This window comes from Benincasa hispida, chromosome 6, assembly GCF_027475165.1.
Source record: "Benincasa hispida cultivar pf3 chromosome 6, pf3_genome.v1.1, whole genome shotgun sequence".
NCBI lineage: Eukaryota > Viridiplantae > Streptophyta > Magnoliopsida > Cucurbitales > Cucurbitaceae > Benincasa > Benincasa hispida.
Genome location: NC_143483.1, coordinates 55,736,915 through 55,805,887, shown reverse-complemented (window position 1 = coordinate 55,805,887; position 68,973 = coordinate 55,736,915). Strand labels below are relative to the sequence as shown.

At 34.4% G+C, this 68,973-nt stretch overlaps 2 protein-coding genes across 5 annotated transcripts; one reads left to right on the top strand and one right to left on the bottom strand.

Moving 5' to 3' along the window:
- Positions 1-14,153: 14,153 nt before the first annotated feature.
- LOC120079902 (synaptotagmin-5-like) lies at positions 14,154-20,009 on the top strand. Of its 2 annotated transcripts, XM_039034355.2 has the most exons (12): positions 14,154-14,920; positions 15,031-15,081; positions 15,167-15,287; positions 15,935-16,059; positions 16,944-17,045; positions 17,132-17,206; positions 17,329-17,408; positions 17,519-17,669; positions 17,749-17,979; positions 18,523-18,819; positions 18,966-19,079; positions 19,495-20,009. In XM_039034355.2, the coding sequence occupies exons 1-12, from the start codon at positions 14,711-14,713 to the stop codon at positions 19,639-19,641; spliced, it is 1,704 nt and encodes a 567-aa protein (XP_038890283.1). In that variant the 5' UTR covers positions 14,154-14,710; the 3' UTR covers positions 19,642-20,009. The 2 variants fall into 2 exon arrangements, with proteins under 2 accessions (XP_038890283.1, XP_090170947.1); XM_090314821.1 differs by lacking the exons at positions 14,154-14,920; positions 15,031-15,081; positions 15,167-15,287 and adding an exon at positions 15,423-15,469.
- A 12,600-nt stretch (positions 20,010-32,609) lies between these two features.
- On the bottom strand, positions 32,610-38,158 carry TOC90 (Avirulence induced gene (AIG1) family protein). Of its 3 annotated transcripts, none has more exons than XM_090315067.1 (3): positions 37,839-38,158; positions 36,330-36,470; positions 32,610-35,222 (listed from the first exon to the last, which is right to left on the bottom strand). In XM_090315067.1, exons 2-3 carry the CDS (start codon positions 36,463-36,465, stop codon positions 32,986-32,988), a joined length of 2,373 nt encoding a protein of 790 aa, XP_090171193.1. In that variant the 5' UTR covers positions 36,466-36,470; positions 37,839-38,158; the 3' UTR covers positions 32,610-32,985. The 3 variants fall into 3 exon arrangements, with proteins under 3 accessions (XP_090171193.1, XP_038889832.1, XP_090171194.1); XM_039033904.2 differs by having other exon boundaries at positions 36,547-38,113; XM_090315068.1 differs by lacking the exon at positions 36,330-36,470 and having other exon boundaries at positions 37,839-38,119.
- Positions 38,159-68,973: the final 30,815 nt, after the last annotated feature.

Here is a 68,973-nt window from a genome sequence, read left to right as displayed (position 1 = left end):
CAAAACACTCAAGATTGAGGTTGTGTCACCTATGGTTGTTTAGATGAGATGTAAGTCTCTAGTATCAACAACGTTATATACAGAGTCTAGTCATCTTGTGGTCCGATCTTATATAAACTCTTTGTATAGGACACCCCCGCTTGCACGTCTCCACATGAATGGTAAGGATCTACCATTTGTAGTAGTTTACAACACTTACAAACCTCTACAAAGCATACCGTATTTGTAGTGTTACCAAGATCAGGTATCCCATCTTAATTCTTATACTACAAACGTATTTAGGTTATCAATTAAGGCATGATCCACTTATATATCATATATGCATGCTTAAGTTTACATAAGATAACCAAGGAGTTTTGTTTATTAGATATGAGTAAATGCCAGAATGAAATAATATTTATTTTATTCATCAAACACTGTGTATCTTTACAAACAATGAGACTCTGGGAGAATTAGGATACCAATCTCAACAGTTGCATAATTGAATTAAGTCAAAATGTTAGCTTTAAGAAGGTTCATTGAAGCACTAGACATGTTTGTTGATACAAAACAAATCACCCATTTTTAGACACTTTTGCAAAAATTCATTTTAGTCCAATCAATTTTAGGAAAACCTTAATAATGAACCCCAATCATTATTCCATTTTGCAGTAATGCTTCAGTAGTTTAGAACAAAAGCCACCAAAGAGTGGTCAGTCACCCCTCCACGGAATTGAGACACTTCTCAACCAATTATCACACCAGAATAACTCTTATTCCTATGACGACTAGTCACCATTTGTTCGATCAAGAAATCATTAACTTGGTTAACAATTTTTTGTAGGTGTGACCCTTCATTTTAGACCCTAGAATTTTGTCCCAATGAGTCAACCAAAGGGGAAAGCCGATTGAAGCAAAAACTAAAGTGATTCTATTCAAAACCATTTTTAGATTTCGCCTTGATATTGATCTAATGCACAAACCATCCGAAGGGGGATGCTCTCAAGGCGCCATAAGGTTGTGCAAAAAGGTCTCACGATGCAAACCAATGAAGGAGACCATAGGACATGTTGATACACCCCTCTCTTACTTACTATAAACACTCTCTTCATTCCTTGATATCGACCTATGCAAACACCATCCGTAGGGGGACGCTCTCAGGGCGCCACGAGGCCAAGCATGAGTCTCACAGCGTGAACTTTTAGGGAGAGCACAAGTGAAAAAATTGGCATATTGTATACATCTTTTTCTTCCACTGAGTATTTTAAAATTTTAGGGTTTCATATTTAGGTAAATTCGGCTAATTCAATTTTTCTAAGTCCTTGTTAAATTTGCTCAATATAACGCTTATATGGAATAGTTTAACAATATGTGACTTTATTCATTAAACTCTTTAATGAAATTAATCACCTATTGCATACTTAAAAATTATTTGTCCAATTCACTTTCCTGGTCGGTTCCTAGGTAGAGGTGTTATGTTTCCGTCAACTTAAAAATTTCAGCCTAGACAGAACATTCCTTAGACAAAGGTCCTTTATAGGCAATCATTTTATAAATTTAATCTTTTAAATTGAGTTCATTTTAATCCTATTAAAATGAATTAAAAGATTAACTTATTTCTAATCTCATTAGAAATGTGTTTAACATAAGTTTAGGTGCATTAATTTTAAACCATTTAAAATTACTTTTGACCTATGTTTGCATGCAACTCTTGATTATAGATTTTAATTCTAGTTTTATTAATTTTATAACTGTTATAAAACAATGAAAAATTAAAATTTATAAGTTTGCAATTGGTGACATTGATTAAAATAAAATACTTATATTAATCTAAGTAATGTCATGCTCAATACAAATTCCTTTTTATTGTAAATATAACTCTTATATTAAACAATCATTAAGTATCATCAACCATCATGCCATCATACATAATAACAATTATAATATTACATGATGCATGAACATGTTTAATATACCATACATCTAAATAATATAACATCTATATTAAGATGCATGAGCATGCTAATTTAATTATGTAATCATACTATATGATGCATGCTCATGTTTATCCTAAGGTGGGATTTTAAGACTATATGATATACATTATGTAACATATAAAACATACAGTTAAATAATACATTATATGCATATAAAATTATATAAAAGCTATGATAGACCAAATATTGGCCCCCTAATTTTAACAAAATTAAAATTACAAAGGAAAGCTGTCATCATTGCATCAAAGAGACTCTTGCGATCAACTATCTGTCAGGTACCTTCCATGATGCACAGATCGAGACGAACAAGGGATTTCTGCTGAACTCCACGCATGGAAAATGAAGTGCTCAATGCATGGGTTTCAAGTACTGCATGTGTTGGACAATGAAGTTCATTGCATAGGCATCATCCCTCCACATACGACCGTGAGCATTGCATCCACCGCTCCTAAGTCCCTTCAACGCATGGGTTTGACTTGCCGCATGGGTATGCTACCCACTGCATGGGTTTACGTTTTAGCCTTGTAAGTGTTGGTGCATGGTATACGTTGACGCACTTATCTTCAATCTCCTCTTCTTTGCAAGGTCATCACCCCATCACATGGAATACGTCCCGCTGCAAGCCATCATCACATGCCATCTCGTCTCAAGCCATCACCACATGGTAAGATACCAGTCGTTGTGAGACATAAGCAAATTCTCTATTTTTCTTTGAAAATCTGGGCTCTAGACAACTTCGTTTCTGACCCAAACGACCCAAAAATAAAGATTTGAGTTGCAAAAATAAAATGCCCAAACAATAGGCCCTTACCAATCAAATCAATATAAAATTTTACATTCTATGGTGTCAATAAATGCAATTTTCTATCAAGCAAACCTCATACATTTTCAAGCAAAATACAGAAAAATAACACACCTCATGAACTGATTTTTGTTTTTTAAAAAAAATAGAAAATCAGAATGCAAAAAAAAAAAACATTGACTCTGATACCAATCGAATGAATCAAATTCCCGCAGAAGCATGTGAACGCCTTGCATTAAGACATACAATTTTTATGGAAACAAAAATAGTAAAATAAAACATGAATTTGTAGGATAAACATTCAAACTAAACTATAAGCATGCTAACAAAGAGGAAAAAGAGTTTTTTTTTTTTTTTTTAAAAAAAAAAAACTCACCTTTGTTGATTCCTCTAGCTTTCCTCTTCCACTGCTACCAATGATCTCGAACTTCTCCAAGAGGAAGGACACCACCAACAAAGTTACCTTGCTATTCTCTAGGATTTCAAAGAACTTGGAAGAGTGGTCTCCAAGAATTTTTTAGGAGGAAAATGGTAGAGAATTTCTAGAGAGAAGGTAGAGGCTTGGGGGCTAGGTTTTGTGTGATAAAAATATCATTTGTCCTAAATGGGCTATAAAGATATATTTATATGGAGAAGGTTTACCTTTCTTCAAAAATTTCTCTTTATACCCTTAGTGACAATTAATTAAATAACCATATATTAAATCCTATTTAATATACATTTAATTAATTATCATAAATATCATATATTTATACTAACATTCAATCTCAATTATTTCTTAATCAATTAATTACCCATTAATTAATCAATTAAATAACTATTAAATCATATTTAATATGGACATAAATATCATATTTATATGTTTACATCTCTTTATGAATCCAATTCATATAAATTTAATATTTAAATCTTATTCAAATATATCTCTCTTACATAATTTGAATTATAGATCATATCTATAATTAACCATTATATATTAATCCCATTAATATAAAATTTTCTCATATGATTTGAACAATTTAAATCATTCCTCATTACTTTCCTTTAGTGAGCTAACAATAGGACCTTATGGACCTATAGAATAGAAGTTCCAATGATATGAGATTAATTGATTAAACTCCTTTAATCCAAATAATAAATATTCATTAATTACTGATCATTCCACTAAAGATCGATAGTTGCACTATTCGTACAGTAGATATATTTATGTATCCATGGATTTAATCAATCAACAGAATGATGACTCTTTACAAATGCTCATAACTACAGTTGGGTCAAAATACCATTTTACCTCTGTAGTTACATCTAACTTCTTAAGTACCACTGATTCCTCTAATAAACAAACAGTTTATAATTCAACTATAAACTAACACCTCTCGAACTAGTGAGAGGTTGAGGCCTCATCGTTCAAGACTCGGAATTAGCTACTAAGGGAACAACTTTTCTACTTTCCCAAGGAATGAGAAGGAGTGAATTTCATCTTGTGTAGTTGTGTTCCCAGCTCTCTAATAAGAGAGATCCCCAAAATGGTAGGCTTATTAAGTCGACTATCATGGTCACTCACACCCATACAAATCAAATGACTATCGTCATAAAATGAGTTCACAACTCACTCAGGATTAAGGTTAAGTCTCCTATGGTCATCCTAATGAAATATTAGTTTCTTCGTGTAAAGGTGTTATAAAGATAAACTAATTATTTTGTGGTCTGGTCTATGTATAAATTCTTTTATACATGATACCCCCACTTACATGTTTTTACATGAACAATATGCTCACATGCCTTTACATGAACAAAATGGTTCATATTGTTTGTAATACTTACATCTCATGTTATAATTACAAAGTGAGTCGTATCCGCAATGTTACTAGGATAAAGCACCCAACCTTCATCCATTTACTGTAGACCTTTTAGGTTATTACTTGAATATGAACCACCTGTATGTCAATCACATATTGTTCAAGTGACATCATATAACCTTGGATCTTAGTTTATTTGATTGAATTAATGTTGTCTAAATGTCAAATAAAATATCTCTTATTTTATTAAATAAATAATTTGTGTTAACAAAACTAAAAACCACAGGATACACTAGATTTAGGACATCAGTCCCAACATTTACATTCCAAAATTTTGATAATTATTGTATGTCAATTGGGATAAGTGTTGAACATCCTGTAGCTCATGTTTATACACAAAATGGTTTAGCAAAATCATTCATAAAACGTTTGCAGTTAATTGTTAGACTATTACTTATGAGAGCTAAGCTTCATACATCTGTATAGGAACATGCTATGTTGCATGCAATGTCACTTGTATGCATTAAGTCAGTATCTTATCATAAGTACTTGCCATTACAATTAATTTATGGACATGAGTCAAATATTTTCCATCTGAGAATTTTTGGAGCTGCAGTATATATTCCAATTACTCCACCACAATGTAATAAGATAAGTCCTCAAAGGAGGTTAAGAATATATATTAGATATGATTCTCCATCAATTATCAAATATCTTGGACTCCTGTCGGGTGATGTATTCACTGCATGATTTACCATTTTTTCATTTTAATGAGACAAAGTTTCCAACGTTAAGGGAGGAATTAAAAAGTTGGAAAAAGAAATTACATAGAATGCATCATTATTGTCTCATTTAGATCCCCATACAGATTAATGTGAACTTAAAGTTCAGAAGCTAATTCATTTGCAAAATATGGAAAATTAGTTACTAGATGCAAAGAAAGTAACTAAGTCACAAATACCAGCTACAAATGTTCTATCGTAAATTGATGTCCCATCTATTGTAAATTGATATCGCAACACAATATTGTCACTAATGAGTCTGGAATATGCCAGAAGCGTGATAGACCAGTGGGTTCTAAAGATAAAAATCCTCGAAAAAAATAATTAATAGTCAAGAAGACTTGGTTGAGGATGTAAATACCCATGAAGAAATTCATGACATGACTAGTGAAGAAGGTAGAATACCTAAAGATATTAAGAGATTTCAATAAACTATGTCATGACAAGGAAAAAGATGGAACCGAACTCATATGATTATTGACAACATTTTTACGTATAATGTTGCTTTTGATATTATATATGAAAATGAGGATTCCGAACTAAAATATGTTGAAGAATGTGGACATAGAAAAGATTGATTTCAGTGGAAATAAGCAATCGAGACATAATTAAATTCACTTTCAAAATGTCAGGTTTTTGGACCAATAGTCCAAACACTAGAAGATGTCAAACCAGTGGGATACAAATGAGTATTCATGAGGAAACCAAATAAAAATAATGAGGTCACAAGATATAAAGCAAGACTAGTTGCACGAGATTTTTCATAAAGACCTGATATTAATTATGAGGAAACGTATTCTCTGGTGGTAGATACAATTATACTAAGATATTTAATTGGTCTGACTATGTATGAAAGTTTGAATATGCATCTTATAGATGTAGTCACAACATATTTATATGGATCTCTTGATAATGATACTCATATGAGAATCCCATTAGGATTTAAGGTATCTGAGACGTATAAATCAAATATCGGGAATTGTATTCAATAAAGTTACAGAGATCGCTGGTATCGAGTAGATATTTGTTGAAAGAAGGATATCAAAACAATCAAATATGTCCATATGTTTTTATAAAAAAATCACAGTTAGGATTTGCTATTATAACGGTATATGTTGATTACTTAAATATAATTGGGACTTGAGCTTTCAAAGGCAATAAAATATCTTAAGAAAGAATTTGAGATGAAAGATCTTAGAAAAATAAAATTTCGTCTTGGCTCACAAATTGAGCATTTAGCAGATGAGATATTTGTTTATCAATTAACTTATATAGAAAAAGTTTTAAAAATATTTTAAATGGACAAAACACATTCATTGAACATTCCAATGGAAGTTCGTTCACTATGAAAAAAGATATATTTCAACCTCGAGATGATAATGAAGAACTTCTTGGTCCTAAAGTACCATATCTTAGTGCAATTGGTGCACTTATATATCTTGCTAATAATACAGACAAGATATTGCATTTTTAATAAATTTATTAGCAAGATATAGTTCTTCTCCAACAAAAAGACATTGGGACGAAATTAAGCATATATTTTGTTATCTTCGAGGAATGATCGACATGGGTTTGTTTATTCAAATAAATCAAATTTTGATCTAGTTGGTTATATAGATTTTGGATATTTATCTGATCCACACAGCTAGATCTCAAACAGGTTATTTATTCACATGTGGAGAAATTGCTATATCATGGTGATCAGTGAAACAAACCATAACAACCACTTCCTCGAGTCATGCTGAAATTCTCACGAGGCTAATCGATAATGTGTATGGCTAAAATCAATGACTCAGCACATTCGTGGAACATGTGGTTTGTCTTCTAGTAAAATCTTCCAACGATATTATACAAAGACAACACAACATGCATATCCCAAATCAAAAGAAGATGTATTAAAGGAGATAGAACAAAATATATTTCATCAAAACTTTTTTACACTCATGATTTTGAAGAAAATGACGACGTCGCTGTACAACAAATTTGTTCGAAAGATAACTTGATAGACTTATTTACAAATACATTACCTACCACAACCTTTGAAAAACTGGTGCACAACATTGAAATGCTGCGACTCAGAGATCTCAAGTGATGTTTCTATGAGAGGGAGTAAATATATTTTTTAAGAGTATCAGATTATATGAAATATATACTTTTTTTCCTTCACTATGATTTTTTTCCAAGTAAGGTTTTAACGAGACATATTTCATATATAATGTGCATTTAAGGGGAGTATTATAAATATGTTAAATTAGGTGTAATGTAGATATCCATTATTAGTGTCAATTGGCCATGTGTCACTTGTTTATTACCCCATGTGTCGTTTATGTGTCTTAAGATTGCACACTATTAGCGTCCATGTAATTCTCCTTCTACTTGCCAAATTGGCTATAAATAATGGGATTTTTGAAGACACACACATATTGGTGATCAATCCAAAAAGATTGGAGAACGTGGAGAAATCCATTCTTTGTTATTTTATTTACTTTTTGTTATTTATTTATTTTATATATTTATAGATTATATTATATTATATTTATTTTATTATATATTATTATTATATTATATTTTCTCCATATCCTTTTATCGTTGTATGCCATTGTGTTCCTCAAATTCACTAACATTTTTAAGTTTTTAATAATGTTAGGAAAATTATTTTCTTACCTTCCCATTGAAAAAAAGATGAGCTTAATTTTAGGTTAAAACTAAAATACATGTGAAAATAATAAATAGAAAAAATATATAAAAATCATATATGGAAATATATTTCTTGATAATTATAACTCATATAATTTCAATTTATAACTTAACAATGAATCTGTAGATTAAAAAAAGTTTTAGTTAAACAATTGTAGATATGATACGAAGAAGTGACCTTCGACTTTAAAGAATGGAATATATACCAATTATAATTGAACTAAATTCACTCCAAATATGTAACCAACTATCATTGAAAATATTTCTAGAGTTGAATACTTATTTGGTTTTTTTCTTTTAACAGAAGGCTTCACTAATGTCAATTTTATTATGTGATTACTAATTAATTATGCACAGGATCTTTTAATTCCAATATAAACGATCAATTTGACAAAGACTCATGGTTTGCTTTATCTACCAGAAAGGCTATCTAAGTAATCTAAAATATCATAAGGGTCATTCATTTCGTGGGAATCTCGAATGAGTATTTGGATTAACACATGTGTTTTACGGTAATGTAAGATGTCTTTACGGAAGATTTTTTGGGAGTTCTTGATGCCCTTTTAAAACATGAGTTTTTAAGATTCTCGTGTTGAGGGCATCATATTTTTACTTTTTTAACACTCTTTTTTTTATATATTTATAAATATCACTCTTTTTTATTTTCATTCTATAATTAAAATAAATATTGTGAACTATGTATTTTATTCTCTGTATTGTAATTTTTTTTTAATCTTTTAGAAAGAAATTCAAATTAATATTTATTTTATACAAAATCTTAAATCAATATATATTATTTTGTTGAGAAAAATAATAAATAAAATAAAAAATTATATTAATTTAAAAATAAATTGAAATTAATAAAAACAAAAATGTTATTAAGTTATTATATTGAATTAATTATAAATTAATGATTAGCCATAAGGGCATTATTGGAACATTATGTGCATTTAATACATTCCTAACTAGAAATCCTACAAAACAAACACAATTATCTAAATATTTCTAAATATCTTTAAAAATATTCCTACAAAACAAACATGGTTATTTAAATATGTTGGACATCTGTAATTCCGAACATCTATAATTTGAGACATCTAAAGATTCTAGTAATCCGAGTTTTTAGAAAATAAACGGCCCCTAAAGTGTACTTTTTTTTAGTTTGAAAAAAAAAAAAAAAAACTCCTAAAACTTCGAGCATAAAGTAAATAGAGAAAATACTCGAAAAATTAAAAGAAACTATTTTACATGAAAGCTTCAAAAGAATCGTTGTACATTGAAAAGAAACTACACAAGGTGAAAAAAATAATACAATCATACAAAAATTTCTCATTGATCATTATTACACCAAAAAGAAAATAATCTCAAAGTTGGTATTTTTTACAACCCTTTACGATTCTTAAACAGTAAAATACATTTGAAAATTTAATTAGAGTTAAGACATCAAAACTATATATTAAAAGCAATTAAAGCAAAATGTATTATTGGACATTAGATGAATTATACACATTCACTTTAAACTTGTTTAGATGTGACATGATGGTGAAAAACGCCAATTATAAAATATAAGGCTCCTTTCTAAGAAAGGTCTTAGTCTTAAACATGTTGTGTGATGGTGAAAATACAATTACAAAGGTAGGTTTTTGTTTTAATACGAGTTTTGTAGTATCTAAGGAATTCTATTTTACTATATACATATATTTGGTTTTTAAAACATGTTCTGAACTTTGAACCAAATGTTTGGTAGAATATTGGACTTTTCATTTTTTATTCAAAACTTCCAAATGTATTTAATCCTTGAGATTTAACAAATATCTAATAGGCACTAAGCTATCAATTTTGTTTTCATTAGGTTTCTAAATTTTCAATTTTGTATCTAATAATACGTTCACGAGTTTACTAAATACGAAATTGATAAATCAATCTTTTACCATATTTTCACGGTTTATCCCTCAGACATAAAAATCTCACTTTTGCATGGTGTTAAAAAATTTATGTCATATAAATTTTAAAAGTTTTCTAAATAGTAATATTCTTAATTTTAAAAAGTATAATTCTAGAAGCAAATAAAAATATTAAATATCTATATGAAAATTCACGAAAAACCTGCTAAATAAAGAAGCGAACTGAATTATTTGATAAATTTTGTCCACATTTAATGGCCACCCTATTTTGGAAAATGATGCAATATAAAAAGCATCTTTTTTTAATAAAAAGACACAAAAAGCATTGCTATTATTACACTTCCCTACCAAAAAAAATACCAAAAGCTGCAAAAATGTAAAATCAGAAAATAATTTCTCTCTTTTATTAGAGAGAGGAGAGATAAGAAGATGGAGGACAAATTCAACCTATATATCTATTTTAATTATTAGTACATATATTTTATTAGTTTCTTAATTACATTATAATGAACGAATGTTTTTTTAAATTAATTGTATGAAATAGAAAAATACATTCAAATTTTCATAAATATATAGGACCAGTTGCATAAGTAGAATTCAAGTCCAATATAATAGAATATGTAGTATAAGGATAAAATAATTGCATATATAAATAAAAAAAATGATAAAAGACTAAAAAACTCCGGCATAACCACCATTTTGTTTGCTTCTTCCCGGTTTTCTCAAATTAAAAGCTATCGCTGATAGCAGTTATCAGTAATAACCACTGATAGCTTCTATCAATTGCTATTGATGATAATTGCTATCAATAATAACTTTCAATTCTAGAAATATTAATACAATCTTGAAATATTAATTTTTAATTTGCTATCAATTATTAGTAGCTATCATTGATTCACTTTCATCAATTGGAATCATCGTTGAAATATTACTACTTAAGGCTATCAGTGGCTATCAATGATAGATTTATAAATAACGATCAACTTTGAAAGAAGACCAACAACTTTGATTACCATAGTAGTTATCACTAACAATCTTTTATCATAGCTATCACTGATACACTGACAGCAGCTATCAGTCGTTATCACCGATAGACTTTCATCAATTAAAATTAACCTTGAAATATAACATTTAAGGTTATCAATGATAGACTTCTATAATTGGTTATCACTTTTGAAAGAAACTCGATATATAGCTATTACCTAAGTTTTATCACCGATATCACTAACATCACTCATTGTGGTTATCAGTAATAGCTTCTTTCACTGATAACATCACTAATAAGATGCTATCAATGATCTCACTGATAACGTGCTATCAGTGATAGTTTTCTATCACTGATAACGTGCTATCAGTAGTAGCTTCTATTACTGATAACGTGCTATCGGGTAGCTTCTATCATTGATAACGTGCTATTGGTATTAGCTTCTATCACTAGTAACATGCTATCAGTAGTAGCTTCTATCAATCATAGCCATTGAATACCTTTTTGCCCTTTTATTGTCATTCCCAAACATTTATAAGTCCCTTTTCTTTTCGATGATAGCTTATACACTAATAAACATGTTATTAGTGATAACTTCTAGGCATTCCACTTACATTTTAGTTTGAGATTCGACTTTATTAATTAAATTCACTAAGTTGGCTATCAATGATAGATTTCTGTAAGTGGCTATTAACTACGAAAATAATCAAAGATTAAACTATCATTGATAGAAAATATTAGTGGTTATTACTGATAGACTTTCATTTGTTATTTATATTTATTATTTGTTATAATAATCAAACTTAATGATTGGCTTGTTGGTGTTAAGTCATTTATGAATTGAGTACTTTCAAGTCTTGCGTACGGAATTCAACCTCATAATTCTTGTGAAAAAAAAGGGAAGAAGAAAAAATCCAAATAAAGAATTTTTTTTTAAAAAAAAAATAAGAGAGAGAAAAAGCAGAAACTGAAAAAGAGAAAGAAAATTAAATAAAAAAAAAGGAAGCAAAAAATTAGACAAGTGAAAGAGAAACTAAAAAAAGAAAAAGAAAGGGAAGAAAGAAAATAAAACAAAATAATAAAAAAAGATAAGGGAAGAAGCAAAAGTTGGAGAAAGGGAAGAAAATAAAAATAAAAAAATGAATAAGCAAGAACTGAATAACAAAATAAAAATATAAAAAAGAAATAAGAAAAGCGGAAGAAAGAAAAGAAAATTAAAATAAAAAAGAAAATAAGGAAGAAATGAAAGAAAATAAAAAGTAAATGAAAGAAAAAGAAAGGGAAAAAATAGGAAAGGAAAGAAAAGAAAAAAAAATAAAGAAAAGAAGTAAAAATCGAATAAAGGTAATAATAAAATTTAAAAAAAAAAGGAAGAAGCAAAAACTGAGAAAGAAAATAAAATGAAAAAATGAAAAAGGGGGAGAAGAGCAAAAATCAAAGAAGAGAAAGAAAATAAAAAGACTAAAAAAAATATAGATAAGACGAGGGAGGGCACAATTAAAAATTAAAAAAAAAATTTAAAGATTGACTTATGACTAGTCAACTTATTCATATTTGCAAATATTTTAAAAATATAATATATTTTTATATTTTTTCTCTTATTCTACCATGTATTACAAATATCCAAATTTATATGGACATAAAATATCTATCACAAAATCTTACCGTAATTTCCTTAAAATTAATAAGCCATTAAAAATTTTTCGAGATGGTTTTGAATATGAGAAAGTTACAAAAACTAAAATAATATTTAAATCCATATAATATAAAACAGTGAATATATAATCAATTTTTTCTTAACAATATTTATATTTGATACATCTTTTATTAGAGATTTATATGATATAAATCTAACCATTGTCATAAGTATGTTAATATTCAAGTAATTAATATTATTTATAAGCTCGATTTGGTCATTTGTTTCACATAATTATTCATTTATAGTTAAAAGACATCATCACTGGGATATAAATTTTAATAATCATAATTATATAATAATTGAATGAAATATCACTTTAAACATAAAATAATAACTATTATACAGCGCTTATGTACGTGTGCCAAGTCGAGCCACCTTATTCAAATACAACATTGAAAAGATATTACTTTAACAACCGCTATCTCAAATTGAGAATTTTACTTAGGTGTACGATGTTTCTTAAATACTTAAGGAATCTTTTAATCCAAATACCTAAATATAAATATATAAATGATAATTCACTGTTGTAGTAATTTTACTTTTAGATGTGACAATAGTTACTTCTTATCTATAAAATAAATTTTTTCAAAGTAAAATTTTTCTCAAGAAAAAAGTACCTTTACTCACATACATCATTCAAAATAAAGTTTTTCTTTATAAAGCTTCATCATTTTTGTGTTAGAAAACTGAGTCTAGTTTTAAGGTATGAATTTTGCTTTTAAAAAACTCTATTAGAACATTGAAAACCCTAAGAAAAAAACACAACATTACTTGGAGAGGAAAATGTTATATAGCCAAATGTTCCCAAACTCAAAGATGGGGATGAGGAATTATCAACCATGTTTTTGTAACTCAAAAAACATCTACGTTAATGTTAGTTTGGTTGACTATGATCACATTTTCTCTCTCATTAGTTGAAAAAAAATATTCAATGAATCTGTAACAATGTGGTTGTCTCATAATAATCGTTGGATGTAGATTAAAAAATCTACATGATTTTTAATAATCAAAAGATATAAAATCAAAATACCTTTTATATTTTCTTCTATTATATCAATAGTATGAAATTGTTGTATATTTCCTAATTATAACAACAAATTGAATCCATCCATTGAAAATTGTATCTTATATTAGTTTAGTTGATATAAAATAAATGGATGGACAAATAAATTAAAACTCCAAAAAAGTCGATCTAAAGCAATGTAGTTTCTTTATAAACAATTAAAAAAAAAAAAAAACTCAATGTTGACTTCTTTAGTCCAAATTTTTCTTAAATGCTTGAGTTTTCTACATTTCTGCTTAATAGTTTGATTAACTATTAATCACCAATACACGACGATCAACTATTAACATTTAGCAAGATCTAATCTCTTTTCTCCTTATCTCAAAACGTAAGCATTTTTATTTGATTTTTCATCATACCCTTTTGAAATTCATTGATTTTATTTGTGTTCTTGTTAAGAAAAGGTTTAAAACCCACCATTTCTTCACACTGATTTGCCTAAGAGAGAGAGAGAGAAAGATCCAATCCCGACGTTTTCGTGTCGGCAACACGGTTTCGTCGGCTACCGGAATAGCGACAATCAGAAAAAGTGCACTAATCTGCAATTCATCCATCCAATTTCAGCTCGATTTCATCGACCAAACACCAATTACTGTGCCAAAATGTTAGAACATATACCTTCCCCTTCACACTAATCTTCCCAGCTCTTCAATTCTCTCCCAATTTCCCAATTTCCCTCTTTCTATCTGTATTTTATGTTTACTTTTCTGGGTTTCTGCTTCTTCCTCTTCTTTTCTCCCCGATTTCTCTAAACCCCATCAAAGATTTTCTCCCAAAATCCACTGAAACTCGATTACAGTGCGAAAATGTTAGAACATATACTTTCCGCTTCCCACTAATCTTCCCAGCTCTTGAATTCTCTCCCAATTTCTCTCTTTCTATCTGTATTTTATATCTACTTTTCTGCGTTTTTGCTTCTTTCTCTTCTTTTTCCCCCAATTTCTTTAGACCCCATCAAAGATTTTGTCCCAAATCCACTGAAACTCGCTCAGAGTAGCTCAAAATGGCGTTTGTGCTAGGTCTCGTGCTGGGTTTGTTTGTGGGGTTTGGTCTCGTCGTCGGTTTTGTGAAGTCCGAGAATGCCCGGTCGAAGCGACGGGCTGATCTTGCTGCTACAATCGCTGCTTTTGCCAGAATGACAGTGGAAGATTCTAGAAAGATCTTGCCCCCTCAGTATTATCCCTCTTGGGTTGTGTTTTCTCAGAGACAAAAGTTGAGTTTTCTTCTTACTTTTCCTTCTTCTTATGTTTCACGTATGGATGAAGTTAATGAGTTTTCCTGTTCATGGTCGATTGACATTGGTTCTGTTGTTCTATCTTGCAGCTTACTTGGCTGAATCAGCATCTTACCAAGATTTGGCCGTATGTTAATGAGGTAGATTTTGTTTTTGTATTGTTATTCTGGGGTTTGTTCTTGATATGTTGGTTTCTTTTTTACTTTGCTGAATTTTTTGTAATAGGCAGCTTCTGATCTGATAAAAGCTTCGGTAGAGCCTGTTCTTGAACAATACAGGCCTATCATATTGTCATCACTCAAGTTTTCCAGATTCACACTTGGCACAGTGGCTCCACAATTCACAGGTTTGTGAAAGTTGGGGAGGAGGGTTGATGGTTTTGCGGTTTGTAGACTTGGATTTCTCTTGTTGTGCATGATTTTCACTTCATTGGGTTGCTTTCAATATTGTAATACACTTGCATTTCAATTGAACAGCAAAGTTTGGATGGATAGGATCTGGTATTTAAGCTTTTGTGCAGTATTGATGGTATGGTATAACTTAAAGCTAAATCATTTCAAATTGATCTTGGCAATTTTATGTTTCTACTTCCAATGTTGCACTCCTTGAGTGAAGTTCGGCCGCATCGTGATAAGGTCTCGGGATGTTTAGAAAGACCTAATCCTAGTTCCTAATTTTAGAAACTTTATAACTTAAAATCCTTGTTCTCTCCCTTTACCTAAAAAGCACAAACACCTTAGTTTGGCTAGCGTGTCCGTGTCCGACATGTGTCCGATACTTGGACACTCCGACACTTATTAGACATGTATCGAACACTTGTTAGTGCAACAAATGTGTTAGATATGCATAGAACACTTGTTGAGTAGATAAAAAAAGACACATATATGACAATAATAATAAATTTTGAATGTGAAATACATCAAGCTAAGTTTTTTTAAGTATATAAATACATCAATCCATTTGAATTTCTAACTGTCCTATTCTATTTGGCAGGGATTTCTATAATTGAAGATGGAGGAACTGATGGTATAACCATGGAGTTGGAAATGCAGTGGGATGGCAATCAAAGTATAATACTTGATATAAAGACTAGACTGGGTGTTGCACTACCAGTGCAGGTATTTTGAGCCAACTGTCTTTCACCCTCATTTTTTTTTTCCACAAAAAATTGGTTGCCAGTTTCAGTTCCCGTTATGAAATTATGTCTCAATTAATCATATCAGATCATGGTTCTCTATATACATAACTTACGTAACAAATTGAACTTGATAGCTTCTTTTTGGATGAACAAGCAATGAAGTGAGTGAGATTTTGTAAAAAATTAGCTTAAAGAAATAGATAATCATCTGAAATTTGTATTTGAAGTAAATATACCCACACAGACAATATCCTCACGGGGAAGCTCATTGAGCAGCATCGTGCAAATCACAAAAGTTGGAAGTTTCAGGCGGAGGATAATAAAGTTATGTAATGATGGATGCATCAAGAAACTCAGAAAAACTTTACTCTTAAATATATGCACGCAATTAGCATTATTTCCGAGTAAAAGCTTTTGGCTTAGTGGCTGAAAGATTTATATGATCATGTTTTGGCCTATCATGATACAAGGAACTCTGTAGAAATTGGGGATCGAAGGGTTTCATTTGCGGGAATTTGGTTTATACTTCTTTGTTTGCCTTTTATGGCATGTTTGGGAGTGATTTTGAATTGGTCAAAATCACTTTTATTATCTTCAAACTCACTCGAAAGATGCTTTTATTCCTTCAAAATCAACTTTTATAATATGAAAAATGTATTTAAACCTATAAAATTCACATTGAATTGATTTTGAGTGACGAATGGTGTGTTTCTGGAGTGATTTTAAACATGATAAAAGTGATTTAACCATTTTAAAGTGATTCCCAAACGTGCACTTATACTTAGACGGGAGAATGACATAGGTAAAAACCACGTATTTTTTTCCTTGATATAATATAGTTACATTTGATATTTATCTGTTCAGGTAAAAAACCTTGGATTCACAGGCGTTTTCAGGTTGATATTCAAGCCTTTGGTTGATGAATTTCCATGCTTTGGTGCTGTTTGTTTTTCTTTGCGGCAAAAGGTATCCCATAAATTACACCTAATACATAGGGGAAAATTCTTATGTTAAGCAGTCAATATGATGAAATATTAATGATTTCGTAACAGAAAAAGTTGGACTTTACACTTAAAGTTATTGGTGGGGACATATCAGCAATACCTGGGCTTTATGGTGCACTTGAGGTGTGATCATCATTCGTCACTATATTCGCCGTTTTATTTTCCATTGTGAATGTTATGCTCTTACAGAAAATCGAGTTTCAAATTTCATTTGGAGCTAGATTTAACAATAAGGCTTAACACAGGGAACAATTCGAGATGCTGTTGAAGATTCTATTACATGGCCTGTTAGGAAAGTTATCCCTATATTGCCTGGAGATTACAGGTATGACCTTGAGAAATGTGCAAACTAGCCATGAGGTTGTCTTGTGGTGCTTTTACTCACTACAGGGAACTTGCATTTTTGAACTTGTTTGTCAACTTTTATTGTTTCAGTGACCTGGAATTGAAGCCTGTTGGGATACTGGAGGTGAAACTTGTGCAGGCAAAGGAATTAACAAATAAAGATGTGATTGGAAAATCAGATCCCTATGCCGTATTATATATACGCCCTCTACGTGACCGAATGAAAACCAGCAAAATAATTGTGAGTTATCTTACTCTTTTGTTTCATCCTTTCTTTTGTCTATTGGACATGATATAAATTAAAATTTTATTGTTTTCAGAACAATGACTTGAATCCAGTTTGGAATGAACACTTTGAGTTCGTTGTTGAAGATGAATCCACACAACATTTGGTTGTGAAAGTTTATGATGATGAAGGACTTCAAGCTTCTGAGCTTATAGGATGTGCTCAGATTCGGTTAAGCGAACTTCAACCCGGTAAGGTGAAGGATGTGTGGTTGAAGCTGGTTAAAGATCTGGAGGTTCACAGAGATAATAAAAACAGGGGGCAGGTAACACATTAAATGTCCCCCACCCTCAACACAAAAAATAGACAATAAAACCATTAATTTGCTCAGGGAGAGATTTTTGCTGCATATATAAATAATCAAATAGAATTAGTTTCTGGAACCAATATATCAGGCTAAACTATTTCCCATCAACTCTATCATTTTGGTTTTAGCCTCACTGTCTAGTTTTTCAAGTATAGAACAAAGCCATAAAACCCGAACCTGTAGTTGTTGGTAGGAAACAATTAGCTTGCTCACCAAATGAACCTTTTACTAATTGGTGTCAATAGTTTCTGCTGTCTTTTATTTAGTGAGTCCGTTCATCCACTTTACTCCAAATGCTTTTATGTACTATCCACCTACCACGTTCTTGATGCTCATACTAATTGGTGTCAATTAGATTTTCGACTATCATTTCCCCACCTAAAACACTTCAGTGTAGATCAAAACGAGCCAAACCAATCCCATGGTCCTGCCAAGAAGACTTTCTGTTTTTTATATGATATGTGCGTCCCTTTTATGATTTTTTGTTGAATGCTGTATTAGGTGCACTTGGAGCTCCTATACTGCCCTTTCGGTATGGAAAATGGCTTTACGAATCCATTTGCCTCTGATTTTTCCATGACTTCCTTGGAGAGTGTACTAAAAAATCGGGCAAATGGAACGGAAGCTACTGAAAACGAACAAGCCGTCACACAGAAGAGGAAAGAGGTTATTATTAGAGGAGTACTTTCTGTCACAGTTATATCTGCAGAAGACTTGCCTGCAACAGACCTGGTAGGAAAATCTGACCCATATGTCGTACTCACTATGAAAAAATCAGGAATGAAGAACAAAACAAGGGTAATACTCCTATGCCTGAAATTATGATCCTTTGTTTTCATAACATATGGATTTAAAAGCGGATCCCTGTTGACACTTTCATTCTCCCTATTTGATCCTGAACTTAAAATTGCCTCTTCTTCTTTAATCCTTAGTTTCATTTTCAGGTTGTGAATGAGAGCTTAAATCCCATATGGAACCAAACTTTTGACTTTGTTGTTGAAGATGGATTACATGATATGCTTATTGTTGAAGTTTGGGATCATGACACATTTGGAAAGGTGAGGCATCACTCTATTATAATTGGCTATTTTTCTCACCTCATTTTGAGTTCAAATGTAGTTGTGGCTGGCTTGACAAAACATATACCGAAGCTTTTAGCATGTCTTGATATTTTAAACTCTTATAGTATCGAACCATTTGGTGTCTTATCTACTAAGTTGAATTCATGTTGACATTTTTTTAACTGGTTTTTATATTCAATCTCTCTCGTCTCAGGGAGGTTTCTCATAAAACATACCTTTTCCCATTCCTGTCAAGAATGTTTGAAATATAAAATGAGCCACCCTAACTTCATGTTATAGTGATTTCAGTGATGATATTTCTAAGTACTGCAAAAATAAATCACCGAAGATAATACGATTTAAACTTGTTGGAACTTCCCCGTCACTAACATTGATTTCTTGGATCAATAAGGATTATATGGGGAGATGCATTTTGACACTTACAAGAGTGATATTAGAAGGGGAATTCAAGGAATCGTTTGAACTCGACGGAGCCAAGTCGGGGCGATTAAATTTACACCTCAAATGGATGCCCCAACCAATCTACCGTGATACCTAAGCAATTCCCAGAATTGTAAACCAGTAACTTGGGGATGTACAAGACCTACTTCTCTGAGCAGATGAGTTGAATAATGAGTCTCACATCTTTTATCTGTGGGAGAAACATCTGAAGATTGTATATATAATTGTTCCATACACCTTGGCACTATGCACAGACCACTCAGTCATGAAGAGAAAGGAATTACAAGCAGAGCAGATGACAGAAATGGCCTTTTTTTTTTCCCTTGGTATTTATGGTATTTTCACTAGAACATGAAAGAGCCTTTTTTGGCTGCAAATTCTGAAACGTTTGTACGTGTACTTATATTTGTCTTAGTTTGAAAGATCTCATTCTTTATGAATGTAAGTTTGAATGTTACCGGTTAACTTGAATTTTCATATTGTAGATATTCTAAATAACATACCTATTAGGTGAAGTATCTTTAAACTGAAAAATTACCTTTTTATTCTCAAAAGTTTGAAAAATGTTTGATTTTTGAGTTTTCAAAAACATGCCTTTTCAGTTTTCGAGTTTTGAAGAATATGTGCATTTGACATTTTTAATCCTTAAGTTTCTAAAAATACATTTAAGATTTTCTTGATATAATTTTTTATTATTTTAAATTAGAAAACTAATTTATCTTTGTAATTCAAAATTTCATATCATTATATAAAATTATGATAAGAAAAATATATTAGGAACCTTTTAAACCTATCTTTATATAAATTTGGGGACTAAAGAAATATATTTTGAAAACTTAGGACTAAGTTCAAGAATATAGTGAATTTTTAAAATAATGACAAAAATGGGGTATATGGGAAAATATTTTTAAAAATAGGTGGGAATGGAAAATATTGACAAAAATAGGGTAGTTTTGGTGGGAAAGGAAAATCGTGTACCCGGTACACGATTAGACTTTAATCTAGTTAGCATCACGTCAGTACAGTCGGTGGATTGAGCAAACATGTACTCGTGGATCGGGTCCACGATTACTTTTTCTTTTTTTTAATCAATTTAACTATCTATTTTCTAATTTTTAAGTTATAAATTTCTTCATTACTGAACTTAATTATATATTTAATCTGCAATGAAAACTTAATTATTCTGCACTCATTAAAAGAAAAATTGTGACTTCACTAAGTAGTACATCTCTCTACAAATAAATAAATAAAAAAGATCTCATGATACTAAAGAAGATTTACAATTAGTTCTTTAATTTGAAAATAGAAGTTTACACGAAATTTAAAGACAACCCCCTGGCCCTTACCCCGCATGGGGTTGTAATTTAGATGACAACGGCAACATGGCGAAGCTAATTTAGAGGCACATGAAAAAAACCCCATGCGGGGTAAGGGCCAGGGGGTCGTCTTCGTGTGCTTCTAAATTAGCTTCGCCCTGTTACCGTTGTCGTCTACGACACGTCTTCGATCAGTGTCAATAACGTTGAGTTATCTTGTTTGTTGAATAATAGTTTTGAAGGAACTTTTAAACAAGAGTATCCATGAGCGTGTTCGGATCTTTCCTATTTCATTGTGACTGAATTACCACACACATATTCTACCAAATAGGTATGCAATTTAACACTAATTAACGACATGCTTTAACAAAAAAAATAATAATAGATTGAGTTAACGTACCAGTTGAAGACTGTCTTTACTTCGAACTCAACCCAGTGGAAGTAACCCTCTACGTTCTTTATTGTCCAACAAACAGTCGGCTACCAGCAGCACGATCGTCTACACGAACGGCAGCAAACGAACAAGCAAGACCGGGGACGACACTACTACTTAGAGCCTTTGGTATTCTCAGAGTGAGAATCCAAAGAGTGGTCTTTGATGGAATTGGTAGAGGAAAGAGGAAATGGATGATCGTGTAGAATGACAATCAAGTGGGAGAGAGCTATCTTATAGCGGATGCTTATCCTTTAGAGAAAGCTACACGATCGAGAAGGTTTTACTAAGCTATCGTTTAGTAAAGAGTAAGCGATTGTTTAGAAAACTCGGCACGCTAAGCGATTGTATAGAAAAGATAAGCGATCGTTTAGTACACGAGGTGTGCGATTGTTTAGACAATATGGTGTTATCATATAGGCTCTCAGCTAAGCGATCGTTACGTTTTTACACCTTGAGCAATTTTTTCGAACTCTTTGCAAAATGAAATCAATTTTCATTTTATTCTTCAGTTACAATAACCGAATTTGATTTTCCCACTAACGCACGATTCAGGAGAAGTTTCCAGCCAATTATCACATAATTAACCAATTAATTAATAAATGAATATAATCATATTATATTCTTAACCTATAGTTTGATATCATATATCTACTATAGTAATTTCTCTTCTACTTGATATAAATCATATTTATATCTAATATCCTCCAAAATAATGTATCTCATACATTTAGTCAATTATATTATATATAATTAACCAGTTCAATTATATCATATATAATCGAACTCCCTCTTGTCAATTTGAACATTTCAAACTGACCCTATAAACTGATTCTCGACTTTATCCAAGCTACCTAGGGGACCTTATGAACTTGTGACTCGAAGCTCCAATGATACATGAATAGCTGACACTTTAATGGACTATCCTTAACTTGCATACATACATCAAATCTATCTAATTCACTTTTCCAAGTAAGTTTCTAGGTAGGGGTGTTGCTTTTCCATCAACTTAAATACCCCAGCCTAGACAGAATCCGCCTCAGACAAAAGATCTCTTATAGATAGATTGGCTACACTTTCACCTTTTATTAGTCAATTTAATCCTATTAAACTGGTTAAAAGATTAAAGCCTAATGGTTGCTAATCATATTAGAACCGTGATCTTAGGTCTATGTTATCCAAGATTTAAACAATTTAAAACTATGAATTAAACCTAAGTGAGCATGCATGTCTTATTGCTTTTAGTTCTAATTTCTCTTTAACCTTTAAAAAGAAACAACTAAAAATACATTACATACAACTAGGTGTTTATAATGCTTATAAAGAAACCTATGTGTCATGCTTCATGCAATGTCCTAACTTTTATATACGTGTAATAACCAAGCAAACATGCTTTCCATACACCCTTATAATATAACAATTATAATATAAAGATGATACATGCCAATGTTTTTTATGCATGCATAAATATAACTCTTATATTATATGATGCATGAGCATGCTCTTACTTAATTAAATCACGCTTCTCTAAATTATAACATTTACAATAAAGAGATGATGCATGACCAATGCATAACCTAAGGTGGGATTTACTATATGTGCATACCATATGACATATAAAAAACCATACATTGCATGTAATAAACCAAGGATTAATGGACCGGGATTAATTTTTACAAAAATCGAAATGAAATAACTCTATCTATTACATTTTCCATCGAGCAAACTGGTTCACAGGCGAACTGGGTCTTGAACTGCCAGAAGAACTCCATCGTTTAGTAAACGCAGCAGGTAAACGATCGCTTAACGCACACTAGACGATAGCGCAAACGCTAAACGATCGCTTAGATGACAACGAGGCTGCGAAGCCTGATCGTCTAGGCGATCACTTAACACGGCGAAAGGTAAACAATTTACCGTGCATTACTCTACGATCTAGTCAGTTACTAAGCGATAAAGCTTGCTGAGCTAAATGATCGTCTAGTGCGCGCGGCCGTTAAACGATACCCGAGCATCCGATACTCAGCGATCGCTTACCTCATCGTTTACAAAACCCAATCAACCCTTGATCATCTTCATCTCGAAGAACAACAACATTTGCTCCGAACTTCTTCACGAACGACTCAAGACTCAAACTAACTTTGAATTACAGACTCGATTACAATTAATTATGCCAAAAAACGCAGGGGCCTTTACAATTAACCGAAAATGAAAAAGAATTAAATCAAATTGAGGCAACATCTCAGAAAACTCCATTAATCCGCACATCCACAATAATTTAACAATTAAACAAAGCAGATATGCACCCACCATGAATGTATATGTAATTCGTTGCATCAATGAAATTGGAATATCAGAACCTGGCTCTGATACTAATTGAAGGAATTCTTAAACAAAAGTATCCTTGAGCGTGTTCGGATCTTTCCTATTTCATTGTGACTGAATTACCACACACACACATTCTACCAAACAGGTATGCAGTTTAACACTAATTAACGACAAACGAAAAAATAACAATAGATTGAGTTAACGTACTAGTTGAAGACTGTCTTCACTTTGAACTCAACCCAGCGGAAGCAACCCTCTACGTTCTTTATCGCCCAACAAACAGTCGGCTACCAGTAGCAAGATCGTCTACACGAACAACAGCAAACGAACAAGCAAGACCGGGGACGACACCATCACTTAGAGCCCTTGGTATTCTCGGAGTGAGAATCCAAAGAGTGGTCTGTGATAGAATTGGTAGAGGAAGGAGGAAAGGGATGATCGTGTAAAACGACAAGCAAGTGGGAGAGAGCTATCGTATAGCGGATGCTTATCGTTTAGAGAAAGCTACACGATCGAGAAGGTTTTACTAAACGGTCGTTTAGAAAACTCGGCATGCTAAGTGATTGTATAGAAAAGCTGAACGATCGTTTAGAAAATGCGTGCAATCGTTTAGTATGCGAGGTGTGCGATCGTTTAGGCGATAGGGCGTTATCGTATAGGCTCTCAGCTAAGCGATCGTTACGTTTTCACACCTTGAGCGATTTTTTCGAACTCTTTGTAAAATGAAACCAATTTTCATTTTATTGTTCAGTTACAATAACCGAATTTGATTTTCCCACTAACGCACATTTAGGAGAAGTTTTTGGCCAATTATCACATAATTAACCAATCAATTAATAAATAAATATAATCATATTATATTCTTAACCTATAGTTTGATATCATATACTATAGTAATTTCTCCTCTACTTGATATAAATCATATTAGTATCTAATTTCCTCCAAAATAATGTATCTCATACATTTAGTCAATTATAACATATATAATCGAACTCCTTCTTGTCAATTTGAACATTTCAAACTGACTCTATAAACTAATTCTCGACTTTATCCAAGCTACCTAAGGTTCCCTAGGTTCATAAGGTGCCACATAGTTCAATCCCTAGAATCAACTCTTAAGGGAGTTATCTATCTACTTGCCCCTACTTCGGGGAAGAAGTGAATTCCATCTTTTGTAGCTGAGTTCCCAGCTCCCAAATCAGACGAATCTTGGTAGATTTGAGTCGGCGACCTGGCCACCCACACCCATACAAATCAAAGGATCGTCTCCAATGACAGGAGTTCCCAACTCACCCAGGATTGAGGTCATGTTATCTATGATCATTCTAGTGAAGTGAAGTCTCTATCATGGACGGTGTTATATAATGAGACGTTAACACTTCGTGGTCAGGTCTTATACAAACTCTTTGTATAAGACGCCCCCGCTCACATGTCCCCTACACGAATGATCAGGATCAGACCATTTGTGACAAGTCACAACACTTGTGACCATTCCACAAAGCGGGCCGTATCCATAGCGTTACCAGGATAAGGTTTCCCTCATATATCCATTTATTACAGACCATTTTGGTTATCTCTTAAGACATGATCCACTTGTATGTCACCACATACATGCTTAAGTTATGTACAGATAACTAGGGATTTTATGTTTATTGGTTTATGGTAAAGCAAACAAAAGAAATAATTGAGCAAAATCAAGAAGTGAAGTAAAATATCATATATTATACAACACAAGCGTTCGTACAAACCGTTTACAAACTACAGGACACGAGACTTTAGGGCATCAACCCCAACAAGTTTCTGTGTTGACCAATGTTTGGTTATATATTGAACCCAGCTCTGGTAACTCGTGTTGTACTGAAATTGTTGTACTTTTTCGATAAAATTATTCTGTATGACGAAAAAATTAATATTAAACAATATTCATAACATATATTTGAGAAATATCTGATTTTAAATCTCTTACCATGCAGTAATAGAAAACACTGTCAGGTGTGATAAATCGCCTCATGATTGAATCGTACCAGGAAAAGTAGTCCTTTGATACAACTGGTCTATTTGTTATTTCTCCTTGTGCACAACGATCATGTCATGCATGCCAGTAGGATATATACTCCGCGTGAATTCGACGTCAGTCTTGGTTGTGCTTACCTATCAAATCAATCTGGTGTAGTGCTGGGAGTGTATAGCACAACGAAAGTACCGTCTGTCGCAAACCGAACTGTCTCAACACATGATCTGGATGATGTAACTCCACTCTATGGAAGCATATAAGAGGGCTAACGGTCAACCACATGTCTTTACCATCATGAAAATAATCAGGTAGTGATGACCAAATATCTTGCGTATATGGCGTCCAATTAATCTAACAAAAAAAAGAAGATAATTATACACTCAATTAATTTGACCAAATGTTTTAAATATTCATTTATATATACATTTGTTACTTGATCGTACATTAGTCTGTCAAATATTTTTTTTGATATACTAGCAACATATTTGCTGACTGTTCAGAGGCAGTTAATACACCACTTCATCTAAAATTATAAAAAAAATACAATTAATTTATATTCTTACATAAAATGATAACGAAATAAATATATAAATGAAATAATACCTGACACTAAGTGGACGATGACTGGGGCATGTAACTGCACTTATGGTGCTATAATTTGAAATCTATCATAAGCCCATACCTATAGTAGTATCAGTGACCCCACTATTTCTAATGCTTGTGCATTAGTAGCCCGACAAAATTCTCTATAAAGCCATGCAAGACAGGTACCACCCCACGAGTACGTACCAGCATGCTCGAAATCAGACAGTAGAGGGAGAAACATAAGATGTACTAGAGTGTTCGACTTATCAGCGAACAAAAATCCTTCAATAAGCTGCATAATGTATGCTCGTGCATACTTACATACGTTGATGTCGTCGGTATCGAGAGGTAATTTTGGAAACTGGGATGCCAACCACGGGATACTCAATCTCGAGCCTTTCAGATCATCTGGTAGAATCCAAGAGCTCGTCACAAATAGTTTTCCAATTATATTGTAATGAACCTGTCAAAGGTTCCCCGTCCATTCGTAACTCAAACCGAATGACAACATCCTGCAACGTAATCATACATTCCATGGCAGGTGAAATGTGTGAGTTTCTGATCTCCAACGCTAAACTAAAGCAGTAATGAGGTGCCAATCAAGTTGGATAAATCTGATATGTGCAATCCTAAGAAAACTAGCCTGTTCAACATAGCGTAGATCAAATGGGTTACTATGTTGTGCAGATATCTCCCTTCTCCGACAACCCAAAACTACGGTAGAAGAACTATCCCATATCGATTTTGAACGATGGGTATTTTGTTGATATAATTGTACAGGATTAGAAGGATCAGACTCCATTACCTAAGAAGTTCAAATTACATTACATAACAAAACTTCATTACATAAAAAATACAATTACATTAAAAACACAAGTACATAAAAAATATAATTACATTAAAAACACAAGTACATAAAAAATATAATTACATTAAAAACACAAGTACATAAATAATTACATTACATTAAAAAAACGAACTACTTAAAAAAAAAATACAATTATATAAAAAATACAATTACAATTACATTAAAAATACAATTACATAAAAAATTCAATGGCCCGAAGAGGAAGCACCTAATGTATGTTGTGGACAAGTACGCTTGTTATGTTCTTCTCCCTTGCAAATTGTACATCAAACTTTTTGGCTTGCCTCTCTCAAATCCATTTCATTATGAATGCGCGTACTTTTTGGTTGACCTTGTTATCTTAGTAAGGCCGCATTCGGACGAACTTCCATAAATGATAATTTTGGCCAATAATCTGGGTGTTGTATTGAATGGAAGCGACCTTCATAACATCGCTTAAAATGAGACAACTTGTAGCATTCATCAATAAGAGGTATGTATGCCAAACGCATGTAATTACAAACTGCTATTACAATGTTATGCGATAGAATGTTAGCCTAACCAAAGAAGTAATTGGTAATATTCTAGCACCTTTGAAAACACCATTCATACATTTCTGTATTGCTTATCATCCACCCATAGCGGTACCCAGACTGGGTCAATTTTCTAAGTCAATATCAAAAAAATATTAAGGCATTAAGGGTTCAATTGTTTCAACCTTTTCATGCACCGAATGAATTTGCGCCTTTGGTGTTGATTTCCTGCCTTAAACACCAAATCTTTTAGTTGCTTTGATTTATATTTCGTATTGAAATTACTTACAATATGATGAAGACAATATCGATGATACGCTCTAGGTCCACCCCAACCAATTTTCTCATTATTAATTATAGTAAGAATGCCTTTATGTCTATAAGAAGTCAAACAAATACCATATCGTTGGGTAACATATTCACGCAATGCCCACAAAAACTATGACCAACTAAATGAATTTTCACCTTCAACAATAGCAAAAGCAAGGGGAAATATATGCCCATTTGCATCAATAGATAAGACGGTCAATAATTTCCCTACTTTTCATATAGATGAGTTCCATCGATCTGGATTAATGGTCTACAATATTTGAACCTTCTCTAGGACCGAAGGACCAGAAAACTCGACAAAAAATAGTCATACCTGGCACATCAGACGGAAGGAAATACCAATCCGATCATGTTCCTGGATTGTAATGAATAAGATCACTCAATCAATACAGAAGCTCTAAATATGATTTCTCCCAATCACCAAACATAACAATCAATGCTTTTCTTTTGGCTTGCTACACCCATCTATAATTAACATTATAGCCATACTGTTTTTTTAGTCTCTTCTTGGAGTAGACAGGTACCCTGAGATCAGCTCTAACCATATTTTGGATTTCGATACTCATAAAATTTGAATCAAGCTATGAATGATCCGATGTCAATTTTGAATACAAACATGAGTGTTCCCCTTCAAGTTTGGTGATTTCGAACATCCCATGAGTTTTATGCCGACATGCGCGTAACCTCTAATCACAACCATCCTTCTACTGTTTGCATCTCACATACAAAATATCTTGATTTGATTCCACTATAATAATCTCATATTGTTCTGTTACACAGTATTTTTTTTACAGCAAGTTGTAAAGTATTAGACTAGAATTATCTACACATATACTTCTTTCTTCCAAAGTTGATCCTCGTTCACATGTTGAATTAATAATTTTCCAATCTATTTGGGTGAAAATATCTGCCAACTCAAGATCATGTTTCTCACTTCTATCATTTCCAAATAATTCATCAAGTTCAACTCAATATCACTATGTCCATCATTTCCAGGTTCAAGAATAACTAAATCCTCATCGACATATTTATTCAAAATTTTTCAACTGTTATAGTTGACAAAAAAATATGTTAATACGATAAAAAAAATTGTTTATTCTATTTAAAGAAATTCAAATATTTTATTAAATCAACCCATAACCCAACGAAATCACCAAAAAATAGCCCAATAAAATTAGCCCAACAAAATCTATAAAGTATACATTATAAAAATTCAACAGTATAATTAAAAAAAAATCATATAAACAAATCTATAAAGTATACATAAATCCGCCCACGTATACAAATCTATAAAAAAAATCATATTAAATCATATTAATAAATCTATAAAATCAACCAAAATAAACAAATCTATAAAAGTCTGAGTATACAAATTCATATATTAGAAAAAATAAAGAAAAAGTTTTACCTAAGGCGAACGGCAACAAAGATTGAAGATGACATATGGTAGATCGGCTCACGGTGGCAGCGACAACAAGATCGGAGACGGCGCTGGATTTGGCGACCGTCGGTAGTAAGGAGGAAGAAAATGAGAAATGTTTCGAATGAGAGGAAGAAGAGGAAGGGTCACGAGTGGTTTAAGGGACCACTAAGTCGTGTACCAGGGTAATCGTAGACCCCGTCCACGATTACTTGGTCAATGTGCATGACTATCCATATGGCAGTATGCGCGTGCCAGGTCAGTAGTCGTGTACCGAGTACACGATTTAAAGGTAATCATGTACCGGGTACACAATTCAGTGGTAATCGTATATCGAGTACACAATTCAAACATCTATTTTTGTAAATATTTTCTACCCAACTCTATTTTTGTTAATAATTATTAAAATAACATTATTTAAAAAAAAATTGAAAACTTAGATTCCAAACACACACATTCTAAAAAAATCTGAGACTAGAAAAAATAGGTTTTGAAAATTAAATTACCAAAGACTAAAAGAAAAGTAATTTTTCAACCTAGTATGGGGCGTTTGTTTCCAGAGTTGGGATTGGATGGGTTAGACATCCTAAGCCCAACCCTTCTTTGGGGCATATGTTTAGCTTCCTACATTATTTTTCCATGGATTTGAATAGTATACACAATTCAAACCCACGGGTTACCCCATGCTTTTTCTTTTTTCTAATTTAATTTAGCCACCTTCGGTGATCACTGTTGGCCAACTCCGGCTGCCACCTTTGGCGATTGTTGTCGGCCAACTCCAGCCGCCACCTTCTGGCGACCTCTATTGGCCAACTTTAGCCGCCACCTTGACGACCATCGCCGGCCAACTCCGACCGCTGCCACCCTCCGATGACTGTCATCTGCCAACCCCGACGATCACCTCGATGACCTCTGTCGGCCAACCTCCAGCCGCCATCGACTAACTTCGATCACCATCGATCAACCTATAGCAACCTCCCTTCCCTCCACACTGCTGAAATTCCCGCCACCAGCTTCGTCGGTCAATCTCCGACTGCCATCAACCAACATTGAAAAACATTAATAAAAATTTTAGTATATAACAAGCTAGGCAAATTTGTATATAATAACACTTTTAAGAAAGAATTGCAATACATGCATGCTTTTTTATTTTAGTGAGTTTCTATCAAAAGTATTTCAATAAAAATGAATTTTTGAAAGATATTTTTTTCCAAGTCATTTCAAACACGCCATTAGATTGCAATTTATATAGGTATATTTATTTAGGGTATAGGTGTAGAAAGCCCTAATTTAATCTAATAATATTTTCATTTTTTTTTCATTTGTCAATTTAACTAGTTCAAAGCCTTAGAATCATTTTCTAAACGTAAAAGTATAAAATGTTTAAAACAATTAGCAACCAATAAAAACTAAAACTCAAAATTTATGATTTTTTATTTGTCAAATATCATTTAATAAAAAAGAAAGAATTAATAATTGAATTTAATATTAAAATACTAATTTATTTCAAATTTAAGTTAGCATATTATGGTTAAAAAAAATCATTTTCAAATTTGTTAAAGCAACAAAAATCTATGAAATTTTATTTCAAAATCTAGTAAAATTAAAATATCAAATTATTAAAAAAAAGAATAAATAAAATATAATTTTAATCAAAATCTCTATTTCAATTTTTTTAAAAAAAATATTCTTCTAAATTTTTTGGTTTATTTTAAACTTAACTAAAATAATTAGATGACAAATTTAAACTAATCTAAATTTAACCAGTGATTAAATACAAAAAAATATTTCAAAAACTAAAGATTTATAAATCTCCAAACATAGTTTTCTTAAACTCAAACTATCTAAACCTCCCAATCTAATCCCTAAACTTAACATTCTCATACTTAAGGTTCCAAACTTGTATGCCAAACACCTCCCATATGTCTTATTATATAGGCCCACAACTTTAGAACTTCTAGTTTTCTTCTTACCTTGATTAATTTGAGGCGATGCCAAAAAACAAACTTAGGAGACATTTGACTGTGCAGATTTGGAATCTTAAGTATGGAAATGTTAAGCCTGGGAGATTAGGTTGGGAGGTTTAGATAATCTGGATTTAAGAAAACTGTGTTTGGAATGCAGGTTTTGAAAGCCTGGGTTTAAAAAATCTGTGTTTGGACTTTAAGCTTAAATAACCTAGAAATGAAGTACAAATTTATAGATATTTAGTTTGTGAAATGAAGTATACTTTTTTTTAATAATCAAATTACATTTGAGAAATAAGAAATCATAAATTTTGAGTCTTAGTTTTTATTTGATCGCTAATTATTTTAAACATTCTAAACCTTTACGTTCATAATATGAGTCTAAGTCTTCGAGTTAGTTAAATTGACCAACGAAAAAAATGAAAACATTATTAAATTAAATTAGGGCTTTCTACACATATACCCTAAATAAATATACTTATACAATTGCAGTCTAATGACATGTTTGAAATGACTTAGAAAAAATATCTTTCAAAAAATCATTTTTATTGAAACACTTTTGATAAGAACTCATTAAAATAAAAATAACAATTCTTTCTTGAAAATGTATACAAATTTGTCTAGTTTGTTATATACTAAGAGTGTTTTTATTAATGTTTTTCAAGGTTGGTTAGTGGCAGTCGGAGATTTGTCGACAAAGTTGGTGTCTGAAATTTCGACAGTGTAGGGGAAAGGGAGGTTGCCAAAGGTTCATCAATTGTGATCGAAGTTACCTGGTGGCGATCGGAGGTTGACCGACAATAGTAACCAAGGTGACAATCAGAGTTGGCAAATGACGATCGCCAAGGTAGTGGTCCAAGTTGGCCGACGACAATCGCCAAGGGTGGCAGTTGGAGTTGGTCAATAGCAGGTGCCGAGGTGGCGACCGGAGTTGGCCAGCGACGGTTGCCAACGTGGCGGCTAGAGTTAACCGACGACGATCGCCAAAGGGTGGCGGCCGAAGTTGGCCGACAATGATGTCCGGAAGTTGGTCAACGTACTTTCTAAATTAAATTAGAAAAAAGAAAAAAAAATAGGATAACTCACGAGTTTGAATTGTGTTTACTATTCAAATCCATGGGAAAATGATATAGGAAGCTAAATCCATACCCCGGAACAAGGGTTGGACTTAGGATGCCTAACTCATCCAATCCCACCCGTTGAAACAAACCACCCCTTAAATATTTACCAATATATTTCCCACTAAAGATTCAAGTTGTTGCACAAAAAAATAATTCAAATAAAGATTCAAGTTGACTAACAAAATCTATGATTATTAAAGAGAAGAGATGTTCAATAAATACAAAAATTGGAATTTATTCAAGAAGTTTAATAAGAACAAAAGCTAACATGATCTATCGCTGTACAATTTATGAACTCAAAATTTCCCCCAAGTATACATACCTCTTGGCCAACATCGCCAATAAAAATTCCTGATAACTATCAAGTAAGAACACCTTTCTCTGCTAGCAATCAGCAATATACTTCTCCGGGAAAGCAAATAGAGTACCGACACAAGGAAGATTAATTATGTGCGGTCTTTTAAAACATCTCATTTTTGGGTCTCTTGGTCTAGATTGCAGAGTAGTCTCAGCTGAGTTCAGAATTTGCCATAGATTCATCTGAAACCTACAATGTTTCGATTTCCTTTCTACGCAGAAGGGCTCTCAAGATTGTAAAAGCAGAAACCAGAGCAATCTGCAAATGCTCACAGCTACTTGCTTTTATGCAGATCTGACCCATTTTACGGGTATTTAAGTTGGCATTAACTGACAGTCTCATGCTTCGACTAAGCCGAAACTCAGACTCTACGTTCCCACCCAGGATTGTTTCCTTGTCGAAAGAGAGAACTGTCATTGTTAGCTTGAGATGGTCATTCCTCACTGGGTAGTCTCTACCTTTTAAAGTAGCTTCTACACTCCCACCATATGCCATTTGTCCCGCTCCTTCTATACGACCGCCATTGACTACAAACTTCACTCTCTTACCTAAAGATATGGTATCCTCGAGCTTCGCCCCATAATAGCAATTTCTCTTGAAAGATGTCAGAGAAACTCCAACCCCAGGAAGGTTGTGTTTAATGCTCCCCAGCTTTGCATTGCTATGAACAGTGTACATCCTATCTGTACCAGCAGATTGAACATCTAGACCTAAAGTATAAGAAGATCCCCTAGAATCCATGTAAGAAGCAGCACACTCAGACTGAATGTTAAATACATGCTTATCCTTGCTCAACTGTCCAGTGACTGAGGTAAAAACATTTTTGTTCATCTCCATTGCTGTTTCCAGATTTATCCCGTCAAAGCCTACATCGTGATCCCATCCTTGTGGGTCAAGAACAGGTCTTACAATCCACTGATCATCTATTGCAATGCAACGATATCTGTGAACAGGACAATCTGAGTCAAAACTGGGGGGAACGGCCATATCTGGAAGGACAGCATCTGCCTCCGGCAATGCCTGCAAATCATAATTATTATCATTGTGTAACAAGTCTCTATCTTTTAAAAGCTTGATCTCCTTCCTCTTTTGATACTCTTCTCTTAACTGTTTCTTTAAATATAGAGTTTCCCTGTAATCCAGCTCATCCAGGTATTCCCTTTTCTGTGAGTTTGACAATTTCTCGAATTGAGATTTTGTCAGAATACGAATAGAAGGTAGATCGTCATACTCATCTTCTTCATTGTCGTCAAGTAGAATAGCTTCGATGTCATAGTCCACATCTGATGGATTTGACACGCTTCGGTACCGTAAAAAGGATGAGAGTAAGTGGGGAAGTGAAGGCAGCCGAGAAATAGCTAATGGTCCTAGCTCAATGCAATTTTGAAATTTCAATAGGGAATTAATGCTGCCCAAAACTTTAGTACAAATGCACAACAACAAGAAATGTGATCTCCAGACCTGTCCGTTTGGAAGAACTTTTTCCCCCATAATATTTTTCCTACACTGAGGATGGTTCTCAACCAAAAGGACGGGATTGTCAAGTTTCAGGTCAGACAATGCTTGATGTATATTTTGCTGCAAAACCTCGGAGCAATGGGCCACATATGATTCGAAGGAGACAGGATATCCATCAGGTCCTTCCGGAAGAGCTGAGGAACAATGAGTCAAGACTAGGATGGTGTTGAACCAAATTGCAGAACCAAAGACCTCATTTATTAGCTTCATCAAAAGGTAGTCACCATGATTCTTATTTATGAGGTCAAGGCGATCAAAGTACAAAACAATATCTGGTGGGGATTTCCTTATATATCTCTTCACAGAAAACATTATTTTTTTATTTCTCTTCATATTTCCTGAGGACGATTGTGAAAGACCAGGGGTATCAATGATGGATACTTTAATCCCGTTAATCGTTCCCATAATCTCCTGAATATGATCAGTTGCAGGTTGAAATGCATCAGTTGCAGTTTTTGTTTGATCAAAGAGGGAGTTTATTGTAGCACTCTTACCAACTCCTGTTTTTCCCAGTACAAGTATTCTAAATGTGAAGTTTGATTCTGGTATCCCAGCTGCTTCTTGTTCAGCTGCTTTTGCTCTGGCTTTGCCCCTTTCAAGGTTTACTCTTTTAAGATCAGATTCCCCTACCTGTATCAGAGTTGCTAGATGTATTCGATATAGAACCTTTTCCACTAGCAAATTGTTCTGTGTCTGCCCAATTCTCAATAGAAGTCGAAAGAACTGAACTTGGAGGTCCTCAATCTTTGTTAACACATCCATCTTTACCCTGTTATTAGAGCTGTGTTGAGATTGGGATGAATCTCCACCAACCTGTGGCAGGGACAAATCATCTTGATTCTCCAAATTCCCACCAGAGTCTGATGTATGAGGGGGAATGGGTGCTACTATATCGGTTGCTTGTGCAGCTACAAAAGGTATATGATGTCACTATAAAATTTTCAGGGTTTGAAAAAAAGAAGAAAAGGTTTATAAAACAAGTTTACAGTCTTCTACAGTAGAATGTAGCTCATGCAACAGCTAGTATGAAGCTTTAACAGTAAAGAAGACTTCTTTAAAACCATTTTCTCTGATCAGCAATCAAGTAGCATCATCAACGTTATATTACTACCCTGTGATGAGCCATGGGGACAAATAGGTTGACAGAGAAGAATATTAATGTTAAGGATGCCAGGCATAAACTTGGAGATAAAAAAAATTCACAATATTAAGTAGCTTTCCTACTTCTAGCCACAACTAATAGAAATGAAGCCAATATACCACCCAAAAACTTAGGCTCCAAAGGCTGTTTTGAGGTACAAGGTTAAGAGATATAAGAAGATATATATTACTTGAATCTTTACAAATGATGAACATAAAGATATACGTTTTTTGAATCTTTACAAATGAACATAAAGAGTTAATTAACTGACAAGTTAAGGAAATACAATAACAACCAAATCAGGCAGGAAGAGAAAAAACCATAAAAACAAAGGTATAGATAAGAAGAATTATGAATACTTTCTCAAGGAAGATAATATACCTTACTTTTGTAAGAACATAAAGTATGGCTAACAAACAAAGAATACAAAAGAGGTGGGGGTCGGGGATTAGCAATCCAGCCAACAAGCCATGGAAACTATGGAAAGGAATCCCAGTTAGCAAAGATACAAGTAGCATTGAGTTATAAAATTCGGAAAGAGTGCATGAGGAGGGCAACCATTTACCTAAATCAAACACCGTCAAAATCTTTCATCTTATTTTCAAAAGCTCTAAGTTTTATCTCACTCTACATTCCCAAAGGATAGCATAAAACCAAATAGAACATCAATCCTTCATTATAGTCTAAAATATATCCCTTTGGAGTTTAGAGCGACAATGGAAATTTTAACGTGCCAGCATCCTTAAAAGAGATGTCCTATTGAATAAGTAAACCAATCAAGCTATAAATTTTCTTAGAATTTGGGCCATCAGCAGAGGCAAGAAAATTTTGATATAAAACAAAGACAAAAGTCATCATGTACATCATTATGTACCTTCATCATCTTGGTCTTCATCCATATGCTCTTTATTTTCCTCGCCAAAGAAACTGTCACTCCCCAGTAATGGTCTTGATGAAACCACTGACTTGGATACTAACTGAGAAAACAACCAGTCTCTAACACCCTTCATTTTGTCTGCAAAATATTAAAAAGGTATGAACCAAAATGCTTTAATTTCCAAATTTCCTACAGTAGTAGTAATTTAAAATACCATGGTTCATGCGACTTATCAAATGATCATGCCCTCAAAGTCCACCAAATGGGAAGAAAAATATTATAAATTTATTTGCATAAAATTGCTTGGTTCCCTTGGTCAAGCCCAACTTGTAAGCCGCTTGCTGATGTCAACAAGAACAAGACCCCATTGTCATACAACACTGAGGATGACTTGGAAGTTGAAAGGACATTTACAAAGGCCAAACTTGATAATGATCCAATTCTCCTACTTCACCTATGTTCTCAGACATTACAGAATGCTCTTATTGTTATAACTGAATGGCAAGTGCTCTTATTGTGAGAATAGTTCTAGAGAAATTTGGATGTTGAGTCGCTGACAATAAGATCATTCATGAACACCACTGACAACACAATACAGCAACTTTCATGTGGTATCGCCTTCTTCTAGCAATAAGGCTACTATTCTTTGCTAAAACACCATGGAATGAACTAAAATGAATGCCAAGTAGTCCCGACAGTCCTCTACACCAAATAAAACACATAAAAATTCCCATTCCACCTCATCCCCCGTAATAAAGGTCTCATCAACTCCTCAAACTACATCCACAAGGAATTTAAATCAATAAGATTGTGTGCCTTAGTACCCATTTGTCCTTCACAGATGTCTGAAAGGCTGAAACATTCGGGTTTCCTTCAACCCATTTCAAAAGTCTATCCACCTTGAATTGACGTAAAGTCCTCTGCAAAGGCCCGGAACATCCACATTTCCTTCAATCAAGTTAAAAAATACAACCACCCTTTTTCAACTCTTCCAAGTTCCCATAGAAATGATCTAAACATTTTCCTATGGCAACTAAGAAATGAAACGAGAGCGTTCACATGATCTAGTCCAACGAGACCAAAGCCAAATACATATCATGTCCACTTCTCTTCAACAGACGAGTACTTTTCCTTTACATCCACTATCATCAACTTCAATAAAAAAAATGTTGAAATCTATCAAACAAAATCTAACCTAATAATCCAAGACATCATGGGGCAAGACGAAACCGAGGGTCAGTAAAAACTCAACGGAGACAACTCGGCATTTTCCCATATACGTGCATTTCTCTAACCATCACCACAAATCCTCGTTCTTTTATCTTTTCCCACCCTCTATTGACGCTTCCAAGCTCATACAACACAATAAAGCATCTCCTAAACAGTAACCTAAATCCAGTTCAACTAGACTAAATACTCACCACCCACAAGACAAGTCCATCGAACGCATGAAAACAAGAACAAAAGAATTCAGCTAAATTGTGGAAGAAAGAGATAAATTCTCACCTCAAACAAGAAACCTCCACCGAATTCAATTAAAGAAATCCTCGGACAAAAAGCATCAACTTAACTTCTCGAAGAACCAAGCCAAAATTGGACCAAGATTACGCTCACATCCCAATTGCAGAACTTCCCATCGGAAACCGACCAACAAATATCCGGCCGATTTAGATTCCGCTTCCGATTCCGATTGACGTGTACGGTGAAGACAAAGGATTGAGCAAAATTGCGAGGGCTAAGGCGAGAGTAAAGGGATAAGACAGAAACACAATTTGGAAAAATATGGCAACTGAAATGAAACCTGAAGCACAAGAGAGAACAACCTTGTAAATTCTAAGGTGCGATAAGGACCATGATAGTGTAGAGTTTAAACGGACACGTGGCAATATTCAAAAGTTCTTTTCTTATCTAACGGACCAGATGATTCGATTCGAGTGTATGTGATTGACATAATTTGTGGCTGTATATGATAGATTCGTGGAAGGGAACGGAAACGTGGTAGAAGGAGACTGGTCGGTGGTTCTATTTAAGTCGTCAACCCGATATTAAATTTCTTTTCTTAAAAACAAGTAAAATGTTAAATACGTAAAAATTTTATTTTATTACTTTCGTATATCGAATTCAATTTCAATTCTTTTTAAGTATTTAAAATAATCCAAAAAATCGTTATATTAAATCAAATTAAAATAAATATATGTATATATAATTGAATCCAAATTCATAAGTAAAACAAACCATACTTTTCAAATTAATAATAACTTCAGATTGATTTCGGATTAATTTGAGTTATTTTAGGTAAACCTATGAATCGATCCACCCTATCAAATTTTCATTTAATTAGGGTTGATCGGATTTTTTGGGTCATCGAGTTTATATATTTATATAATAAAATTAAATTTGAATAGAAAAAATAGTAAAACTTACTGAATTACAATTCTCTTAAATTAACTATTTGACATTACCACTAAAGACAGAAAACAAGTATTTAGTGAAAAATCAAGTTTAAAAGCATAAATTTTGAAACTTAAGGACCAATTTGAAACAAAACTCAAATATTAAGGGTGAAATTGTAATATTTTAAAATTTAGGGACCGAATTTAAACCAAATTCAAAACTTAATAACTGTACAATATTTTGAAACTAGGGAGAAACTAGACCTAAGAGTTAGAGACCAAAAAGTATTTTTTCCCGAAGTCTTATAGAAAAATGTTGATATCGATAGATATTTTTTTTAAAAAAAGGAATAAAAATAAAAAATAAAAAATTATTTAAATTAATAATTAAACATTTTAGCATTAGAGTAACATTGTTTTTTTTTTTTCCTTCCATACATTTAGTTGATCATTTTATGATATAATGAAAATGTGTTTTATGCCTCTTATGTTAATACAAGGCGACCTTGGTATTCTCGGTGTGAGAATCCAGAGGATAGGCTTTGTTCGGACTTGGTATGAGGCAGATGAATGAGGAAACAACAATTGCGTAACAACTGGGCAAGTGGGAGAAGGCGTAGGTTGATGCCCAATCGTTTAGATAAAGCTAAACGATCGTCTAGCAAAAGCTATGCGATTGTTTAGCTCATCGTTTAGCTCGGTCTGTCGCCTACAGATACTACACGATCGTTTATCTTGGGCCAACGATCGTTTAGCAAAACTATGCAATCGTTTAGTAAATACTGCACGATCGTTTAGCTCTACTCTGCACGATCGTTTAGCTCGCCCAGCCATCGTTTAGTAAATCTGAATTTACTTGACGACTTCGTGAGTTTCTTTTGCGCGGAGAGAAAACTCAAAACAATTTCAATCTTTTGTAAAAACTTATTTTCAAAATAGGAAAGCCATTTTCCTTTTAAACTCAAGGTTACCATGATCCAATAACCACCCACTACTTTGGTTATTTAAAAGAAAAAGAATTAATTAGTCAATAATTAATATTATTATAAACATAATTATCCAACTTATCATACTTTATTTATAACCTATAGTTTTAATATTTCATCTCATGAAACATATAAACCATAGTTCTTTTTTTATACCATGGTACTTAATGTAAATCTCATTTACATCAATCCTCCACTAGATGTATCTCATACATCAAACCGGTTATATTATATATAATCAAAATACCTCTTGTCAATTTGAACATTTCAAATCAACACCAAGAACTAATCCTCAACTGAATCCATTGAGCTACTAAGGGGACCTCATAGACTTATAACTCGAAGCTCCAACGGTATGTGAATAACTGACTAAACTCTTTAGTCATGGGATCCACCATCCGAAAACTGTCAGGTACTCCACTAAAGACCGACAGCTGAACTCTCCTTACCATAGATATATTATGTGTCCATCTTAACCAATCAGCGGTGCAACAACCCTTCACAGATCGCTCGTAAGTACAACTGGGCCAATAACCGTTATGCTCTTGTAGTTACATCTGTCTCCTTAAGTACCACTGATCCCTCTAATGAATATAAGTCATAGTCCTACTATGACTGAGTCTTCTCTTCCAAAGAGAAGCCGTGGCCACTATGTTCAAACCTCAGAATCAGCCCTTAAGGGAACAATCTCTCTACTTATTCCTACTTCGGAAAATGAGTAAATTCCATCTTGTGGATTGAGTTCCCAACACCCAGATCAGACAAGTCTCCAAAAAGGTAGGCATGTTGAGTTGACAATCTGGCCACTCTCACCCATACTAATCAAAGGACCGCCCTCAAAGGCAGGAGTTCCCAAAACACTCAGGATTGAGGTCGTGTCACCTATGGTCATTTAGGTGAGATGTAAGTCTCTAGTATCAACGGCGTTATATATAGAGTCTAGTCATCTTGTGGTCCAGGTCTTATACAAACTCTTTGTATAGGAAACCCCCGCTCCACGTCTCCACATGAATGGTTAGGATCAACCATCTATAGTAGTTTACAATGCTTACAAACCTCTACAAAGCGGGTCGTATCTGTAGTGTCACCAGGATCAGGTATCACACCTTAATCCTTATACTACAGATCTATTTAGGTTATCACTTAAGGCATGATCTACTTGTACATCACATATACATCATTAAGTTCACATAAGATAATCAAGGAGCTTTGTTTATTGGATATGAGTAAATGCAAGAATTAAAAAACAATTATTTTATTCATTAAACAATGTGTATCTTTATAAAACAACGAGACTCTTGGAGAATTAAGACATCAATCCCAACATTGCTAGCATCGCACATGATCTTGAATGGTAGATCCCATCTTGGAGGTTGCAAAATCAAGGTAGTGATCAGCTTCTCCTTTAGAGTGTCAAAGGTCTCCTTACACTTTTTGTCAAAATCAAATGGGGCATCCTTTTGAAGCAATGTCGATAGTGGAAGTGCCAACTTCGAAAAGTCTCTGATAAAACGCCTGTAGAAACCTGGAGAAAAGACCAAATCTCCCTAACACAAGTAGGATAGGGGAGGTTAGCAATAACATTTACCTTAGCTTTATCTACCTCAATTCCTTTTTCAGAAACTAGATGTCTTAGAACTATACCATGAGAGGCCATGAAATGACATTTTTCATAATTCAAAACAAGGTTAGCTTCAATGCAATGTCTCAATACTAAGCTAAGATTATGCAAACAATCCTCAAAAGACTCTCCATAAACCATAAAATCATCCATAAACACCTCTATGCACTTATTTATAAAGTCGGAAAATATACATACACCTTTAGAACGTACCTAAGGCATTGCAAAGCCCAAATGGCATCCTTCTAAAGGCATACGTACCATAGGTGCAAGTGAAGGTAGTCTTTTCCTGGTATTTTTGGGCAATAGGGATTTGGTAGAATCTAGAGAAGCCATCAAGAAAACAGAAAAATGGTTTTTCGACGAGCCATTCCACCATTTGATTCAGGAAAGGAATAGGAAAATGATCTTTCTTGGTTACCTTGTTGAGCTTTCGGAAATTGATGCACATTCTCCAACCATTTTGTACATGCATTGGCACCATCTTTCCCTTATCGTTCTCCACAATTGTCATACCGGTCTTTTTAGGGACAACATGGATAGGACTTACCCATTTGCTGTCAGGAACTAGGTAACTGATTTTGGCTTCATTGAGCTTGATGATTTCTTTGAGAACGACATCCTTCAAATTGGGACTTAGTCTTCTAAGGGGCTGGACTGTGGGCTTGGTTCTTTCCTCTAGAGTGATCCTATGCATGCAAAAAGAAGGGCTTACTCCCAAGAGATCATCTAGAGTCCACCCAATGGCCTCTTTGTAAGTTTTCAAGGTTTCAATCAAGGATTCCTCCTAGGTAGGTGTCAACTCCCTGGAGATTATGACTGGAAGGGTGTTTCCTTCTCCTAAGTACACGTACTTCAAATGGCTAGGGAGAGCCTTTAGCTAAATTCCTTGTACATGCAAATCAAGAATATCGAAGTCAGAAGAAGATTTTACTACTTTGTTATTATCAACATCAAGAAGAGATAAGTCATGTGAATTAGGCGAATCCAAATCAATAAGGGGGCAACCAACATGCTAGAATTATTATCATCATCCAATACAATCTCATCAATCACATCGTGCGTTTCAATCAAACACAAGGACAGATATTCCTCAGGAAATCTCATGGCATCATAAATATTAAAAGATACAACCTCCCCATCAAATTCTACAGATAGATATCTCTTATCCACATCAATCTTAGTTTTAGTAGTTTTCATGAAGGGTCTACCTAACATATTTGTAGAAGATGAAGGTGTAGAGATTTCATCCATTTTTAATATATAGAAATCAACTGGAAAAGTCAAGTCCTTAACTTGCAACTATACATCATCAACAATCCCTAAGGGTTGGATATAAGATCTATAAGCTAGTTGAATGCATACAACATTTTTTTTGCAAATCATTCAATTTCAAATCCTTATAAGTATGGTAGGGCATAACATTAATAGAGGATCCTAAATCTAACATGGCATGCCGAATGACTTTATTACCAATTATGCAGGGTAAAGTGATCATACCTAGGTCTCGGCATTTTTCAGGAATATTATGTTTCAAGAGAGTAGATACATTCTTACTTACCACTACCTTTTCTCTATCCTTATTTGTCCTCTTTTTGGTGCACAACTCCTTTAAGAATTTAGCATACTTAGGGATTTGTTGGATCGCATTCAAGAGAGGAATGTTTATCTGAACCTTTTTTAACATTTCGATCAACTTCTCGTCCCTTTGTTCTTGTTTTGGTCGTTCTAGTCTGCTAGAAAATGGAGCTTTAGGAACATAAGGTTCAATAACAGATGAAGGAGGATTACTTACATTGGGAGTGGATGATGGTGTTCCAGATTTACCCTCATTGTTTCAGTTTCTTCGTCGGTCTTATCGGGTGGTGATAGATTATTTGAAGAAAGTTCCTTGCCACTCCTTAGTGTAATGACACTAACGTTGGCATGGTCCGGTTGTGCAGGTTGTTGGGGTTTGTGCCCTAAAGTCTCATGTCCTGTAGTTTGTAAACAACTTCGTACGAACACTTGTGATGTATAATATAAATGATATTTACTTCACTACTTGACTTTGCACATTTAGATGTTTTTTATTTTACCATAAACCAATAAACTTAATATCCCTGGTTGTCTTTATGTAACTTAAGCATGTATGTAATAATATACAAGTGGATCATGTCTTAAGTGACAACAAAAATAGTTTATAGTATATGGATATAGGAGGAAAATCTTATCCTAGTAACACTACGAATGCGGCCCGCTTTGTGGAATTGTTACAAATGTTGTGACTTGTCACAGATGGTCTGATCCTGATCATTTAGTGGACATGCGAGCAGGGGCGTCCTATACAAAGAGTTTGTATAAGACTTGACCTCGAAGTGTTAATGTCTTGTCATATAACACCATTCACGACTGAGACTTCACTTCACTAGGATGACCATGGGTAACATGATCTTAATTCTGGTAAGTTGGGAACTCCTACCATTGAGGGCGGTCCTTTGATTTGCATTGGTGCGAGTGGCCAGAACGCCGACTCAAACCTACCATTTTAGGGATTCGTCTGATTTGGGAGCTGGGAACTCAACTTCACAAGATGAAGTTCATTCCTTCCCCAAAGTAGGGGTAAGTAGATAGATTGCTCTCTTAAGGGCTGATCCCGGGGCTTGAACAATGTGGCACCACACACCTTCTCATGGTCCAAGAGGTGTTCACACATAGTAGGACTATGTTGTATTGTTCATTAGAGGGATTAGTGGTACTTAAGAAGGAAGATGTAATTATAGGGGCAAAATGATAAATTGGCCTACTGTAATTATGAGCATCTGTGAAGGGTTATCGTACTGATGATTGGTTATATCTAATGGACATAGAAATAAATCTATGGCAAGAAGAGTTCAATTTTTGGTCTTTAGTAGAATGTTTGGCAGTTAACGAATGGTGGATATTGTGACTAAAGAGTTATGTACCTTTGAAGCTTTGAGCCATAGGTCCATAAGGTCCCTTTAATAGCTTGGATACAAGTTGAGAATAAGTTTTTGGGTCAGTTTGAAATGTTCAAATTAACAAGAGGGAGTTCGATTATATATGATATAATTGAACGAGTTAATTAAATATGATGTAATTAATTTTATGTATGAGATACATTAATTTGGAGAAAATTGGATATAAATATGATTTATATCTAGTAGAGAAAAATATTATAATTAATATATGATATTAATTTATATGTTATGAATATAATAAGATCACATTCATTGAACGGTTATAAAGGAAATGGGATGACGTCTCTTCTGTTCTAAATAAAGGATGAGTGCATTATAAATAACTGACGGCGTGTTGAGAATAAAGGCGCGAACATTGTGTTAAAGATAGTGTGATCATTTAGAAAATCAGAGCCTATACGATAGTGACTGCACAATCGCTTACATATACGATATTGCTAAGCGAACGCTTACCGATTATACCGTCGCATGCTATTAGCTAAACAATCGCAATCATTTAGCTCCCGATATTTATTAAACGATTGTATAGATGATTGCTTAGTTTTTCCTACGCGATCGTTTGAATGATTGCTCACCCTTTTCCTACACGATCGTTTATATGATCGCTTACCTTTTGCTACACGATCGTTTAGACGATCGCTTACTTTTTCCTACACGATCGTATACTTCACCTAAACGATCAGGCATCTTGTCTATGCGATAGATGACCTCATCTTCCACTTGCTTGATCGTTGTGTGCGGTCTCTCTTCCTCCTTCCCTCTACCAAATCCGAAAAAAACCCACACTTTGGATTCTCACTCCAAGAATACTGAGGGCTCTGAGTGGTGTTGTCTTCTCCATTTTCTTCTGTTCGAGTGGTGATTGTTCGAGGTAGACGATTGGGTTTTAGACTCGCTGTGAAGAATAAATCCTTATTTGGTATGATCTCTTGATCTCTTTAGCATTATGAATGCATATTAGTATGTTTTGAATATATATGCGGTGATTCTGTTATAATGAATTAGAAAGATCCGCTTCCGCTCGTAGGTACTCTTGAATAAGAGTTCCTTCATAGGTAACTTCCTTGAACCCTTGGTTTTTATTCGACTTATCGTGGCGTTAAATGTGTGACTTGAGTTCTTAGATTGGCCATGCTCGCCCTGGTATCTTGCTGATAGGCCTTTGTGTCCTTTGATAGCTGGAGGGAGTCGAGACATACCTGAGGAAGATGACGATGGCTGATTAGAGTTGTCATGCCCTTGTCCTTGGCCTCGACCTCCCCATTTCAGATTAGGGTGGTCACGCCATCCTGGGTTGTATATCGGGCCATATAGATCGTACTTCCTCTGGTAACTCCCAACTGCATTTACTTGTGCTTGAGGACATGCTTCAGATGCATGCCCTAGTACTCTGCAGGCTCCACAAGCCTTGACTTGAGCCACTCCTCCTTAGGCCAACTGCGTCACAAGAGAAGTCAAGTTAGAAAGTTGGGCTTTTAATTCTTTAACTTCAAAATTACCAATCGAATCACATTCATTGGCCTTGGTGCCAAAGTTTTGGTTATTCTTCGCCATGCGTGATATCAACTCCTGGGCCTCCCTAGGTGTTTTGTCAGCAAGAGCACCTCCGGCTGCCGAGTCGATTGAGTTCCTATCATTTGTCAGCAAGCCACTATAGAAATATTGAATTAGTAATTGGTCAGAAATTTGATGATGAGGGAAACTAGCACATAATCGTTTATAACACTCTTAATACTCAGATAAAGATTCACCCACAAACTGTTTAATGCCATAGATGTCTTTTCTTATCGAATGGGCTCTAGAAACCAGATTTTTTTTCAAGAAACTTCTTTTTCAAATCATTCCAAGTAGTGATTGACCCTGAAGCCAAGTAGTACAACCAATACTTGGTGTCATCCTGTAGTGAAAAAGGAAACGCCCTAAGGTTTAGTTGCTCTTCAGTGACTCCATGGGGTCTCATACTTACGCAAACCATATGGAAGTCCTTGATGTGTTTATGAGGGTTCTCCCTGCATGCCCTCTGAAGGTTGGCAGTAAATTGATTAGCCTTGGTTTGAGTTCGAATGGCACCGTGGTAGGTGGAAATACAATGCACAGAGGCTGCTAGTCCATGTCGGGCTTTGCTAGTTCCCTCAAGGTTTTCTCATGAACTGCCTTTCCCATGGTTGTGTTATCTGCTATTCCTAGATGGTCTTCTTCTGGGATCTCTTCTCTATATCTCCTTCGGATTCTTCTCCCCTCCTGGTCAATATCTGCAAGGAAAATAAAATTCCAAAGGAGCGGGTCATAAACCAATGGGAACTAAACACTTTTTTTTTTTTCATTTATTATAAGGAATTCAAATTTTTTTTCTAGGCTAATTGCCAAGACTCCCCGGTAACGACACCAATTTTGTTCGATTTTCGAGACTAGCGTGTTGTGAGCACCCCCAGCCCGAGCAAAGATAATTTATTTTCACCAATCCAAGACTTAAACTACAAATGTAGCAAAGTGATAAGATAGGGATCAAATCCACAGGGAGACTGTCGAATTAACTTAGACCAATTAATGAATTCCAAGTAAAAAGGGGGTTTTGGCGATTCTTGATTTTGTTTACAAAATAAATTAAAAACCAAATAGAGAAGAATAAATTAAGGTTAGCACAAAAAATAGGATTGAATCAAATTAATTGAAAATATTGGGATTAGTTTGCATGCTTTTTATTTTCTATCATTAGTTACTAGTTAATTCCTTCAATCATTTGAACTCTTTAACCTATTAGAAATTCTAATAGCCCAATTAGCCAATTTTGATAACAATCTAAATCAACCCTAAATCAATTTTAAACTTTTCCTTCTCAGCGACATACGAGTTAAAACTGAAAAGCATTAAGTAATGGGTTCAATTGTTGAGACACACAAGTCGGACAACCACATCTTATAGCGCGGTTTATTTGGGAAGATTATACTAGGGCATACATGAATTTGGCTAGGAAAAGTATAGACCCTAAATATGTGATCCTAATACGTGCAACTTAATCACTCAATTATGCACAGACTAGAATGATTTTGCATACAAGAAATTCAATAAATTAGTTTGTTAGAAAAATTCATCAAATTTCTATTATTAATAAATCAAATACACCCAAAGGGTTCACAACAATTTGAATAAATTAAATAGTAACTTCAAGAATTAAGGCACACAAACTATCCCAAGAAAATTACCTAGCCTCTAAAAGGCATATTACAATGATCAGATGAATGAGTCGAGGCTAACTTTGATGAAGATCGATCGGTGATTTGGCTTCAATTACTTTTAAAACTGAACTAAACTCTCAGAATTCGCTCTATTTGGAAGACGAAAACGTTTGGTGGTTGTAATTCCCTCGTTCTCAACGTGCCCCCCATTTCTAAACATCAATGTTTTATTTATAGGTTGCATGCGATGTTGCAATGCTTGCTTGCGTTGCGCGGTCATCAATTTTTCGTCAATTATTGTAGCGTTGCAACGCTTGAAGGGAGCGTTGCAATGCTGAGCGCACTGCCTTATAGTGTTAAGGGTCGAGCGTTGAGGTGTGTTTCAACGTTGGCGATGATTTAACTCTGGAGCATCACGACGCTTGGGAAGAGCGTTGTAACGCTGGCCTGCATTTAATGCTACTGCCTTCAAGCGTTTAGTGAGCGTTGGACCAAGGCTTGATAAGAGCATTGCGACACTGAGTGTTCTACCAAATACTCGATACTTGTTGCTTGCTTCTTGATACTCGCTGCTCGCTTGTGCTCAATACTTGTTTTCTTGGTTGAATTTGACTCGATAGAACTTGGTAGTTGTCTGTACTTGATGGTAATTTGGTCGTCTCAATTCCTTTGAAGCCCGAATGCTGTAATCATCTCTTAATTGCTTTAAATTAACCTCATTTGGCTCTAAATCACCAATTCTACCTCATGATTACTCAGTACCTACAAAATAGGGAAATAAACATGTAAAAACGGATAACGAGCCAGAATTAAGCTAGGAATAATAGCTCTTTTTAGGAGCTAACAAACACCCCCAAGTTAAGACTTGACCGCCTCAAGCAAGATCATAACACTCAATCATAAAATTGATAAAGCATTCATTCACTCTATTCATCGAATCCTTTCTCTACTTTCAACAATCTTAAGGGTCACAACATATCAAAATCAAATAATCACTCAATTGAGACTTGTTATTAAAGGTTATTTTTTTTTCAATCAAAGCCATGTATGAATGAAACATTAACACATGAAACTTTTTCGTAAATCGAAAAGTTCCTAGAAAAGTTTTATCCTATTATCAATTCATCTTCCCTCTCCTCTGGCTCAGTCATCAACTCGAGACATACTGTAATTTCATATCAAAGAGCAATACTATCTAGGAATGCCCAAAACTCACGAACATAAAACGGAAAAGGCATCAGTGTTACCTAGAGGGTTAGCTTTCATACTCAACCATCAGGAACCTATCACTCTTTTCTCGCGGGCTCTAACTGGACACAATGGAGGTAGCTCTTTTCACCTCTATCCATGCACACACATACAATATTTTATTTATTTATTTTTGCAGGCATACCGGTTTTACCTCATTTTATATGCCTTGTTTTCTTTCTTTCTTTTTTTTTTTTTACAGGCAAGCTTTGACGAATTAGAGAAGGCCCTGTCGTGTACTCCAGTTATTCAGGTTCCTCATTGGGATCTTCCCTTCGAGATCATGTGTGATGCGACCGACCATGCTGTTTGAGCGATTTTGGGCCAGAAGGTGGATAAGAAACATCATGTGATTTACTACGCTTTAAAGACCTTGGACCCGACCCGATGTACCTACACCACGACAAAAAAGGAGTTTTTAGCTGTTGTCTTTGCTCTTAAAAAATTTTATTCTTACATTGTTGGATCTGAAGTAGTTTTCTTTTCTAATCATGCAGCTTTGCGGTATCTTATGTCAAAAAAGAAGTCCAAGCCCAGATTGTTGAGGTGGGTTCTTCTCCTCCAGGAGTTTAACCTGAAGCTTCAAGACAGAAAGGGATGTGAAAATGTTGTCGCCGATCACTTGACTAGGCTTTTAGCAGAAGGTGGTTGTCTTAGTTCTAATGGAGACTTCCCTAACCATACACTGATGCAAGTAGATGGGATTTCCATGAATCCCTGGTATGTTGACCTTGTCAACTATTTGACCCCAGGTGAGTTTCCTTATGGAATGAATAAACATAGATGTAATAAAATAAAAAATGAGTCAAAATATTATGTCTGGGAAAAGCATTATCTATGGAAATTCTGTACGGATCAGGTTGTTAGGAGGTGTATCCTTGATGACGAATTCTTTTCTGTTTTAGTGTTCTGGCATGAGCATGCATATGGTGGACACTTTAGTCCAAAATGAACGGCTAAAAAAGTCTTGGATTCTTGTATGTATCGGGATACTTTGTTTAGGGATGCATATTTTCTCAGTAAGACTTGTGAACGTTGTAAAAAATCAGAAGGTTTATCCCATAAGAATGAAATGCCCAAAGTCCCCATTCTTTTTTGTGAAGTATTTGATGTGTGGGGGATAGATTTTATGGGACCTTTCCCTTCCTCTTGTGGGTTTAGGTATATTTTATTGGCAGTGGACTATGTTTCCAAATGGATGGAAGCAAGGGCCATTATTACTGATGACGCTAAGGTTGTTGCAGGGTTCTTGAAGTCTAACATCTTATGCAGATATGGGTTTCCTAAGGCAATAATTAGTGATTAAGGATTACATTTCTATAATCGAGTCATCAGTTCCTTGTTGAAAAAGTATGGTGTACAACATCATATTGCCACCCTATACCATCCTAAAAAAAATGGACAAGCGGAGGTGTCGAATAGAGAAGTGAAGACCATTTTGGAGAGAGTGGTCAACCTAAGAAGGAAATATTCAAGCCTTCGTCTTAACGATGCTTTGTGGACTTACAGAGCAACCTTCAAGACCTCTATTGGGATGTCTCCCTATTAGATGCTCTATGTAAAAGCTTGCCACCTTCCAGTTGAGATTGAACATAAGGCGTATTGGGCAATAAAGCAGTGTAACAAGAACCATGAGGCAGCTGGCGAGGCTAGAATTTTGCAGCTCCAAGAATTGGAAGAGCTCAGGTTGGAATCATTTGACAACTCTCTGATTTACAAAGAAAGGACGAAAGAATTTCATGACCGAATGATCGCATCCAAGGAGTTCCAAGTAGGACAAAAGGATCTTTTATTCAATTCTCATTTGAAAATTTTCAAATTGAGCATTTAGTATATGAGACATTTGTTCATCAGGCAATTCATACCGAAAAAGTTTTGAAAATGTTCTATATGGACAAAACATATCCATTAAACATTTCAATGGAAATTCGTTCACTAGACATAAAGAAAGATATATTTCAACCTCGAGATGATAATGAAAAACTTTTTGGTCCTAAACTACCATATCTTAGTGTAATTGGTGTAGCTGTTCGTTCTTCGTGATGTGCGCTAGAAGTATATTGTAAGTAAAGATGTAAAGCAAGATTGAGGTGAATAAAAATGAATTCTCTAGGTGAGAAGATTGGATGATGAGTTGGTGTGTCGCGTTACACTATCTATAATGCATACAAGATTTTCCCAAGTTAGATCCAAGTATAAATCTAATTCAGGTTCCTGGTATATCCAAGGTCGAACACAGGGATTTATGCTAAACTAACGCAAACCTTGCCTTGTAGCAATTACAGAAGGGTTCTAAATAAATGCGGGAGAAGTTTATCTACGCTAATCTTACTGCAAGAAATAAGAAGACATAAGAGTTCAAGTGAAACGCAAGGCTTAATGAATGAATGGTGCTAATTGCTAGGGGTATGTGTTGATCTAAGTAAGATGAACACGAGTGCAGGAGTATGGGTAAAGATGAAGATGAGAGATGCTTATTTACAAATCAAATATATGTAGATGCATTAGATTTATGTTTCTCTGATATTATTCAACATTTCTCAATGCGAATGCCACATATGTTCCTATTTCTAGGGTGCATGTGTTGAATACAGAAAGCAGTGAAACACAAGTATTTTTTATCTATAAATCTACTGTGCATTCTGACTCAATGCGTTTCTAGCTATCCTATTCTCTTAAATATTTTTAGCTGAGATAACTTCAACCAGATGATCAAAATGATTAAAGCTTTGGAAATTAAGCATGCAACAAGTCATAAACGTGTCTATCACACAATAGGATGTAAGCAGAGGCAAAAGTGATGGATCAAATGGACGATTTTAATAAACAGTGAATTGTTTTTACAATGATAACACTTAATTGCATAAGATGGAAAATGGAAATGAAGTGAGAAAAGGAAAGAGTCAAGCCGTAGAGTTCAATCTTTTGTCCTCTTTGATTAACGATGACAATGGTTCTTTCCCTCCTATGTCCTTCTTGCAGCAACAAAGTAACTATGATCTATGTTTTAAAGCTTTCTATTTGAATTATAATATCTATGATGATCTCATCTTTGGTTGCAAATCTTTTTATTTATAGGCGTTTTTCTCAGCAACTTATGATATGACAACATTAATTTGCATGCTCTGGTCAACCGCCTGCCAGTTCAGTTGCTTTTCAGACACCGACAGTCAGATACCCATACTAGCAAGTGGTGATTTGATAGGAACAACACGAACCAGTGCATCTTTTCTGTGTTGGCCAACTTTGGACACATGTCTTTGCGTTAGCTTAGCCTACGACACTTAACGAATTTTCTTGAAATCCTGCAATAAGATGCATTAGTGAAGCAGTTATATAAAAATGAGTGTTTTTGTAAAGGCTAGTAGTGTTTGAGGAATTCCATGCATTTTCCTTTAAGACAAATGTGTTTTTATCATTAAGAATCCTAATTGTTTCAACTTTTGAGAAACAATAACTTGTATTTCTACAATTTATCAGTAGCTATGTATCTTGCTAATAATACAAGACTAGATTTTGCATTTTCAGTAAGCTTATCAACTAGATATCATTTTTCTCCAACAAAAAGACATTGGAATGAAATTAAGCATATACTATGTTATCTTCGAGAAACGATCAATATGATATCGTTTTATTCAAATAAATCAAATTTTGATCTAATTGGTTAATCTAGATATTTATCTAATTCACATAAAACTAGATCTCAAATAGGTTACCTATTCACATGTGGAGGAACTACTATATCATAGAGGTCAGTGAAACAAATGATAATGGTCACCTCCTCAAATCATGCTAAAATTTTTGCAATTCACGAGGCTAGTCGAGAATGTGTATGGTTAAGACCAATGATTCAACACATATAGTTGAGATCGTCTCATTTCAGTGAAAGGGCACTTAATCATCCTATGGTGATTTTTATCCTGCCTCATTGAAGCATCATTGCAAAATAGATGTCACTTAGGGTACACTAGACTATTTTGCTAAAAACTTGATTGGTTTTCTAAAAGTGGTTTAAAGTAAGTAGATTATTTAAGCTTGTTCATCTTTCAGCAATTTAAATTATGGCTACCGCTACACTTAGTTTGCTTGCCGCTGACTGGCGAAAATTACGCTAGTTGGAAAAACACCATCAACATGATATTGATCATCGATGATCTAAGGTTTGTCTTTACAAAGAAGTGTCCTTTTATTCCACATTCTATCGCTGCTCGAAATGTTCAAGAAGCGTATGAGCGTTGGATATGGGCAAACGAGAAGGCCCAAGCGTATATCTTGGTAACCTTAATGAAGTTTTGGCCAAGAAGCATGAGCCCATGATGACTGAACGCGAGATCATGGAGTCCCATAGAGGAATGTTCAGACAACTGTCCGTGTAGCTTAGGCATGACGCTCTTAAGTACATCTTCAACTCATGGATGAAGGAAGGGACATCTGTTCGGGAACATGTTCTCAATATGATGGTCCACTTCAACGTGTTGGAGATGAAGAGGTCAAGCATCGATAAGGCCAGCCAGGTTAGCATTATTCTGGTATCCTTACCAGAAAGCTTCCTTTATTTTATTAGCAACGCTATTTTGAATAGGGTTGATTACATCCTTACAACTCTACTCAACGAGTTGCAGACTTTCCATTCTTTGCCGAAAAGAAAGGAAAAGAAGGTTGGTGAAGCAAATTTGCTTCATCATTCAAAACGTTCCACAAAGGTTCGAGCTTTGGAACTAAGTCTGCACATTCTTCCTCTGACACTAAAAAGTGGAAGAAGAAGAAGAAGTGTGGTAAGGGAAAGGCGCCTGCTAACCCACAACCTGTTGCTCCAAGGGGTAGGCAACTAGTGCGGGTTGACAAGGGAAAATGTTTCCGTTGTAACTAGGATGAGCACTGGAATAGGAACTGCCCCAGATATTTGACAAAGAAGAAGAAGGCCAAACAAGGTAAATGTGATTTACTAGTTTTGAAAACTTGTTTAGTGGAGAATGATAATTCTACCTAGATTATTGACTCTGGCGTCACTAACCATGTTTGTTCTTCATTTTAGGGAATTAGTTCCTGGCGGCAGCTTGGTGCTAGTAAGATGTGAAAGAAATTAGACATGGGGATTTCCATGAGTAGCGGAATGATCGTTCCAAATTCTACTCGATATTGAAAACATACAATTACAGTCAAGAAATGAAAACTAACAGGTCATGCACAATACGAAATTACAACATGCTTACAGATGAGATCAAGGGATAAAGTATCATACCTTTGAAGACTCATTCTTCAAACTCCCTCGATCACGAGCGCTCGATCAATCTCCAAGATAGCAATACATGAACGCTCGAACACAATGACCGCAACACAACACGATCAACAGCAAACACCACATGAGCAATGCGAACACACAACGAATGACCTCCAAAACCTCGAACTCAGTTGAGTTGAGTGAGGACATCACCACAATGGCTACCTTGGTATTCTCAGTGTGAGAGTCTAGAAGTGTGGGCTCTGTGTGGACTTGGTTAGAGGAAGAGATCGGAAGAACAAAAATCGTGTAGACGATTGAGCAAGTGGGAGATGAGAAGTGTCTATCGTATAGACAAATGCTCAATCGTGTAGAAGAAGGCAATCTATCGTATAAATAATGACCTATGATCGTTTAGTTACAACCAGCTGAGTGAACTATCGTATAGTAATACTCCACAATTGTTTAGTCTCTTTACCTACTATCGTTTAGTGAAACAATTCCACTTGATAGTCTTTCTGTGAGTTCCTTTCCGAAATAAGCAACTCTCCTAAATTTAGGAAAACATTTTTCCTTTTATCTCACGGTTACCATAAAACCACCAATAACCTCCCACTCAATTGGTTATTAGAGAAAAAGATATAATTATCCAATAATTAATATTATTATAAATATATATGATAACCAACTTACCACATTATATTTATAACCTATAGTTTTAATATTTCATCTCATGAAACATATAAACCATAACTCTTTTTCTATTTTATGGTACTTAATGTAAATCATATTTACATTAATCTTCCACTTGATGTATACATCACACTGATTATATCATATATAATCAAGTTTCCTCTTTCAATTTGAACATTTTAAATCAATACCAAGAGCTGATTCTCAACTTGAACCCATTGAACTACCAAGGGTACCTTATGGACCTGTAGTTTGAAGCTCCAATGGTACATGAATAACTGACGAAACTCTTTAGTCATGGAATCCACCACCCATTAACTTCCAGGCACTCCACTAAAGACCCATAGCTACATTCTCTACAGATATATTTTGTGTCCATATCAACCAATCAACAATGCGATAAACCTTCACAGATCGCTCATAAGTATAGTTGAACCAATTAACCGTTATGCCCCAATAGTTACATCTAACTTCTTAAGTACCACTGATCCTTCTAATGAATATAAGTCATAGTCCTACTATGACTGAGTCCTTTCTTCCAAAGAGAGGTTGTGGCCACTATGTTCAAGACCCGAAACTAGCCCTTAAGGGAGCAATCTATCTACTTACCCCTGCTTTGTAGAAGGAATGAATTCCATCTTGTGTAACTGAGTTCCCAGCTCCCAAATCAAACAAATCCCCAAAAAGATAGGCATGTTGAGTTGGAAATCTGGCCACTTTCACCCATACTAATCAAAGGACTGCCCTCAAAGGCAAGAGTTCCCAAAACACTCAGGATTAAGGTCATGTCATCTATGGTCGTTTAGGTGAGATGTAAGTCTCAAATATTAACAATGTTATATAAAGAGACGAATCATCTTGTGGTCCGGTCTTATACAAACTCTTTGTATAGACACCCTCGCTCGCATGTCTCCACATGAATGGTCAGGATCTACCATCTGTAGTAGTCCACAACACTTGTAGACATCTACAAAGCGGGTCATATTCGTAGTGTCACCAGGATCAGGTATCCCTCCTTAGTCCTTATACTACAGACCTTTTTAGGTTATCACTTAAGGCATGATCCACTTATATATCTCATATACATGCTTAAGTTTTCATACAATAATAATGGAGCTTTGTTTACTGGATATGAGTAAATGCAAAATAAATAAATAACTCTTATTTTATTCATAACAATGTGTACGTTTATAAACTACGAGACTTTGAGAGAATTAGGATACAAATCCTAACAAGATGAAGATGTGAGTTGGAACCAGGCATGTTTTCCCAGCTATGGTGGTGGGAGGTCTCCGGTTGACTTTACAGATCAAATTTCTCATTCTGAATTATGTATATGTAGTTCCTAATTTAAATAGGAACTTAGTTTCTGTAAAGTGTATGCTTGAATGTAAATATTCACTCTTTTTCTCATTTAATAAAGTGTTTATTATGAAAAATGGTGTTGATATATGTTCAACTCAATGGGAAAGTAATTTGTATGTGCTAAGGTTGTTAGCAACAAATGCCCTCCATAACATAGAGATGTTTAAAACTTTCGTAACTCAAAATAAATGACTTAAAATTTCTCTTAAAGAAAATGCCCAACTTTGGCACCTAAGGTTAGGACACATTAATCTCATTAGAATTAAAAGGTTGGTGAAGAATGAACTTTTAAACGAGTTAGAAGAAAATTCGTTACCTGTGTGTGAGTCATGCCTTAAAGGAAAAATGACTAAAAGGCATTTCACTAGTAAAGGTCATAGGGCCAAAGAACCTCTAGAGCTAGTGCATTCAGACCTTTGTGGTTCGATCAATGTAAAAGCCAAGGGAGGTTATGAATATTTCATCACTTTCACTGATGATTATTCAAGGTATGGATACGCTTTTTTAATAAAACATAAGTATGAGTCCTTTGAAAAGTTCAAATAATTCAAGGTTGAAGTTGAAAACGCATTAAATAGAATGATTAAAACACTTCGACCTAATCGAGTTAGAGAGTATTTGGATACATCTTTCCAGAACTGTATAATAGAACATGGAATTGTTTCCCAACTCTTAACACCTGGCACACCTCAACAAAATGATGTATCAGAGAGAAGAAATCGAACCCCGTTGGACATGGTTCGGTCTATGATGAGTTATGCTTCCTTACCTGACTCGTTTTAAGGTTATGCAGTAGAGACTGCAGCTTATATCCTGAACTATGTTTCCTCCAAGAGTGTTGCCAGAACACCTTCTGAGTTATGGAATGGTTGTAAAGCTAGTTTACGTCATTTCAAAATCTGGGGTTGCCCAGTAAATGTGTTTGAGGCTAATCCTACTAAATTAGAACCACGTTCAAGGTTATGCCTATTTGTAGGCTACCCCAAAGGAACGGGAGGAGGTTATTTCTATGATCCTCAAGAAAACAAAGTGTTTGTATCGACAAATACTACTTTTCTTGAGGAGGATCATATTGAAGGAAATCATGCACGACGATTCTCATGAGCAGTGGAAAGATCATTCCAAATTACATTCATATATAAACTTTACAAATTACAGTCATAAACACAAACATACGGTTATGCATTCATTACAGAAATTACAGCATGATAATACAAATGATCAAGAAGAAACTCTACACACATTTGTAGACTCATCGCCAAGATCCTTGATCACGAACGCTCGAACATAGCAACCTTGAACGCTCATCCAACACAACCGTTGCACTGCACGAACACCACACACTCGAACTTAGTGATTGCCTTGGTCATGAACACCCCAACAGCACGAACAGCCTCCACAGAACCTCGACGGTGTCGAGTTGAGTATGACACCACCAAGAAGGCTACCTTGATATTCTCAATGTGAGAATCCAGAGGGTAGGCTCTGTATGGACTTAGTTTGAGGCAGAAGACGGAGGAAACAAAAATCTTGTAAACGATTGATTAAGTGGGAGAAGGCAGAACAAATCGTATAGGTCGATGCCCAATCGTTTAGCAAAAGCTAAATGATTGTTTAGCTCATCGCTTAGCAGCATGTTTGTCGCCTACAAACACTACACGATCGTTTAGCTCATTCCAAGTTGTCACTTAGTAAATCCTATTTACTTGACAACTTCCGTGAGATTATTTTCCGAGAGATAAAATCTTAAAACACAATTTTTTTAACATTACTAAAATTAGGAAAACAATTTTCCTTTTATCTCACAGTTACCATGAAACCACCAATAACCTCCCACTCAATTGGTTATTAGAGAAAAAAAATTAATTATTCAATAATTAATATTATTATAAATATAAATGATAACCAACTTATCATACTATATTTATAACCTATAGTTTTAATATTTCATCTTATGAAACATATAAACCATAGATCTTTTTCTATTCCATGGTACTTAATATAAATCTCATTTACATTAATCCTCCACATATCTAATACATCATACCGATCATATCATATATAATCGAATTACCTCTTGTCAATTTGAATATTTCAAATCAACACCAAGAATTGATCCTCAACTATCCATTGAGCTACCAAGGGACCTTATGGAACTATAGCTCGAAGATCCAACGGTACGTGAATAACTGACTAAACTCTTTAGTCACAAGATCCACCATCCGTTAACTGCCAAACACTCAACTAAAGACCGACAACTAAACTCTCCTTACCACATATATATTATGTATCCATCTTAACCAATCAGCAGCGCGACAACCCTTCATAGATTGCTCGTACGTACAGCTCGGCCAATAACCGTTATGCCCCTATAGTTAAATCTAACTCCTTAAGTACCACTGATCCCTCTAATGAACATAAGTCATAATCCTACTATGACTGAGTCCTCTCTTCCAAAAGGAAGTTATGGCCACTGTGTTCAAGCCCTCGAATTAGCCCTTAAGAGAGCAATCTCTCTACTTATCCCTGCTTCGGGAAAGAAGTGAATTACATCTTGTGGATTGAGTTCCCAACTCCCAGATCAGAGAAGTCCCCAAAAAGTTAGGCGTGTTGAGCTAACAATCTGGCCACACTCAGCCATACTAATCAAAGGACCGCCCTCAAAGGCAGGAGTTCCTAAAACACTCAGGATTGAGGTCATGTTGTAGTAGTTTACAACACTTACATACCTCTACAAAGCGGGTTGTAGTTTACAACACTTACATACCTCTACAAAGTGGGTTGTATCTGTAGTGTCACCAGGATCAGGTATTCCACCTTAATCCTTATACTATAGACCTATTTAGGTTATCACTTAAGGCATGATCCACTTGTATATCACATATACATTCTTAAGTTCACATAAGATAGCCAAGGAACTTTGTTTATTGGATATGAATAAATGCTAGAATGAAACAACATTTATTTTATTCATCAAACAATGTGTGTCATTACAAACAACGAGACTCTGGGAGAATTAGGACACAAATCCCAACACATATAAGGGAGCAACAAGAGTTGTTGAATTAGGTTTATCTAGTAGGTCAAATCCACCTTAAGTGTTGAGGGAACCTCGACGTAGTGGGAGGGTTGTGAACCCATCTTTTCGCTATATGGGTTTAACTGAAATCCTAGCTATGGTAGCTGATGGCGAGGTTGAGGATCCATTGTCTTACAAGAAGGCAATGGAGGATGTTGACAAAGATGAATGGATCAAAGCCATGGATCTCGAAACGGAGTCTATGTACTTCAATTCAGTTTGGGATCTTGTAGATCAATCTGATGGAGTTAAACCTATAGGTTGTAAATGGATCTACAAGAGGAAACGAGGTGCTGATGGGAAGGTGCAAACCTTCAAGGCTAGACTGGTGGCAGAGGGTTATATCCAGGTAGGAGGGAGTCGACTATGAGGAGACTTTCTCGCCTGTTGCCATGCTAAAGTCTATATGGATCCTCCTATCCATTGCCTCATATTATGACTATAAGATATGGTAAATGGATGTCAAGACTGCTTTTCTGAATGGCAATCTTGAGGAGACCATTTATATGGTGCAGCCCAAGGGATTCATAGTCCAAGATCAAGAGCAAAAGGTTTGGAAGCTGAATCGGTCCATTTATGGACTAATACATGCATCTCGGTCTTGGAATATAAGATTTGATACTGTGATCAAATCTTATGGCTTTGATCAGAATGTTGATGAGCTTTGTGTTTACAAGAAAATCATCAATAGTTCAATAGTTTTCCTAGTATTGTACGTAAATGATATCCAAGTATTGTATGTAGATGATGTAGGTTTACTGACTACAGTTAAGAACTGGCTAGTGACCCAATTCCAAATGAAAGATTTGGGAGAGGCTCAGTTTATTCTTAGTATTCAGATCTTTCGAGATCGAAAGAACAAAATGCTAGCACTGTCTCAAGCATCGTATATTGACAAGATGTTGATCAAATATTCGATGCAAAACTCCAAGAGGGGCCTATTACCTTTCAGGCACGGAGTTACTTTGTCTAAGGAACAATGTCCTAAGACACCTCAAGAGGTTGAGGAAATGAGACAAGTCCCCTATGCATCTGTCGTAGGCAATTTGATATATGCAATGTTATGTACTAGATTTAGCATATGCTATGCAGTGGAGATAGTTAGTAGATATCAATTTAATCCAGGATATGATCACTAGACAACCGTTATGAATATCCTCAAGTATCTACGAAGAACGAGGGACTACATGCTTTTGTATGGTTCTAAAGATTTGATCCTTACAGGATGCACGGACTCTGATTTTCAGACTAATAGGGTTTCTTGGAAATCCACTTCAGGATCAGTGTTCACTCTTAATGGAGGGGCTGTAGTATGGCAAAGCACTAAGCAGGGGTGCATCGCAGACTCCACCATGGAGGCTAAGTATGTAGCAGCTTGTGAAGCTGCTAAGGAGGCCGTTTGGCTTAGAAAAGTCCTGACTGATCTAGAAGTTGTTCCAGACATGTCAAAGTCCATCACACTTTATTGTGATAATAGTGGTGCTATGGTTAATTCCCATGAGCCTAGGAGTCATAAGCGCGACAAGAACATAGAGTGGAAGTATCATCTCATCCGAGAGATTGTGCATCAAGGGGACGTGATTGTCACGAAGATAGCTTCAGAGCACAATATTGGTGATCCGTTTAAGAAGGCCCTCATGGCTACAATGTTTGAGGGTCACCTGCAGAGTATGGGTCTATGGGACAGACCACGGCTGGACTAGGGCAAGTGGGAGATCTTATATTGGGTGTGTTATGCCCTAGTTTATTGTTTTTTGTACTTGTAATTTGATTATCTTGTACACTCCACTAGCTTTAGGATAAGTGGGAGATTGTTGGGGTTGATGCCCTAAATCTCGTAGGGTCCTATAGTTTGTAAACCTTGTATGAACAAATATTTCCTATTATTAATAATATTTTATATTTTATTCACTTTGTCTATGAAATATATGATATTTTAGTTGCATTAACCATAAACCAATAAACTAACATCCAAGGCTATCGTTATAACTTATACATGTATGTGGAGACATATAGGTGGATCATGTTTAAGTGATAGCCTAAATGATCTGTAGTATATAGATAAGGCTGGATACCTTATCTTGGTGACACTACGAGTATGACCCGCTTTGTAGGTGTTACAAATGTTGTAAAGTGTTACAAATGATCTGATCCTGATCATTCATGTATTAGACATGTGAGCGAGGATATTCTATACAAAAGAGTTTGTATAAGACCAGACCACAAAATGTTTAGTCTCATTATATAACACCGTTCATAATAGAGACTTTCATTTCACTAGGATGACCATAGGTAACATGCCCTTAATCCTGAGCGAGTTGTGAACTCCTGCTTATGAGGGCGGTCTTTTGATTTGTATGGGTGAGAGTGGCCAGATCGCCGACTCAACAAGCCTACCATTTTGGGGATTCGTCTTATTGGAAAGTTGGGAACTCAGCTACATAAGATGGAATTTACTCCTTCCCCGAAGCAAGGGTAAGTAGATAAATTGCTCCCTTAAGGGCTGATTCCGGGTCTTGAACAATTTGATGTTACACCCTGTCTTGGCTCGAGAGGGGTTTAGTCATAGTGAGACTATGATCTATTGTTCATTAGAGGGATCAGTGGTACTTAAGGAGTTAGTTGTAACTACAGGGACAAAACGGTAATTTGGCCCAACTGTACTTATGAGCAATTTATAAAGGGTCATCGTACTGTTGAATGGTCCAATGGACACAGAAATATATCTATAGTGCGAAGAGTGAAACTTTCAGTTTTTAGTGGAGTGTCCAACAGTTAACGGATGGTGGATAATGTGATTAAAGAGTTTAATTAATTATTCATGTACCATTGGAGCTTCAAGCTACAGGTCTATAAGGTTCCTTAGTAGCTCAAAAAGATTTAGTTGATGTTAAGTTTTTGGGTTATTTTGAAATGTTCAAACTAATAAGAGGGAATTTAATTATATATTATATAATTAAATTGATTCAATTATATTTAATATAATTGACATAATGTATTTGATACATTATTGTTTAATTTGAGGAATAAATATTTGAATGAGTTTCAAATAGTTGTTAAATTTAATATAAATATGATTTATATTAAATGTCATAAAATAGAGAAAAAGAACTATAGTTTATATTGTATATGATGCAATATTAAAATTATAGGTTATATATATAATATGATAAGTTGATTATCATATTTATTTATATTATTAATTATTTGATAATTATCCCCTTTTTCTCTTTAACCACCTTAGTGGGAGGTTAAGCGGTTTATTATGGCAAAGGGAATAAATGAAATATGATATATTATTCCAAATAGAAGTGTTATACGATTGAGAGATACACGATTTGGTTGAGAGCCTATGCGATAGACTCCTTTCTCTATACGATTGAAGAAAACTCTATGAGATAGCTTGTTCTTCATTCAATCATCTTCCTCCTCCAAACCACAAACTCCCTCTTAACCAAAATAGTCAGAGCCCATCACTCCTGGATTTTCACACCGAGAATACTAAGGTAACCAAGTGGTAATGTCCTTCGTTTTTGGTTCGTGTTCTAGTTGATGTTTGATCGAGGAGAGTTCGTTGTTGTTCGAAGTGTTCGTGAAAGTTCGAGGGATTAACATGAAGAAGAGTTCTTCAAAGGTATAATCTCTAAACTTTGTTTCTTATTCAAAAACATGCTGTAATTTATGTTATAATGCATAATTTATACTGTTTTACTGTAAATGTTTGCTTCAATCGAAATGGGATTTGGACTATCTACTTCCGCTCATAGGTTTTCTGTAAAACAAGTTCCTTTAGATAATATAACATGTATAGTCCAAATCAAAAGAAGATACATTAAAGGAGATAGATCAAAGTATATTTCACCCAAGCTTTTCTACATTCATGATCTTGAAGAAAATGGTGACATTACTAGGCAACAAATTTGTTTGAAGGATAACCAGACAGACTTATTTATAAAATCATTACCAACCGCAATCTTTGAAAAAGTGCACAGAATTGGAATGCAACGACTTAGAGATCTTAAGTGATGTTTTCATGAGGGGAGCAAATATATTATATTTTTTTAGGAGTATAAATTTTATGAAATAAGTATTCTTTTTCCTTCACTAAGGTGTTTTCCCATTCGGTTTTTCTTAGTAAGGTTTTAATGAGCCATATCTCATATATATAATGGGTATCTAAGGGGGAGAATTATATATATTACAAAAAAAGGTTTAATTTAGAGGCCCATTCTTAGTGTCAAAGGACCAAGTGACATTTGCCCAGTACTTCATGTGTTGTCCATGTGTCTGAAGATTACACACTATTAGTATCCATGTAATCCACTTTCTACTTGTCAAATTACCTACAAATAGGGATATTTGGTGGATTTTTTAACATATGCACATTGGTGAGAAAAAATCTAATTCAAATTTCCATTTTCCATATTTTCCATATTTTCTAAATTTCATATATTTTGTTATTTTATTTTATTTATTTATCATTATGATATTTGTATATTATTATATTATATTTCTCTATATCCGTGTTCCGTTGTGCTCCTCAATTTTATAACAAAAGGTTCATGTTTGCTTCCATATATACTTGATTGATCATTTTAACTTTGAATAGCTTTCAATTTCATTAATCAAAATGAAACTTGAACTTAAATTAGTTGTAAATTTCAAAATTTTCAATTAAAATTAAAAGTTAGGTATGAACTAACCATACTCAAAGCTAAGCTGCAAATGTTGAAGAAATTAGCATAAAAGAAAGAGAGACAAATATACTTGAAAAAAAGAAATTTTTATTAAAGAAGTACAAATATAGACACTTTTGAGAGAAGCATTATTCATGTTGAGTCTTATGCCATAAAGCCTCATAATTAAATAGTTATTTGATACAATAATTGATTATTTTATATATGCAATAATTAGTTATTCATTACAAAAAAAATTTGTTATTTAATGAGACTTAAAACAGTTTGTAGTGGATATACGAGTGGATCATGTTTCATGTAATAACCTAAAGGGTCTATCGTACATGGATTAAGATTGGATCTTTTATCTTGATAACACTATGGATACGACCTACTTTATAATTGTTACAAATGATTTGATCTAAATTCTTCTTATTGTTACAAATGATTTGATCTAAATTCTTCATGTGAAGACATGCGAGTGGGGGTATACAATAAGTTTGTATAAGATCAGACCATGAAATACTTATGTTGGTTTTTTTTACCCTTAATTCAAAATTAATTAATTTTAATTAATTAATTAATTAATATTTTGATGATAACAAACCTACTTTTATTTATTAACAATTTGAGCATTTTGAAGTGTCCATTACGTAGAGCTCGAAACAATGATTTCAACGCAATTAAGTGATTCACCTAAATCGAACCTCAAACGAAGAAGGTATGACTGAAACAAGCTTAACGAAAAATCCTGAGTTGATTTTTCTAATCAAAGTGGATAAATTGAAAGGTGTCACTTGGAGCAATGGAGAAGTGACACATGGTGAGCTTTTGAGTTATGGATTAGTTTTTTTTAAAAAAAAAAAAAGTTTAAAAATAAAATAAATTTAATATTATTTTATATTTCTGTCTAACGGTAAGTTTTGGACTCATGATCAACATTTGCTTTTTGTTGGATTTTAAAAGAAATGATTTAAAAAATATATATTATTATATTATTTTTTGTTTGTATCTAACGACTAGTTGAATTTAAAATCCCCACCATTGATGTTTACTTTCCAAGATCCAATGGCCAAAATTAAAGTTGGTTTCCAACATTTTCTTCCTCTATTTAAACTCATCTTCTTCCCCATTCTACAACAATTTTACACTATTTTTTCAATCCTCTATAACTCAAAAAGCTACCATTGTTGTTCTCTCTCTATACTTCAATTTTCTTCTTTTCATCTTCTTCTTGAGAGAGTTATTTTATGTTGTGAGGATTGATTAGTTGTGAGCTAAAATTTGTAAATCCACTCTTATAGAGAATTTGTCGAGTGTGCTATTTATTTTCGAAACTATTGTAAGGTGGACTTTTGAACTTGAAAAAAGAGTCATTGTAACGGTTTGATCCTCAACCACAGAAATGATCGGGTTTATTTTTGCGTCTAGAAAAATAACATTGCATGGCTTGACTCTAAGCCGTGGAAAGATTCAAGTTCACAGTGACATACCCCATAGGAGTTTGGAAAATAGATGTAGGCCAATTATGCCGAACCATTATAAAATCATGGTGTCAATTTTTCTATCACTCCCCTATTTAATTTTGCAATTAATTTATCATTATTTTTAATTTCTTGATTATTTTGAATTAAGTTTATTTACATGAATTCATTATTTAAATTACTTGTTAGCAGAAAGTTTGTTAATTTGCTTAATTGGGCTCACATTAGTACAAAGTTTTAATTTGTTTAAATAAACCCTAATCACTTCCCCTCTAAGATTGTCATATTGATCCTACAATTGGCGTTGAGCCAGTTGTTCTCTTGTTTGTAATAAAATTTTCATAAGCAATTTTAGATTGATATCCATTGTTTGAATTTGTCACTTGTACTATTGGTATTAGAGCAAGAAGCTCTTCTATAAACTATTTTTATAATATTATCAATATTTTGATTTATTTGAAAAGCTTAATTGCTAGAGTTATGGAAACTTTAGAAGGTCAATGTGTTGATACATCTTCGCTATCCAACTTTCTGGATCAGAATCCTAGACCTCCCTCTGAACTTCCAAAACAGTTTTATGGCAAAAAAAATTAGGAAATATGATAGGAGATTTCATTGTTGTGGACTATGATCAGGAAAATTTTTGTTGAGGAGAAAACATGAGGGTTAAAATCCATTTAGATTTCACTAAACCCCTCAGATGAGGTATCAAAATCAAGACTTTATCTTACCCAGATGGCAGATGGTTTGAGATCCACTAAGAAAAACTTCCAGATTTCTGATTTCATTTTGGTTGTATAAGCCGTACAACTAAAGATTGTCCAGCTGCAACCAAACATAAGGAAGGAAGCAAAGAAGAATCAGATCAATATGGTCAATGGCTAAGATTTCAGACATTACCTCAGTTCAACAAGAAAGTCTCCTCTTTAAATAAACCAGCTGACAAGATTTCACCTATATACAAAACAAAAGTCTCACAAAAGGAAGTTGAAACTCCCAGTAACTTTCAAAATAAAGAATGTCATAAGATTAAAACTCCTTCTGAAGATAATCTAGAAATTACTATCTAACATCCAAATTCTATTCCTTTTGAGGACATTTATGCTCCTACAATCGGTGATCAAAAGATTGAAAATAGAGAAAAGACGAAATCTGCTTTTAAAGAAAATATCCCTTTAGATCTTAATCTTTCTTCCAGCCTTGAAACATATTATTTTTCTGAAAATTCTCCTCGTGCTGAGGTAACATCTAATAAATCTAACTCTAAGAAATTGAAATATTGAAAGAGGATGTTGGGTGCAAATTTATATTTAAAACGGTCCATTGATTATTTTTAAAATGGTCCGTTGATTAATTTTAAAACGGTCCATTGATTATTTTTAAAACGGTCCGTTGATTAATTTTAAAACGGTCCGTTGATTAATTTTAAAACGGTCTATTGATTATTTTTAAAACGGTCCGTTTATTATTTTTAAAACGGTCTATTGATTATTTTTAAAACGGTCCGTTTCAAAGCTGAAGGTCTATAAAAGGCGAGGCCTTTAGCAGTTCGTAAAACACAGAATTCATTTTCATAATTCCTCACTTCATTTTCCTCTCCTCCTCCATCTTAGCTTTCTAAGCAGTGAGTTTAAAAAGGGTGTACGTTCCGATCGATAATGGTGCCTTTCCGATTAGTTTTCATTTGGTTGTTTTATCCTGGAGATGACGTGACAATTTTCAGACCTACTTGCACACTTGGGCAGAGCCGCGAAACGTCTTAAAGAGAGCGAGCTCCGCGGCTTAGCCTATAACGAGTTTCTATTTTGCAGGTTTTGATCTTCGCTTGACCACCGTGGCTTGATGGTTTACAGTTCGTCGTTCTGAGGGCCCTGCCGTTTCCAACAATTTAAAGACGTTTCGACATCATTAATGGCCCTCAGTAGAAATAATGAGATATCTGACCTCAATCGTCCATTCCGGTTCGAAGGAGCGAACTTGAAGCGGTGGAAGCAAAAAATGTTGTTCTTCCTCACTGTCAAGAAAGTTGCCGAAGCTTGTACCAGCACTAAGCCGATCATCCCTTTAGAAGAACCAACTGAACAACATATAAAAGAAGCTACTGACTGGGAGGAGAAAGACTTTCTATGTAAGAATTTCATTTAAAATGGTTTGACTGATGATCTGTATGACTACTACAGTACAATAAAAACAGCGAAGGAGGTCTGGGATGCCCTACAAAAGAAGTATGACACCGAGGAGGCCGGGTTGAAGAAATATGCGGTTAGCCATTATCTCAAGTTCCAAATGACGGATGACAAATCTGTGGAGGCCCAATCTCATGAACTCCAGAAGATAGCCCACGAGATAATTACTGAAGGTATGCCTTTAGACAAACAATTCCAAGTTGCTATTATTATTGATAAACTGCCCCCCTTGTGGAAGGATTTTAAGAACTCTTTGAGGCATAAGACCAAGGAGTTCTCCTTGGAGAGTCTTATAACTCGGCTATGGATCGAGAAGGAAGCCTGGAAGAAGGACCAGAGGGAGAAGATGAACGCAGTACCTAGTAAACTCACCTCTTCCGTGGTAAAACCTGACCAAAAACCTAAGCGGACAAAGAGGAAAGGTCAAAACCGGCTCTAGCAACCAGAACCAATAGAAAAAACAGAAGCCCCCTTCAGAAGAAACGGTACAGTTCCTCTGCTTTAATTGTAATAAACCTAGGCACATGGCTAAAAACTGTAGGAACAGGCGTTGTCCTGCTGATCAGGCAAACCTAACAAAAGAACCGTTAGTCGCCATGATCACAGAAGTAAATGTGATCAGTGGTTGTGAAGGGTGGTGGATAGACACTAGCACGACGCGCCATGTCTGTCATGACCTTAATCTATTTAAAACTTATATTGAAACTAAGGATAAGAATATTCTGTTGGGAAATTACCACTCCATGAAAGTTGCTGGAACCAGTGAGGTGGAATTGAAGTTTACCTCTGGGAAGACCTTCATGTTAAAGGACGTTCTGCACACTCTGGAGATATGAAAGAATTTGGTTTTAGGCTATCTGCTCAACAAAGTCGGGTTTACTCAAACTATAGGGGCAGGCCTATATACCCTTACCAAAAATAATGTATTTATAGGGAAAGGGTATGCAACTAAGGGAATGTTCAAATTAAATCTAGACCTTAATAAAATGAAATCTTCTGTGTATATGCTGTGTTCTATGAATATTTGGCATGCTAGACTCTGTCATGTGAATAAAAATTTAATTAGTAACATGATTAGGCTGGAAATGATACCTAAGTTATCCACGAATGCTTTTGATAAATGCGCGTATTGTAGTCAGGCTAAAATTACTAAAACTCCGCATAAATCTGTACTTAGGAATTCTGAGCCTCTAGATTTGATTCATTCTGATGTTTGTGAATTTGATGGCATATTGACTAGAAACAGTAAAAGATATTTCATTACTTTTATTGATGACTGCTCGGATTTTACTTTTGTATACCTGCTGAAAAACAAAAGTGATGCTTTTGATGCCTTCAAACTTTTTGTTTCTGAAATAGAGAATCAGTTTAATAGAAAAGTTAAAAGAATTCATAGTGATAGGGGAATCAAGTACGACTCAAATAGTTTTAATGAATTCTTTAACTCACATGAAATAATACACGAAAAGACCGTGCCTTATTCTACTGAAATGAACGGAAAAGCCGAAAGGAAAAATAAAACTTTAGCTGAG

Coding starts and splice junctions, on each gene's coding strand:
- LOC120079902 (XM_039034355.2), top strand. CDS start 14,711: ATGGCGTTTGTGCTAGGTCTCGTGCTGGGTTTGTTTGTGGGGTTTGGT. Junction 16,060..16,943: donor GTGTTGCACTACCAGTGCAG/GTATTTTGAGCC, acceptor TTATCTGTTCAG/GTAAAAAACCTTGGATTCAC. Junction 17,670..17,748: donor TGAAAACCAGCAAAATAATT/GTGAGTTATCTT, acceptor TATTGTTTTCAG/AACAATGACTTGAATCCAGT.
- TOC90 (XM_039033904.2), bottom strand. Junction 35,223..36,329: donor TGAAGACCAAGATGATGAAG/GTACATAATGAT, acceptor TACCTTTTGTAG/CTGCACAAGCAACCGATATA.